Source organism: Saimiri boliviensis, chromosome 5, assembly GCF_048565385.1.
Source record: "Saimiri boliviensis isolate mSaiBol1 chromosome 5, mSaiBol1.pri, whole genome shotgun sequence".
Taxonomy (NCBI): Eukaryota; Metazoa; Chordata; class Mammalia; order Primates; family Cebidae; genus Saimiri; species Saimiri boliviensis.
This window is the reverse complement of record NC_133453.1, coordinates 36,818,524-36,879,471: the sequence shown is the minus strand read 5'-3', so window position 1 is coordinate 36,879,471 and position 60,948 is coordinate 36,818,524. Positions and strand designations below refer to the sequence as shown.

General features: G+C 41.0%; 1 protein-coding gene across 5 annotated transcripts; it reads left to right on the top strand.

The window, feature by feature from the left end:
* The first annotated feature begins 19,394 nt into the window (after window positions 1-19,394).
* Window positions 19,395-39,146, top strand: CTLA4 (cytotoxic T-lymphocyte associated protein 4). 5 transcript variants are annotated; one of them, XM_074399204.1, is made up of 6 exons: window positions 19,395-19,571; window positions 19,833-29,515; window positions 33,118-33,251; window positions 35,872-36,219; window positions 36,662-36,771; window positions 37,965-39,146. In XM_074399204.1, the coding sequence occupies exons 3-6, from the start codon at window positions 33,143-33,145 to the stop codon at window positions 38,067-38,069; spliced, it is 672 nt and encodes a 223-aa protein (XP_074255305.1). In that variant the 5' UTR covers window positions 19,395-19,571; window positions 19,833-29,515; window positions 33,118-33,142; the 3' UTR covers window positions 38,070-39,146. The 5 variants fall into 5 exon arrangements, with proteins under 5 accessions (XP_074255305.1, XP_074255303.1, XP_074255302.1 ...); XM_074399202.1 differs by having other exon boundaries at window positions 19,396-19,571; window positions 19,833-24,423; window positions 29,372-33,251; XM_074399201.1 differs by having other exon boundaries at window positions 19,396-19,571; window positions 19,833-24,449; window positions 29,372-33,251.
* The last annotated feature ends 21,802 nt before the right edge of the window (window positions 39,147-60,948 follow it).

Here is a 60,948-nt window from a genome sequence, read left to right as displayed (position 1 = left end):
AGGGACCATCATTTGCTAATTGGAACACCTCCTAAATACATCTTCTGGATTACCTCTTGCCTTCTCCAATAGGAGCCCTGCCCTGAACCAGTGTGATCTTCCCAAATCCCTTCAAAGTTTCTCCTGGCTCTTAGAATAAGGGCAAAGATCCTTTACATGACCATGGGCCTATGTGATTTGGCCCCTGCGCATTACCATCTCCATCCTGGACCTGAATCTCTCCATAGCCTGGCTGACCTCCAGTCCTTGAGGATGCCAAGTTCTCTTCTCCTTCAGGACTTCCATACATACTATTCCCTGTGCCTGGAGGTTCTTCCCTCCTCTTTGCCTAGTTTAGTTCCATTCATAGTTGAGGTTTCAGCTCAGGAACTGACTTCTTCAGGACGGCCTCCTTCATGCCTTCGATGTGGTGATGCCTCTCCATTAAATGTTTCCATGGCTTTTGTGCACTCTTCATGGTTTGTAATTTGATTGTTGTATTTGACTGTTATCTGCTTCCCCTCTATTATGAGTTACATGAATGTAGGAATCATGCCCGTTTTGCTCACTGCTGTTTTCTCAGTGCCTACAAGGTGTGTGGCATGGAATAGGTACTCAACAAATATTTATCACTTGACTGAAGAGCCAAACCAAATTATTTTGTAAGAGGAAGGGTTTATTACCATAATTTTGGATGCTGTTGTTGGTTGTACGTACTGTCATTTTATTACGAAGAAAAGCAGTTGGTAAGGAGCCCTCTGAAAACATGTAAATTTTTCAGGGTCTAGATCCAAGACAGTTAACTATGGCAGCTTTATGTATTTATTTATTTAATCACTTCTGAAAGTTTTGGTTGCTCTGGCTTCAATAGTAACACAGATAGGGAGGGGTATCATAGGAGAGTCGTGATCGTGTGCCGCTAAGCCCGGTCAGTCTGCTTTTACATGAAGTGAAATGGAGTCTGTACATCCTACATTTTCAAGGCTTCAGCCACAGATCTTCTGCCCACAGATTGAGGCAAAGAGGAGTGCAGAAAACAGTGCTCCATGAGAACCAGAGCAAGCGTGCAGGCACAGCACCATCCAAGTTCATTCTCAGAAAAGAAGTGTTTCTTCAGAGGAAGCATAGTCTGCCCACCCTGCAGACAACCTTTTACATTCTCAGAAGAGCAGTTCGCTTTCCTGGTGTGACATTGTCTCAGGCATCTGTATTTATGATTAGGGTCTTTGCTCTGCACATGAAAGGCCTGCTCCAGCGATTTTCCCAGAATGACAGATTGGTCTGTACCAAAGGTTTATTTGAGTCTCTGCCTCACAAGCCAGAAAAGTGCTTACAGCCTCGAAATGCTGGTTCCAGCTTTTAACTTTCCCATCATGCTTCAAAGATGTGATGACCAAGTTACGGTCAGGGCTTATGCTTAAAGTACCATGAGTAACATCCCCCCCAGCAGTGTCTGCAAGAAGAAAGTTTCTTACACGTGTGTTTATCCATTCAGTCATCCACATTTACTGAGTGTTCACTATCTATGCAGTGTTGTTCCCGGCACTGGAGCTATTGAGTTGGTAGAGAAAGACAGATCATAGTTAAGAAGATAATCTCAGGCAATGATAAGCGGCATGATGAAACAGGGAGTGACTTGTGGGGCTACAGTTTGATCGGGTGATCATTGATATGATTGGTAAGATGACATTTAAGCAGAAATCCGAATGACCAGAAGGAACCCGTCTTACTAAGATACGGGGAAAGAACATTTCAGACACAGGGGACAAATTATGCCAAAGTGCTGGAGTGGGGATGAGTTTGGACAAGTGTGGCTGGGGCGTAGGCAGTAAGGGATCTGGGAAGATGAATCCAGCTCTGAGAATGCATGGAAGGGTGACCTACCTCTTCCGTGCTCTGTACCATATTGCCTTTTCTGTGCCTAGAGGTGACTTGCATTTTGTTATGTCTATGCATAATTTCTGCTGAGGTTCAGTTGGAGCACTCAGTTGCCCTACTACAATACACCAACAGTTAAACTTCAAATATAGATTGGGAAAATGATACAATGATGAGCTTATCCTTGGATATTTTGTAAAGCAACTGCTACATTATATACTTAGGGATGTTGGTGAATCAAATAAATTGTGGCTATGAGGTCATATGTTTTGCTAGATAATACCCTCACTGACTGAGTTGCCCCACTTATAAATGTTGTAAAAACCTAAACAGCAATGAGATATCACTACAAATCTATCATGATGGCTAAAATAAAATATACTGATAATATCAAGGGCTAGTGAAGAGTTAAAACACTCGGAATTCTTAGACATTTCTGGTGGGAAAGCAAAAAGTGGTATAGCCACTTTAATGGTTTCTTATGAAGCTAGACATACACTTAACATAAAACCCAGAAAAAAAGTTATTCTGTACATTTACCCTAGAGAAATGAACACTCATGTTCACACAAAACTTGTACATAAATGTAGAAGCTCTATTCATATTCACCAAAACCAGATGCAATGTAAATGCCCTTCAGTGGCTGAAAGGGTAAGCTATGATACCTCCATCCAATGGAACACTACTCATTAGCAAAAGGAAGAAACTACCAATGCACATAACTTGGATGGATCTCAGAAGCATTATTGTAAGGGTAAGAAGCCCATATTAAAAGAATATATGGTATATGATGCCATTTCTTTGGCATTCTCCAAATGACAAAACTGTAGTGATGGGGAAAGAGATGGGGACAGTGGTTAGGGCTGGGAGCAAGTGTGACTGAAAAGGATAGTGTGAGAGGGTTTGGGGATGATGGGATTGTCCTATATTCTGATAGTGGTAGTTATAAAGAATCTATACATGTGTTAAAATTCATGGAACTGGACACCCGTTTTTAAAAGTTGATTTTGCTGTATGTTAATTGAAAAATTAAAGCTAAAACCTAACAACAATCAAGAATATGTTGTTGGGTCTGAGGATAAAAAGGAACTGTTTAAATTGATAAACAATAAAGAAAAACCTTACATTTTTTGTTGCGATGATTTCTGCATGTAGTAAGTTGTGAATCTTTCCAAACTGAGAAGTCATTGCATTGAATATGAATTCAGAAAGTACTAACTATTCTATCACCAAGAAATTCTAACCCATTCATAGAATATAATCAGATTCACATAAATTAAAAAAATATATATAATATAGTCAAACTTCCTTGAGCAGTCCAATTGACTGCCACACGCCACAAGATGAAGATAGTGCTGCAAGGAATGAAAAACAAGATATTGCCTTTGGCTCCTAAGGAGCTTACAATCTCATAGGGAGGATAGGAGAAGGAGAAAAATAGCAATACTACCAAGCAGTTGAGAAAAGTGATTGAATAAAAATGATAAGAGAAGCTCACAGTATCTCTGCTTGTGGAAAGGAAGGAGAGAGTTTATATCAGATTGAGGATCACAAGTCCAACCTCACTCTTGACTTACTGATCTTATCTTTTGCGGTCTACTTTTGAGAGAAAGAGATAAGAAAACAAGTTAATTTCAGAAATTTTAATAAAAAGTAAAAAAAGGATTATTCATACATTGTCTTGGAGTCCTTATGGCATAAACCCCTTTTCCAGGGAAGACTGTTTTTCATGAAATACTCTTTAGGCTTAAGCACACTTTGGGAAATGTTGTGCAGGCCTCAGAGAACTCTCAAAAGTGGTTTTCTGAAAGTTTGAATCCTGGTCTAGTGTCAGGAGATGGGGAGGAAGTTTGGGCTAATGCTGAGGATTGTGAGAGTTAGGTTTCAGGAGAGGGAAAGAACTGGTGGGTTGCCAGCCTATAGATGGGGGAGAGGGTCTCAGGAGAGCCCATGTTCTTTGCCAACTTTCACTTCTGTTTTGGTACATGGGCTGTAGGTTACTAATCCTCTGCTAGATTTCTACAACTCGTTTTATTGTTGGATAGCTCTAGTTATTAACGCAAAGATCATCTTTCTAAATTGCACTCTGCCTCCCCGGTGGCTTCCACCTGTGGGCCTCATTACAACCCCAGAGTCCTCACAGATGTCTGTTTCTTCCTATGTGACCATGAGTGAATAACCTAATTTCTGGAGCCTACTTCTTCTTCTGTAAAACCAGGGCAATAGTAACTACCCCTTAAGGATGTTGTGAGTATTGGCCAGGCACTGTGGCTCACGCCTGTAATCCCAGCACTTTGGGAGGCCTAGGTGGATCAGGCCTCAGGTGCATCATCTGAGGTCAGGAGTTTGAGACCAGCCTGGCCAATATGGTGAAATCCCATATCTGCTAAAAATACAAAATTAGCTGGGTGTGGTTGTGAGCACCTGTAGTCCCAACTACTCAGAAGTCTGAGGTGGGAGAATCACTTGAACCCAGGAGGCAGAGGTTGCAGTGAGCCAAGAGATTGTGTCATTGCTCTCTAGTCTGGGTGACAAGAGTGAAACTTTGTCTCAAAAAGAAAAGAAAAAGAATGTTGTGAATATTAATGATATAATGGACATTATTTGTCTGGCATAGTGGCTGATAAAGTAGACATTCAATACATTTTTATTTTCTTTCCCTCTCTAAATAACAGCCTTTCAACTAACAGGATCTATTAGGTATCCCTTTTTTACCTTCTCTAAGAAAAGCTTTGCCTGTGCATGCATTCATTCATTCCATTATTCATTCTTCCATCTATTGATTCTACAGTTACTTACTGAGCCTCTACTGTGTGAAAGGCCCTGTACTGGGCACTGAGGATACTGTGGGGAACACAGCAGATGGTGCTCCTAATTCTAATCTCATGGAGTCTGAAGTCAAGTAAATAGGTGATAATAGTTCAGTGTTGTAAGTGCCCTGGGAAAAGAGGGAAAGAAAGAACTCTTCCAGGTTGGAGGACATATTAGTTTCTTGAGGCTGTTGTAGCCAATTGCTACAAATTTGGTAGCTTAAAACAAGAAAAGTTTATTCTCTCAGGGTTCTGGAGGCTAGAAATCTGGCAGGACTGCACTCCCTTTGGGGATTCCAGGGGAGAATCAGTGCTTTGCCTCTTCCAGCTTCCGGCAGCTCCTGGGCATTTCTGGGTTTGTGGCTGCAACATTCTAGTCTCTGCCTCTGACTTCACAGCACCTTCTGCCCTGTATGTTTCTCTATGGTCTTCCATTTCCTCTCTTTTATAAGGACATTTATGATGGCATCCAGGATCCACCCAAATAATGCAGGGTAATCTTCTCATCTCAAGATCCTTAACTCAATTATATCTGCAAAGACACTTTTTCCAAGTAAGGTAGTATGTATATATTCCAGGGATTAGGACATAATATCTCTGGGTAGCCATTATTCAACTTACTACTACTGCAAGGGATAAGGATGAAAGAAGGTTTCCTGGGGGAACAGTGTATAAAATAGGGCTTAAAAAATGAGGCAGAAGTTTGTCAGGAGGAGAAGCAGCAAGAGTGGTAAATAATATTCCAAGCAGAGAAATCAGTATGTGGCAAAGACCCTCAGGTGAGAGGGAGTGTGGTGAATCACAGAATCTGCATAGAGTATGGTTAAGGCTGGAGCACATAGTAGGTGTGTGTGTGGATGCGTGAGGGGAGGGCTGCCGGAGGAGAGGCAGGAGGTGAGTTTGGAGAGAGAAAAACACTGGCTAGATCATGAGGGACTTTGATAGCCACGCTCAAGTGTTTGGATTTTATGCCAAACGTCATGGAGAGTCATGGAAGGGATTTGCACCTGCCTCTGGAGAAGAGGTCAGGGGACTTATAGGAGGCAAAGGCATCAATCAGAGGGCTGCTGCGGGCATTCTGGGGAGAGATAATGGCAGCCAGAGCTGGCTGATTTCTGCTTCTGCTGGCACATGATTCCAGCTCCATTGAGATCCTCATTACAGAGATCAGACCTTATTTCCCACTGTTATCGCAGTTCCTACCCATGCTTATCAATTAACACAGGAATTGATTGGTCACAGGTTGCTAGGAGGATTTATTATTTGGCTTCCCGTAAGTCTTGGTGTTCCAAGTCTGACTGTGGAAAAGGAACTTATTCAACTGAAACACTTTGTAAGTGACATTTCTCCATCTCTCTTCCTGTGGCAACCCTTCCCAGACAAAGCCACAGACTGGGGGTGAGAGGCAGTTGGTGGAGGGGCGGGAAGGCTGGAGGACAGATGAATGAGACAAATGATAAAGGAGATTCCCAGCATGCTTTCTGACCTTTTTCGACTTTTTTGTGGGCTAAGTGAAGGAAGGGTTTAATTAACCGAACACATACATATCCAAAACCCTTTGTAAAATTGGAATTAGGTTATAATTTTATCAGCGGACAAAATTTTATCACAACCTGGGAGGTGTTCCTCTAATTTGTCTCAAATGCTTGCTTGTTTTCAGAAGCGGCAGATGTGATGAGACATGCATGTTTCTGACTGACTATATATGTTTGCCGATTCTATGGCTAAGAAATCATAAGCATCAAGTCCCTTAGTTTGCATCTATGGGATCTGGAAGCAGATTTTTAGATGTTTCTCTCAAAATAGGGTCAAGGTTTCTAGAGGGTGGAGGGTTGCAAATAATGAAAAGGAGTGGAAATATGCCTATAGTATTCTGTAGCTTGACCAAAAGGTGATTCTCACAGTGTGGTCTTCCCACCACTTGTGGACGAATCACTTAGGATCTTCTAAAAAAAAAAAAAGTTTCCCATGACCCCCTTTAGTCAAATGAATTCAAATTTCCAGGGGTGGCACACAAGAGTCTGAATTTTTAACAAGTTCTTTGGGAAACCATAATGCTCATGCAAGTGCGAGACTATTTCTATTAGAGCTCAGGGAAAAGGAGAGACAAAGAAATTAACAATAAAAAAGGAGGAAATGCCTCCAACCAGTGGGCCCAGACAGAAAAGGAATCAGTCATGTAAATTATGGTACATCCATGCCATAAAATACAGCAATCAAATGCTGTAGATGGAAATACACTGACATGGAGATATATTGGCATGGAACTATGTCTGTCATATACTGTCAAGTGCAAAATAGTGTGTATGGGATAACTTCATTTTATATGTATATATGCATAGAAAAACATCTTAAATTCATTCATCCAAAAGATATCCACTGAGTTATGAACAAGACTGATAGGGTCCTTTGCTCATGGTCTAGTATGCATACATATATCATTGCCAGCACGTTATTCATGGGCATAGGAATTCTCTTGCTTCTATGAGTTTTTTTTTTTTTTTTTTTTTTTTTTTTTTTTTTTAGATTTTCTGTACTTAACATGCATGGGTTTTGTAATAAAAATAACAAAAAATGAATACAAATTCTCTCCTCATGTATCCATTTGGTTTTATGAGTCACATTCCTTGTGGAAACAGAACTTTGTAACGGAGTGCTTTTCTGCCCTCATCTTCTTTTACACTGGTTTCTTTTGATCATGATCTAATCTTTCTTTTCTACATCCAAATCATTAGTCTTATTTCACTATCTTTGTGTGAATGAAAATAAAATGCCTTTAATTCATTACTCACATACTATGTACGGGCATAGAAATATCTGCTTTCATAAGTTTTGTTCACAACCATCTTTCCTGTTGTCTCCTCTTGTAAACATTGTGGGTAATGCCTTCCATGATGGTGCTTTTTTTCTAGTTCAGACTACATGGTACACAAGTGAGTAATAATTCCTGGTAAAGAAAGTAGGAGTCAGTGACAATACTTTTCAGTGTGTTTTAGGTAGGTCTAGAATCTGTGAGTCCTCCCTGTGATTTTTCTCTTCTTCTTCTTTTTTTTTTTTTTTTTTTTTTTACGGAGTTTCACTCTTGTTGCCCAGGCTGGAGTGCAATGGTGCAGTCTCAGCTCACCACAACCACCGCCTCCTTGGTTCAAACCATTTTCTGCCTCAGCCTCAGCCTCCCAAGCAGCTGGGATTACAGGCTCCTGTCACCATGCCTATTAATTTTTTGTATTTTTAGTAGAGACAGGGTTTCACCCTGTTGGCCAGGTTGGTCTTGAACTGCTGACCTCAGGTGATCCGTGCACCTCGGTCTCACAAAGTGCTGGAACTATAGGAGTGAGCCACCATGCCCATCCCATCCCTGTGATTTTATGTCCAATTCTGATGGCTAGTCCATCTTCCAGGACCAAAGAAAGCTGAACGGGAACTCAAGTCACTCAAGTAACTTAAATCAGGAGTTGCCTTGAACTCAACTTTACTTGCTGAGGGAGGGGCTGTAGGTGAAAAGGGAGAAACAGGGATTTTGTTAGGCAGCTCTTTCTGACTTCCTTTTCTCTCCTGAGCAGACTTGGCTTTAAGACTCTCTTTCGTTTTCTACATGTAGTTTCACTCACCCTCATAACTTTATAAGCTGTCGGAAAAATGAGCAGCAGTAAATTCTTTTCAATTCAACTTTATTGGAGCCTGAGACCCAAGGAAGTCTACTGGACAAATATTCAGTTACTCCAGATGATACAAATCTAGAAACGAGCAGTATGTTTTCTTTCATTTTTTTTCCCTCTTTTTGGCTTAGCAAAGCCACAGAAACTCTAGGTTATTATGTTTCAATATGCTTTTAGCATATTTTCAGCTTACAAATGTTTTTATGTGATTTCCTCCAAGGAGATCCAATTCCTCATGCATTTTTAGGGTTAAGTAATGGACCACATTCAAGTAGATGACAAACCTCAGTTTTCTTCTGGACCAGTGTGAGGGCTTAGAACTGTGGGGAATAGAGGTGGTAAAAATGTTGAAGATCTTCTCTTTGGGACTTCCCTTTTATACTCCATGCTATCTATTAAGCTACGTCTACTCTGGGAAGGAGAGAGAAAGAGCATTGCTGTGCTGTTTGCTGGGGTGGCCAGGGTTGTGTATATATTCATGGAAGTTATAACTTCATTTCAGGTTGCTTTCACCTAAAGCCAAAAAGGCTGTGATGTATGAATTTTAAGAATGGCATTCCAGGCCTGTCATGGTGCCTCATACCTGTAATCCCAGCACTTTGGGAGGCTGAGGAGGGCAGATCATGAGGTTAGGAGTTCAAGACCAGCCTGGCCAACATGGTGAAACCCTGACTCTACTAAAAATCCAAAAATTAGCTGGGCGTGGTGGCAGGTGCCTGTAATCCCAGCTACTTGGGAGGCTGAGGCGGGAGAATTGCTTGAATCTGAGAGGCGGAGGTTGCAGTGAGCCGAGATTGCACCACTGCACTCCCAGTCCCGGTGACAGAGTGAGACTCCTCCTCCTCAGAAAAAAAAATGACATTCTATTGTTGTTTAATTAATTTCTCAGCCCAATACCACTGAAAGTTTCTTTCCATGGACATCTGGAAACCATATAAAGCCTTTATGCATACTGGAGACTCAGCAAGTGCTGTCAATGCTACTGCAATTTACAAATTACGAATTCATAAGAGTAGCTATGAATCTTAACAGTACTTCTGCTAGCATCCTAGTAAAAGTAGGGCTGTGTGTCCAGATTAAAATGGAAAGTTCTGATGTGGCATCTATATGTTTTTCAATCTAATACTGTATATCTGCATTTAAAGAACATCTTGGTGACTGATTATTTGAGTTTTCATTGTGATTTTTTTGATACCTGCTTGGAACCTCCCAAACATGTGAACTCAGGCTGTTTAGGCTTTTAGGAAGGTTTTGTTGTTGCCTTAGAGAAGCCATCATAGGGAAGGCAGCCTCATAAGATGGGTAGACACCTGAGTATGTTGATTGGTCAAAGAAAATAAATGTAAAGAGGGCAGACAAAGAAGGAAAAAGTAAAAATGGCTGGCTGGGTGCTGTGGTTCACACCTGTAATCCCAGCACTTTGGGAGGCTGAGGCAGGTGGATCACAACATAAAGAGATCCAGACCATCCTGGCCAACATGGTGAAACCTCATCTCTACTAAAAACACAAAATTTAGCCAGGCATGGTGGTGTGAGCCTATGGTCCCAGCTACTCAGGAGGCTGAAGCAGGAGAATTGCTTGGAGGTGGAGGTTGCAGTGAGCCAAGATTGCACCACTGCACTCCAGTCTGGTGACAGAGTGAGACTCTGTCCCTCCCGAAAGAAACATGAATGTAAAGCAATGCCACTTGTCCCTCCCTCATTCATAGATAATTCTAAAACACTTTGTTTATTATATCTACTGTGTGCACACTTACTGTTCAAAATGCTGTTGGCATAACAATAAAACTAACATGGTTTCTGACTTTAAGGAATAGAATATGGGGAGAAGATTTGCAAATTAACAAGGGCAATGGAGTGTTGTTGATGTTGATAGAAGTAACTATAAGGTATAGTCATGGCAGAAGAGTGGTTGGTAAACTACTGGGGTGGAGATGAGGGAAAATGAAGAGGGAAAAGACTGCATGGAAAAAGTAGATCTTCACCAGGTTAATGAAAAGATAGTTCAGGCAGAAGGAGAAAAAATTTCAGAGAGCCTGGTAGGTTCAGAGGATTGGTCTGACCAAAAAGCAGGGTGTAAGTGGTCGTAGACAGGCAGATAGTAACCTCCAGAGAAACTGGGTCTTCAACCTCCTGACCATTCTGTGGACTATTGTTAAACATTCCTCAGGCCAGCACCTCAGGTGCTGTTGCTCTTTGGTCAGTTAATGCTCAGTTTTATGACCCCAAACCAATGAATAAAAGTAGGAGAAAATAATGAGAAGACTTTCACTTTTATTCAATTAGCAGATCTTTTTAAAAAAGATAGATATGTTAAAAAAGTTGCAAAACCTATAGGCTGCTGATGGACATGTAGACTGATGCATTTTGCCTAATTCTTTCTACATATATATCAAAAGCCATAAAATTCTTTGACTCATGGTCCCACTGCTGGAAATTAATCTTTTAAATATGTATGTATTTATTTAGTAGAGACAGGATCTTGCTTCGTTGCCCAGTCTGGTCTCGAACTCCAGGCTTCAAGCAATCCTCCCACCTCAGCTGCCCAGAGTACTGGGATTACAGATGTGAGCCACCAAGCCTGGCCTGAAAATTAATTTTAAGAAAAAAGCTGGGACCCATTTCTTTTAAAAAATTTTAAATTATTATGGATATATACTAATTTTACATAGTTAAGGTTCATGGAATATCTTGATAGAAGCATATAACATGTAATGATCAAATCAGAGTAATTAGAATATTCATCATCTCAATAATTTATCATTTCTTTTCTTAGGAACATTCCAACCAGTTTCACTCTTTTAGTTATTTTGAAACATGGAATTTCATTTCTTGCATACAAATAGGAACCATGCATGACTGTGGTACCTACCCATGAAGCAGAGATTAGAAAAACCCTGTCTTCTTGTCTGGGGAGGCTGCAAGGAAGCCTACTACATAAGTACGTGGGTTGAATTAGAACTCCCTGCATGGAGTAGATAAGCCAAATCAAGGAAATCACATTAAAATTAGTTTTTTTTTTGTTTTTTGTTTTTGTTTTGTTTTCCTTTTTGAGACCAAGTCTTGCTTTGTCACCCAGGCTGCAGTGTAGTGGCATGATCTCGGCTTACCACAACCTCCACCTCCTGGGTTCAAGCAATTCTCCTGCCTCAGCCTCCTGAGTAGCTGGGATTACAGGCACCTGCTAGCACACCTGGCTGATTTGTGCATTTTTAGTAGAGATGGGGTTTCACTATATTGGCCAGGCTGGTCTTGAACTCTTGACCTTGTGATCCGCCCACCTTGGCCTCCCAAAGTGTTGGGATTACAGGCGTGAGCCACCGTGCCCAGCCTAAAAGTAGTCTTTATCTGGTAAAATGCTTAGTGCTCCAACAGAAGCAAAGTAGAAACTGCCTGATAAGAACATCTCCACACTCGAATGTCCCGGAATGTCAACAGTAAACACCTCCAGTGAAGATGAGCTCACAGTAAACAAGTCACAAACTTCCAGGCTTCCAGACCTCCAACTACAAGGAGCATAACTGATCAAAGCCCCCAGATGCTGTGTTCTGAGGTCCATCCCTGTATTTGTGGTGGAGTTAAAAACTTTAAGCTTGCCATGGGCTGTTCCCAGCCAATGACTGAATGAGGCAGGGATACTGAGGCAGCCCCTTCCTGGGAGATGTGGGACTCCATGGATAGCTATTTTTAGCATGAGAATTCTCTGGAGGTTTTCCTGAACTTTCCTCAGACTATGTAGCAGTTGGGGGTGGTTTTACCCAACCTTCCTTCCCTCTCTCAATCAGAAGTAGATTTGCATAATGATCTGAGGGCTCTCCCAGCATTTTTCAGCTCCTTCCTCATTTTATCTCACAGACATTTCCCTTAATACAATCCTTGCATGTTTACTCCCATTTTGGCACTTGTTTTTCAGAGGAAATAGGCTGTAAGCTAGGAATTTGGAACTGACTTTCCCACCAAACAGCAGGTGAAAAGGACACAGTCCTGGCTAGTGAGCAACTACAGATTGTCCCTGGGACAATATGAAGGGTCAGTTGCTAAAGATTTCACCAGTGGTGTCCTGTGAAAATGTTCTGGTGGAGGGTAGTAGTGAGCAAGATGCAGTGATCCGAAATATGAAAAAACGTTGAGGGAACAATGCACACAGAGATACTTGCATTAATGCCCCACAGAAGGATGTTGGCAGGCTAAGGAGTGCAGGCAGTGTATTGCTAAGTATGTGAGCCAGAGAACCTCTGTGGCCACGCTTAGAGTCAGAGAGCCCCAGAGATGTTTGAATACTAAACCAAAGCAGTTATATTATGCAAAAGTCAGGGACCTGGTGGGAAAACACAGAGTACTGCCACATGGGATGGGGCCATCTGGATGGCACCCTGAGGATGTTCATTATTCAACCTCCTCAGATCCCATGGGCTTGCAGAGGTGGCTCACCTTCCATAGCAAAGGCTAGCAGTTCTACAGTGCTGGAAGATGCTGTAGAAACCTCACCCCTGTAACAGGTGCCATCTTCAGGATTTGCCCCTACCTCCTCTCTTGCCTGCCAAGCCAATAGCTAGGATTGAGGTTATGCTGGACCTGGTAAGTTAAGAAAGAGACTCTGCCTAAAGAATTGCAGTAGTTTGTCAGCATTGATTGGCAGGAGCCAGGGGAATACTCCTTGGATTGGATTTTGAAGGTGCTTGATCAAGGAGGCTAAAATGTAAGACTAGATAAGCAAGAATTCATTGACCTAAGGGCACTTTCTTGAGATATGATATTTAACACCCTAGAAAAGTTGTTAGGTGATAGGGAAACTCATTGCTGGGTGGCTCTTAGAAGGCTGGATAAAAAATTAGCCAACTGTCATGAAGTGGAAGTGCCTGAGTTACTGTGGCAGATGGTAGAGGAATAAAGGGACTGAAGAGGTGGACACACTGGAATGGATATATTATGTGAGACCAGAAGACCCATCAGAGAAGGATGATGTTCCATGACAGGAACCAGAGAACAAATAATCAGGGTTATAAGGAATATGCTGGTGGGAGGGGCACCAGCACCACAGTGGTTTTCTCCTTTGCAGATAAAGGATATGGCAAGAGAGAGTCACAGAGTTGAGTTTGTTGACATCTATGTGGATGATGGAGCTCTGGGATGCCAGGAGGCTGAATGTAAACAAAATTCAGGTAAGAGCAGAGGATCAGGAGACTGGGAACAACTGCTTCAATAAAAAGTCACAATCCTTTGTGCAGTTCCTGGACTTGAGCCAATTTTCAGATTTGTGACCCACTGACAAAATTGTGAAGAGGTGGCCTGGTACTAGGAGGAAGGACCCTTTAGCACCATGGCAAGAATATACTGTGATAATTCCCTCAGTCCTTCCCCAAGGGACTCATGGTCACTTACATGGATGTGAAAGAGGGGAACAACCACTCATGTTTGGGATTAATGGACACAGAGTCTGAGCTGACATTGATACTTGGAGACCTAGAGTGTCATCATGGGACCCCTTGTTAGAATGAGCCTATCTATGGGGGTCATGGAATAGTTAGAATCCTAAGAACAAATCCAGGGGTAGTTGTTTTCCCAGTCCGTAAATGCACAACTGCAATTGATGTATTTGGAAATTGTAGTAACCCCCACACAGGTTTCCTGGTCTGTAGAATACGAGCTATTAAAGTAGGCCAAATTGAAACTTTTCAAATTGTCCAACACCCTTCTCACTTCATTCACGATTATAAATCCAAAATATCATATACTTCGGAGAGAGAGGATGGTGAAGATTAATGCCATCATTAAAAGTCTAAAGGATGCAGGGGAGGTGGTTCCTACTGTGTCTCTGTTTAATTCACCAATCTGGTTCCTTAGAAATTGAACAGATTCTGGTAGTTCTCTAGACTGCCATAGACTTAATCAAGTATCAGCCCAAAGAGCAGTTGCTGTACTAGATGTGGTATAATTCCTAGAGAATTTTAATAAGGCCTCAGGTTCACGGTATGCAGACACTGATTTGGTGAATATGTTTTTCTTTTTCATTCCCATTAGAAAAGAGGATCAGAAACAGTTTGTACTCATGTTGGCAGGTGGAGGGGGACAACAATATTCATTTACAATTTTGCCTCAGGTCTATGTTTTTGCCACCCTCTGTGATGGTGTAGTCTGAAGGATCTGGACTGCCTGGACACCACACAGAACATCACTCTGATCCATTACATTGACAACATAAGGATGCCTGGACAGGTTGAGCAAGAGGTGACTAGTATCGATGTCTTGGGAAAACATATGTGATCTAGTGGTTGGGAAGTCTCAGTGAAGACTTTTAGAGGTTCAGTGGTCATGGGCATGCTGGGATAAACAACAGACACATTTTTGCATTTTTATCTCCTACCACAAATAAAACAGCATTTGGTAGACCTCTTTGAGTTCTGGAGGCAACACATTCCACATCTAGGGATATTGCTTCCACCCATGCACCAGATGATGTGGAAGGCTGCCAGGTTGAGTACTGTTTAGAGCAGGAAAGGGCACAGCAGCTGGTCTAGGCTGTGGTGCAGCAGTCCCTGACATTTGGGTCATGTGATCTAGCAGATCCTATTATGTCAAAGCCATCAGTGGTAGAAAAGATGCAGTGTGGAGTATATGGTAAGCTCCAGCAGGAGAATCATAATGCAGACCTTTGGGATTCTGGAGCCAGGCCATTTACAACAGGGAATAATATGACCTTGGAGAAAAAGCTCTTGGTTTGTTACTGGACCATGATTGAGGTAGAACCCTTGACTATAGGACTCCAAGTGATTGTGTGTTTGGGACTTCTCACTATAAACTGGGTTCTGTTGGATCCGTTCAGCCATAAAGTCATATGGACCCAGAAGCAGTCTATTGTAAGAAGGAAATACTAAATCTGAGATGGATCCCAAGAAGAACGAGGATATGAGCAAGCTAAACCAACAGGTGGCCCAGACTCCCACATCACCCACCACAGTTGCACCAGGGCCCCGGATTATAATTGATGTTTCAGCTGACCAACTGAAAGAGGAGGAAAAAGCCAGATTTTTGCTTACAGGTGGCTTGGCTTGGTACTTGAGTACAAACTGAATGTGGACAGTGGCTGCATTGTAGCGTCATTCAGTGGTGGCTGTGAAGGCAGTCAGATGGAAAAGTCTTCCCAATGGACATAGACAAGAGTCATGTACCCGATCATCCACTTGTGTGGAAGGAGAAGTAGCCTGAAATCCTGGAAGGTGACAAATGGCCTGACCATTTGGTCAAGAACCTGGAAGGAAGGTTAAAGAAAAGGAGGTCTTTGAAGCTTTTTGGCTAGACATATGGAAGTGAGCACGAAGTGCGAAGATTTTGTATCTGACATTAACGCCCACCAGAAGCATCCACCATGGAAAAGGCACTGAACAACCAAAGGAACGAAATGATTTGGCTATTTGACTTTAGCCAGACTTCATCACTGGTAACCCCAGAACTGGCATGCTGGACATGTGAATAGCTTAGAAGAGATGGAAATGACATTCTGGCTCAGTAGTATGAACTTTCACTTACCATAGTAGGTTTAGTGACTTCTATTTGAGTATCCAAATTGTTAGCAACACATGGCACAATTGGGTGACAAGTTGATTACATTGACACCTTTCCATCCTGGAAGGGCTAGTGGTTCATCTTCATAGGAAAAGATACCTATTTTGAGGATAGATTTGCTTTTTCTGCCTTCAGAGCATCATATCAACACTATTATTCAGGGATTTATTGAATGCCTGATCCATGCACATAGAATTCCACTCTTTATAGCATCTGACCAATGGACCCACTTTATGTCAAAGGAGGTTTGAAATGGACTCATGTCCATGGGATCCACTAATCATATCACATTGTGTACCCAAGAGGCAGCTGGTCTCACAGGATTCTGCAGCGGCCTTCAAAAGTTGCATCTAAAATGTTAGTATGGAGGAAACACTTTGAAAGAATGGGCTATTATCCTTAAGGATGCAATGCATTTATTAAATCAGAACTTCTATATAATACGATATCCTCAGTAAGAAGAGAACTTGAGTTCAGAAATGAAGAGGTGGAAGCAGAGTGGGCCCATTTTAGCATAGCTTCCAATAACCCATTTGGGGATTTTGTGCTCTGTCTTTGCAACTCTGATCCCTCAAGGGAGCACATTATTGCTAGAAGACACAGCAAGTGTCCCACTGAACTACACGTTACAGAGACCACTAGGACACTTCAGAGTCCTGTTTCTAAGGACCAACAGGCAGGAATCAGAGTCACCATACAGGCAGGGATAATTGGTCCTGATCAAGGAGGAAGTAGGGCTGGTTCTACACAATGGTGGCAGGGAGGAATACAGGTGGAACACCGGTGACCCACTTAGGTGTTTTCTGGTATTCTCCCGTTGTAACTGTGTACAAATGTGTAACAACTCCAAACAGTAAAGGGTATTATTCTTAAGGGCTCATACTCCTCAGCTATTAAGGCTTGGCTCACATGACCTGGTAAACCACCAAGACCTGCTGAGATGATAGCTGAGAATGAGGGAAAGGAGTTTAGAATGGTTTGGGGAGGAGGGAGAGAGGAGGACCAGTTGTAGCCTTGATCAACTGCAGTGATGGGAGTTGTTCATCCCATTAATCTCCCTCTTCTGAGTTTTCTTCTGAAGGAGAAAAGCTCACAGGAATCACTGAAGAACTGCCTTGGCCAGGCACGGTGGCTCACTCCTGTAATCTCTGTACTTTGGGAGGCTGAGGTGGTAAATTACGAGGTCAGGAGATTGAGATCAACCTGGCTAACAAAGTGAAACCCTGTCTCTACTGAAAAATACAAAAATTACAAAAATTAGCTGGACATGGTGGTGTGTGAGTACTCCCAGCTACTCGGGAGGCAGAGGCAGGAGAATCACTTGAACCTGGGAGGTGGGGGAGGGGGTTGCAGTGAGCCGAGATTGTGCCACTGCACTCCAGACTAGGTGACAGAGCGAGACTCAGTCTAAAAAAAAAAAAAAAAAAAAAAAAAAAAGTAGAGCTGCCAAAACTTTGTGGACAAACAGATCAACATGGCATAAGGGATGGACTATGGTATCCATGAAAATAAGCCTTACTCCTGTAAGGAGTGTAATGGACCACAGGCCCAAGCTGCTCCACTCTGGCATTCACTGCACTGTGTCTTAGTCCATTCAGGGTGCTATAACAATACCATAAACGGAGTGGTTTATAAACTACAATTCATTTCTTGTATTTCCACAGCCTGGGAAGTTCAAGAGCAAGGTAATGGCCAATTTGGTGTCTGGTGAGAGAAGATAACTTCCTGGTTCATAATAGCTTCTTCTCTGTTTATGTTTACATGGTGGGAGAAAGAGAGGAAACTCTCTGGGGTCTCTGTTATGAAGGCACTAATCCCATTCATGGGAGCTTTGCTGTCATGATCTAATCACCACCTAAATACACCACCTCCAAATACTATCCGATTGATGAGGTTTTAAAATCTGAATTTTTGGGGGACAGAAACAGTCAATCTGTGGTGCTCTGTTCATGTTGACGTCTTGCTTCCCATGAGCTGCTCCCAGCCCGTGAGTGAGCAGGGTCGGAATGCTAAAGCAAGCCTGTCCCAGATGCTCACCTCAGATCAAGATGCCCTGACAGTCATGTCAGAAACCTTTTAGATTGTACTAGGTTCTGGACCCCTTCCCCCAACTTCTCTTCCTTCTATCCTTCACTTGGGGGTCAAATTTACATCATGAGCTGATGTTTCCTCATCTCCCTCCCCATATTTTTAAGATACATTCCTCTAACAAGATTCGTGCTTGTTTAATCCAATTTTGGTCCAAAATATCAACAATTCTGAGGTTAGGAAATCTTGGCTTAGAGAAATGATGACAGTGGAAGTTGGATGTCAATATCTATCTCATTATTTTGTGATTCACTGGAGAGCTCTCTGGGATTGGTACAGATGTCAGATGTAACACCAAGAAAATAATGTTTATGAGAAGCATTCAGATTAAGACTAATAGTATCTTATTTCCAAGGGTCAAAGTAACTTGCTCTGAGAATACATGAACTTAATCCTTTTCCTTCCTTCCTTCCTTCCCTTCCTCCATCCCTCCCTCCCCCTTCCCTCCCCCTTCCCTCCCTTCCTCCCTCCCTCCGTCTTCTCTCTCCACTCTCTCTTTTTCTCCTCTCCCTTTCTTTCTTTTTTGGCCCCACTGACTCCGTCTCCAGATTGTAGTAGCAGTAACTGACAATGGTTACACTATAGTTCCATCATGAAAACATAATTCTCATGCAAGCAGTTTATGATGACTTTTAGTATGAAATTTCTCAAGGTTCAGTTTCAGATCAAGGGTGAATGTTCTTGGAAAGTTTGAATGTAATCAGAAACATTATTTTAGAATTATGATTTAGAGTAATTTCTGGGCTTTTAGACTCGGATTTTTTTTTTTTAACCAGTTGTCCACTCAGTGCTCAGAGATTTGGGTTAATATATCATTTAATAATAATTTTTCCTCCTTTTCAGTTCTTATACATTTGCACAAGTTTAGTTTCACTTCTACTGTCAGCACTGCACCCCAAATTAAAATGGAATTAACTTCAACTTCAAGTTCTAACTAGGTCAAGTTTGCTAAGAATTAAGACCAGTTTTATCAACTCTTTTTATAAAATTGACTTGGGTTTCAAGAGCGTAATGAAACCAGAACATGGGGGAGTTTAGAATATAGTCTGGTCTCAATTTGTCTGCTGTTTGAAAACCACGGTCTAGTTTCAACCCTGTTAACCTTGGATAGTTGAATTAAAAAAGAAAAAAAAGTAATTGGCAAATTGCAGCAATCCATGAAATATAATAGCATCTTTTGAAGGACAATAAACTCAGGAGGGAAAGGAAACGTATTTTTTCATGTGAGGATTGCCAATAGAGTAAAGTGATAGATATTCTAAAATAACCTTATCAGAATTTAAATCAGTTTTGGTCTCTTTGGAGAGTGACCTTGGACATCTAAGCAGACTTTATTTATGTCTTTTATCTCTATCTTGATCAGTTTCTTTCATCTGTGTTCCTAAATATCTCAGCTCCCCCATCCGTCTCACCTCACTTTGGGCTCTGTTTCACCTCAGTTCTAATTGAAGTTATAAAGGTTTTACAAGTCTCAGTACTTCACTGAAAGAACCTTAGCCCTCATCACTATCCAAGACTTGGATTCAGTGAATTTCACATCACTGGGCTCTCACCTGGCTCCTGGTCCTGGTGACTACTGGACTGCCATAGTCAGGTAAGCCCAACTTTTCCCTGCTCCCTTTTACTTGGATCTCAGAAGACTGAGTTTCTGCTTTTGCTCTTTTGGCTGCCTTGCTCTGACCAATAATTTTCCCTGAGGCCAGAAGCCCTGACCTAAACTCCATCTTTCTATCCTGGGAGGTGGGGCTCACCGTCTGTGGGCTGACCTTCCCAATGAAGATGTATCCGGCTACTGTCTGCCTGGTTTCCTCCTTGTGGTCTACTTATCGGCCTGTGTGCATTATCTTTTCTTTAGATTCTAGTGCTGTTATTTGAATTATGCCTGGTGAAAGTTTGTCGTCACACCTGATCTGATCCCCCAGGGGCCTGATACTCAGCTGCAGTCCTGCACAAGTGGTAGGTAAGGGGGAAATCTTCCTTTCTCTCTACTTGCCTTGTACAGCTGTTAGGCAGGAACATGCCTTCTCCTCAATTCTCAGAATGTAATAGCTCATTCCTTTTTCTAGTGGTACACTGCCGTAACTGAAAATGTGTCTGCTATTCAAAGACCTGTAGCACAATTTTTGCAATATCTTCAAAGGTAGCCCTAATTTATTGTTTGAATGTGAATTTGATTTTTTCCCCCAACAATTTTCTCATTAACCGAGGACAGTTGGTGACCAAACCAGGTGTTTTCCACTTTGTAGCAAAACCAAGACATGATATCAAAGTAATAACACACTGCATTTTTTTCTCCCCCATAAAAGTGAGAATAATTCCAAGAGGTATCCCAGGGATGTTCTGACAAGGACAGCATCACTGGAAAATTGTAGCCTTCCAAATTGACACATTTGAAGAGTTACAGTTATTAGGATTTGCAGTTTTACTCTCACCTTCCTATAAAGATGAAACAATTGACCTTTCATTACTGAGAAGCTATGACGAGCTGTGGGGAGCCAGCCTTCCTTATATTTCCCTGGGATTCTCCTCGTAACATGGTGGAGATGTCTCTTTAAATATATATTTTTGTATTAAACTTACGTAAATAAAAGAGCTCCACATGCTAAAGAAAGATGAACCTCTTCTCCTTCTTTTGTTTCCTTCTTTCAGAGAAGAGGCTGGCATGGTCGGGAGCCTTGGACAATACTCCTATAACTCAGAGAGAAAAGTGTCTTTAAGTAGGAATATTATTCTGACATAGAGGAATCAGCCAGAGATTCTAAAATTGCATAAGATTGGTCTCTCAATTTTCTGCTCATGGTATGCTCAAGGTCATGTTTAATTTATTCTACTGAATGTGGAATTTCTGGGAATTATCTGATACCTGATTCTGACAGTTTTTACCCCTGACATCTAAAGTCCACCTTAAACTGAAGGTAGTCTGCCTGACCTGCTTGGTGTATCTTGTATGATTTCTATAAAGTAAGAAATTGAGGACATGCACTCAGAAAATGCAGTCAGCAGTTGATGTGAAGCCAGGCTTAGCTCTCTGCCTTTGAGGGTCAGTTTCTCCTTGTCACAATCAGTAAGAAATGGACCTTAAAGTTTGGATTCCCATATTCAAGATCTCAATGAGTTTGGGCCTAGATAGCTCAGACAGTATTAAATAGATTTATCTCCTTCTAAAATTTACCCACTGTGATGGATATCTTTAATACCTTGGTTGTGGAAATCTTTAATACCGTGGTTGTGGTTTTAAAAGCTTAATTTTTTTTTTACTCCACTAAAGTCTCACTCTTATATAGGTCACGTAATCTACTTATTTGCATGTCCAATTGACCAGATCTAATAATGTAATTTATCTTTGGGGAAAAGAATGTGTTTCTTAATTCGTACAGTATCTTTTATAGTATTCCAATATAGTTAACACAGAAGTGCTTTCAGGTTATCGTGATGATGACTGAGTAACAAAAGTAAAGGAGCCGATGGTGTAATATGCTGTGCTGGAGAAATTGCTTCTTTGGTGTGTATTCTAGGAACTGGAGTTCTCATACAGACTAAACTTGGGATTTCAAATCTCTACATGAAAGAGAAGAAGCTAAATGCATATCTTATGTCCTTTCAACTTCTCCAAAAACTGGGATGCCACAGTTCCGATGACCTGACGTATACTTAGTGTTATGTAAACATTAAGAGGACTTAATTTTTATTATTTGTAATATCTTTTTTCTAACCACAAAATAACACATATACATTCATAAAAATGAAAAATACAGATAGGTAAGACGTAAACATCATGTTAGTATCACTAACATGTCACTATATGTAATTCTGCATATATTTTTGCTTTATTTTTACAAAGCAAATTATACTCTAAATATGATTTTCTAATCTGCTTTTAAAACTTATATATCATGAACGGAAAATACACTTTTAATTAAAAATTATTGAGAGTTGAAAGTAAGAGATCCTTCCTAATAGTGCCTCCTTATCTCTCAGGTGGGAAAAACTCTGGTGCAATTATATAATTAAAATAATTCATGTGTAGGCAGCATCAGACCAAGGACTATAACCAAAACCTCTTAAATCTTAGGTAACCACTTTATGCATTTTACAGGTACTCTTTCTTACTTTTCATATGCTATGACTTAATCCAGTGTGATTAATTGGAATTAGAGAGCATGAAAAATTCTTACCTTCCCCTTATATGCTTTAGCTTGGCTATATGTCTGCTGGAAAACACTGGGTAGGAGCAATTAACACAAAATTTATTGAAAATGTTTTGTAGAAATAATTCGTACGTTTTGTGATGTGTTTTCAAGCTTTAAACCTTCAAATTGAGGTCTTTCTGCAGGAACAACAAGGCTTGAGGCATTGAATCTCAGTAACATCTCAAATTGCCACAAATCTCTAAAAAGTTATCTAATTCAGTGTCAACAGAAATATGATCAAATCTAAGTAAGAATTTCCTTTTAGGTTTGTGACTTCAAAAAACCATTTATGCTGAAGAAATTTGAGTTAAAGACTCTAAAAAAAGAAAGATTCAAGATTCAACGAGTCTTATCAATCACCATCAATTTTATTTGCCAAATTTAGCACTAGAGTGACATTATCTGTACATTCTTTGTATAAAAACATCTAGCAGAGCACTTTTTTTGGGGTTTTGTGATATCAAGAGGTTTTTGGAATTTTAGGCAAGTTCCACCCACAATAAAAACCAATGTTTTCTTATTGCTGATTAATTCTGTCTGATCGGTCAGAACTGATGCTTCTTTGAATACATGTAAATCATCGTTCATTTAAAGTTTCTGTTTTGTCATTCTTCCTTTGTTTCATTTGTTTCTCAGTTCTCTTATTATTCTTATTTTCTTCTTTCCCATTCTGTTAAAATAAAAATCCTTAGGGTTTCATTTATTTTTATTTTTTTTTAGTTTTTCTTTGCTACAGAAGATAGTGAAGTCAGTGAGTATATTCAGATTATACAAATGGCATTTACTTACCTAGACATTTTATGATGCTAATTAAAAAGAAAGCCTGGATATTTGGAGAGAGATTCAGATAATTTGGAAGTGATTTATTTTCTCGAATGGAAATAGTGATTCTAAATGATGAGAAATTGTATTAATTTGGTAACATGATCATAAACTTGTTATTGAGGTTATCCTATAAATTAGGATAATAAATTCCAGTAACATTTAATTTTTTTTTTTTTTTTGAGACAGAGTCTCTCTGTCACCCAGGCTGGAGTGCAATGGTGTGATCTTAGCTCACTGCAACCTCCGCCTCCTGGGTTGAAGCAATTCTCTGCTTCAGCCTTCGAGTAGCTGGGATTATAGGCATCTGCCACCATGCCCAGCTAATTTTTGTATTTTTAGTAGAGGCTGGGTTTCACCATCTTGGCCAAACTGATCTTAAACTTCTGACCTGGTGATCCACCCACCTCAGCCTCTTAAAGTGCTGGGATTATAGGCATGAGCCACTGCACCTGGCCTATTTACTTTTTAAACATCATAACTTTTTTTTACCTCTTTTAAAAAAATATTGTGAGTCTAAAATTCCAAATAAGCTTACTTGTTCTGATGCCCACAATTGTCTACCTTATCCAAGGATGAAATGCAGGAGGTGCCTTTGATGGAAGCTTCTTGATCTGCTTATATTTTAAGAGGACAGGAAACACATGTTTCTGGTGTTTTCTACTTGTTAGCATTTCTTAACCAATGGAACAGAAATGTCCAGAACTACAAAGTTCAAACTTTGCATGCGGAAAGAACTTTATGTGATCAGACTGAATCTAAATAATGGTAAGAAATAACAAAAATATAAGTAATGGATTCCTAAACAGACAATATCATTGCCATGACATGATCCTACTAGGTGAGTACAGAAACTAAGCTCTATGCATGTGCCAGACAAAAACTAAAGAGCTTAGGTTTTAGCTAAAGTGCATCACTCTTATTGCCCTCAACAGGTCCTGATGTGACTGTGTCAATACAGTTACTCAGTTTCTTCCTCATGGCTGACGTGCTGGGCCAGAGATTTTCCTCTTAGAACATATTCTATGAAATGGGGCCTACTAAGGAAAGCTGCTTAATGTAACCAGCTCCTTTTAAATCATAATCTTCTAAAGCACACTGGAATAATACAGTTTATTGGGCCAAAGTTTCCTAACATGGCTTCCCTCCATCTCATTTAGTTAGTCCACAGCTGAGTAACATGTTAGAAAACTGTGTGCAGAAGAGGTCAGAGCCAGTGATCCATATCTCAGATTCTGGCTGGTAATGGTTCAGTGTGATGTGGGATCAGAATTGCAGACAACGAATAATAACCAGAATCTTTTTTCCTCGCCTAAGCCCATGAAGAGTATGTCCACCAGTTCATTCTTTCTACACTTGGAAAGAAGTGAAACTTGACTTCAGATGTGGCCAGATTACATTCAGAGGAGAACAAAACATATGGCCAAGAATGCTGTAAGACCCATGGAGTGCTTTCTAAGGTGGTGAATGCCTGCAGACTCTGTCAGTATGACCGTATTTGTGTGTGTATGTGGTAAAGTGCACATAACGTAAAATTTACTCTTTTAACCATTTCAAAATGTACAATTCAGTGGCATTTAGTATATTCACGACATCACGTAATAGTTACCACTGTGCTACTCTAGAGTGTTTTCATTACCTGAAAAATAAATCTTATACCATCAAGCAGTCATTTCCCATTCTCCCCTCTCACATCCCCTAGCAATCAATAATCTTCTTTCTGGCTCTACAGACTTGCTTATTCTGGATATTTCATATAAGTGGAATCACACAATATATGTCCTTTTGTGTCTGGCTTCTTTCACTCAGCATAATATTTTCAATGTTTACCCATGTTGTAGCATGCATCTTCATTCCTTTTTATGGCTGAATAATATTCCGTGGTGTCGAGAAAGCACATTTTGTTTATCATTCATCAGTTGATGGACACTTGGAATGTTTCCACTTTGTCTGTCGTGATTAATGCTGCTATAAGAAAATATACATTTTTTGTTTTTTTTTTACTTAAATGATTTGCTGATTTGTGCTTGTGGGTACCCAAGACCTAGCAGGAAGTTTGGTGGGGCTGGGTTTGAAGTTGCAAACTGGGCAGAAAACTAGAGCCAGAAGCCATGTCAGTTCAAGAGGCTCTTGTGAAGGTAGTAAATGACAGTAAAGGCAGTGAGAAGAAAATGACAGTAGAGTCAAGGGCCCTTGGATTCTTATCTTGGTTCTAACCAATAGGTTGTGTGGGTGATTTGGGTAAATCATTTCACCTTCCTGGGCCTTCATATTCTCTGTTTAAAATGAGACAGCAGAACTCACTAACATTTACTATAGCTCCAGGAGTCAATGCCTGCCACAGGCTGTGCAAACACCGTGCATTTCTTATCACCTAACACACCCTTTTCCACCATCACAGCTGCTATCCCTCACACGGTAAACAGCAAAGATACTCCTTTTCTATATTTTCTGTGCTCAAGGTTTGGGCATAACCATGTCCTATGACCTGAGGTATGAAGAAGGTCAGGGCTTGACATCAGTGAAATGTGGCAGTCGCAGCAAGGCCCAAAATAACACAGCTCAAAATGTGAAAGCAGTGTCTCTGTAACCAAGAAACTGAAATAAGTGCTCAAGGCTGAGATGATATCAGCCATAAATATCATGCAAGAAATGGGTTCCATCAACTGTTTGGCACTTCCAATGTCACTCTTTATAGATAGCTAGCAACTTTTGGGGTGTAGGTGGGTGGTTCATTCAGCATTAAAGATGATTTGTAGTCCCAGTCCAAGTTTTCCCTCTCCTTGCACTAAGGCAAGAAAATATGAGTGATTTGTGAAGTTTCCTCTTTTGTAAAATGGAAATGGTACTGGGTAATCTCAGTTTGTTCTAAATAGGAATCAGGTACACTCCTGAATGTACCATTCAGCTGTGGTACATTGTGGGGAGGGTGTCACGGGTCAAATATGGGGCTATTTATCCTTCCCTTTCTGTTTATTTCTCCTTGATGATGAAAGAATAATATCTACATACGTGACCCTGGACAAGTCAATTAGCTTCTCAATATCAGTTTTCCGATCTGAAAATAAGAGGGTTACCTATTTTGAAAACAGCTATTTTTGGATTTTGGTAAAACCACTTACCTAAATTTATTCATGGCTGGCTGTGTTGCAACAGGGCTAAGGGATTAAGAAAATAGAAATCCAACTTTAATTTTACTTTTAGGAGTGAGAAGCTGAGGACATTGATAGACAATCAGAGACAAAAATGTCTAAAATTAGAAATATAATAGCAGAACATTATACATAAGTGGGGGTAAGATATTCAAAAAGATATAACCATATAAAGTAAGGAGCATATGCAATTGGAACACAGATTCCCTGTACGAATTGCTTTGTGGCCACAGTTAACTTATTATTATTATTTTTGGAGATAGAGTCTCGCTCTGCTGCCCAGGCTGGATGGAGTATAGTGCTGTGATCTCGGCTCACTGCAACCTCCGCCTCCCGAGTTCAAGCAATTCTCGTTCCTCAGCCTCTCAAGTAGCTCGGACTATAGGCACGCACCACCATGCCTAGCTAATTTTTGTATTTTTAATATTGATGGGGTTTCACCATGTTGGCCAGGCTAGTCTCAAACTTCTGACCTCAAGTAATCTGCCTGCCTCAGCCTCCCAAAGTGCTGGGATTACAGGCATGAGCTACCACACCCAGCCAACTTATTATTTATTCATTCAAAAATATTTGTTTTCATCTCTATATAATGAAATCTCTGACAGGTGAAGATACCTTTCAACTGAAGCAGACTCTGCATTTCATTGCCATCCAAATCAGCAAATACAATTTTGCTTCCCTGACCATCCTGTTCACAATGTAAACTGAAAAGCCAGTGGAAACCTATTCTGTTTCCCCTCAAAAGGACTGACAAAGTCCACAGCTCAGAAGCATCCATTTTTACCTGATTTTAGGAAATGGATTATAGTTTCCTAGGGACTGAAAATTAATCTACCACATTTATTTAAGTGGGTTCTTGCCCAGCCCATATTTTCACCCTTTAATGGTAATGAAGTTAAAATTTCTTTCCAGTCACTTTGCATATCATTTCCTTTCTCTTTAATTCTCTTTCAAAGTGAGATGATTTGATAGATTCTTCTTCAGCAGTCACTCACTTTGGTAGATGATTTTCTTTTTCCTTTGAAGTTGATTTTGAAAGGAGCTGTGTGTGATGAGCTAATTAGCACAAACACACAGAGTATATAACCTTAATTAGACATGATTATAGGCTCAACGTAATGGGATGTCCTGAAACTGCATGCTATGCAAATATTAGACTTTTCATTCTTCCCATTACATCTGAAACCATCAAGCAAAGGATGTTTTGCAGTAGGTACCACAGTTGATGCCAGGTGCAAATCTTTCAATAAAAAGTTGATTTTTTGTGTGTGTACTACTTGAGCAAAGGATAATAGGAGGAGGTTTAGGGAAAAAAAAAGATTAAAAAATCTGAAAAGTTGAATTAAGTTCAGAATGAGTTTTACAAATTGAGGAATTTTACAATTAAGTGAAAAACCCAGTTACTCTTCAAACTCTACCTCATCTGGAATTCTGAAGATACTTCAGCATAGGCACCACTGTGAATTATGCAAATCTTGAGAGATCTTTCAAATCCAGTAACCACTAAGAGTACCATAAAACCAGTCTGGGGTTTACTCAAGCTATTAGGGTATAAGAAGATAGTGAGTACAAATGAAATCACAGTGAATCCCCAAGTCCTAATTTTAGCTAATTATTTTCATTTCCTTTACCACCAACACCCTACCTTTTTGAAAAAAAGAATTGGAGTGGTAAAAATAATTAGCAAATTGACTTTCCCCTTCCTAACCTGAAATGGTGGAATTTCACCAAGGATGTGGTGCCCTTAGACATTTGAATATTCAACCACTGAATAATTGAGAACTTATAATACATAATTCTTAGATTATTTGTAGAGTTGTGAGTTTTCAGACTCAATCAGGTAAAACAATAATAAGCGATTTGGTTCCAGATGTTCATGGAAATACTGACAAGGGCAGAAATCCAATATGTGAGTATTAGAATAATTAGTACCTGATTTTAATATAAAATACCATCCATTCAGCAGAAATGAAAATGAAAGAGGGTTTATATAATAGCTGAAGTTTAAAACACATAGCTTTTTCTGTGTTTAAAATGTAATCTATTTTTTTCTGAGAACATAGTCTATCATAGGCACAATGTTCAATAACTCATTGGTATAGGCTCATTGAATCATCATCATAATGATATAAGATAATTCCTATAAATTACCCATGTTTTACAGACGAGGAAGCTGAGTATTGGAGAAGTTAAAAAATGTCATCCAAGATCACATTTCTAGAAGCAGTAGAGCCAGGACTTGAAATGACGTGTTTCTGACTCCAGCCATGCTCTTAATCACTCTGCTGGGCTCATTAGTGCCGATCAGGCCTATGATTGTGTCCTTAGTGATTAGCACTTTCCCCAGAGCTGGAAAGGAGATGCAAGAGAAATAAAAACGCTTGAGATGTAACCTGAAATGCAGAAATTCTCTACTACCTGCTAGGTACAAAGGAGGACCTGATTAGGTGCTTTGTGTGTGTTGAGGATGTAGGTGCTGCGGAAATAGAATTTGGAGCAAGACGGACATAATTACACATGTTTGAGTATAATAAATACAAACCTATATGAACAACATGTTATTATTGCACTTAAGATAACTGGGGAAAAATACTGAATAGGAATGAGAAGACAAAGATCTCAATCCAGTTTTTGCCACATTACCAAATGTAAGACTGAATCAATGAGGGTCTCAACAGGAAACAGGGGGCTCAAATAAAAGACTCGAGAAAAGAATTACTTTGAGAAAAATTAAGAAGCGTTAGGGGCAGAAGTTGGTAATGCACCCAGCAACAGTGGAGGCTGATAGCACCTCTAGGATGGAAAAATCTGGGAGAGGGCAATGAAGAAAGACCTGGACTTCCACCTGTGTTTTCCGATCTGCTGGGACCTTGCAATGCTAGGCCCTCAGAAGCCACCCTGATGGGTTACTAAGGAGACGTTTTCTATTGGGTTCTGTCCCAAGTGGAGCTTGGATCTGAGGAAAGGGGACGGAGAATCGCTTTCAGCAATTCACTTTTCCTCTTTAAATTTCAGTTTGCTCATCTGTTGTTTATTACCTACCATGTTATCAAAAATATAAATAATTGGCCTTATAATTTTTACTTCCAAGTTTTTGGAAAAACTTCAAATTTACAAAGAATTTGTAAGGATAGTACCATGAACACACACATATTCTTCACCTAGATTCACCAATTGTTAACATTTCATCACTGTTGTTTAATTCTTTTTACCTTTCTCTACTAACACAGATACATATTTTTGCTGAACTATCTGAGAGTACTTGATGACGTCTTGAGACTTAAACCTGGAATACCTACATATTATCTAAAAATAAGGATGCTTCTCTACATAACCCCAGTACAATGACCACATTCAGGAAATTTAACATTAAGGTAATGCTGTTATGAAATATAGGCTATATTCAAATTTCCCCCAGTATCTCAATTTGCTTTGTGATGTCTATTTTTTTCAATGAAGAATCACACATTAAATTCTGTCATCATGTCTCTGTTTTCTCCTTTAATCTAGAATGGTTTTCCAGGCTTTTCCCTTTTTAATCTTTTGTGATATTAACATTTTTCAAGGATCTAGGTCAGTTATTTTGCATAATATGGATTTGTCTGATTAGTTCCTCAGGTAAAACAATTTTGGCAATAACGACACAAAGTTGTTGCGTCCTTCTCAGTGTATTGTATCTGGAGGTACCTGATGTCAAAACACTCCATCATGGTTATCTTCAGTTGGATCACTTGGTTAAGGCAATATCTGCTAGATTTATCAATTATCTTTTCCCTTTTGTAATTATCAAGTAATCTGTGGGGTGGTATATGTGAATATGTCTTTTCTCACCAACATTCTTTTACCCAGCATTTTTTTTTTAACAACCATTTGAATTTTCTTGCTATGACAGAAGTCGTTTCAAAAACAAAGAACCTGGTAAGACGTCTTTGAAAGTTCTAATTACAATTCTCACCTCTTCTACGTTAAACTGTTTTCATTCATTTACTTACTCACTTAACAAATGTGTAGAAAATGCTCATTTTGTGGCTTGGCCTATGATGTTTTAATCAGTGGCTTCATGGTTGTCTAAACTAATGTTTTTACCCCATATCTCTTCCTGTGCTCCAGAATCCTATTGGCAACTGCTTTCAGGTCTCTCCATATTAACATTCATGGAGGCCATAAACTCAACATACCCAAATGAAAGCTGTCATTTCACCTTCTCACCTGCTCTTCCTATGTTGTTTATCCCAGTAAATTATACCTCTGTCCTCTCAGTGACCCTATAATAAGAAATAACTATTTATTGAGTGGCTATCCATTACAATAGGACTTTTATATGTGAATTATCTCATTTAATTATTTCAATAATATTGAGAAGTAGATGCCATTATCTGGAGGACATTGGATGGAGCTGCAGGTCAGCAACAAGCATGTCTTCATGCTAGGATGCAAATACAGTTAACTTGAATTTCAAAATTTTTGCTTTAGTGTAGTGATAAAGATTATCACTGGCTTCAAATCCTGCCTCTACCACCTGCTATGAGTGATTGGATAAGTCACCTTAACTTTTAATGCTTTGGTTTCCTTCTTTAAAAAATGGGAAAAATGACAGCTCCTGTCTTGTAGGATAGTTATAAGACTTGAAAGAAACAAAACTTGACATCTGAACAATTTCTGCAGCACCACAGTTCTTCTGAAACCATAATTGTGGTGTCATTCTAAAATGCTCCCTCCACTCACTGAATGTGGACTAGTCTCATAGAGACCTTGTCTTCATAGCTGTCATTACCTTAGTTTAGACCAGGATTTGGCAAACCAGGGCCCACAGGCCGAATCCAGACTTCACCTATTTTCATAAATAAAGTTTTATTGGAAGGCACACACACCCATTTGTTTACATATAATAGATGGCTGCTTTCATTCTAAAATGACAGATGTGAGTAGTGGCAACAGAGACCATTATTGTCGGCAAATCATAATATATTTACTATTTTGCCCCCTACAGGAAGTCTTCCAAATCCTGGTGCCTAGGATATTCCAATAGTCTTCTTCCCAGTTTTCCTGGTTACATTTCTCCCTGAACCCATCTTCCCCATCTCTTAAATTTCCCCAAAATGTGAACTCAATCATATCAATTTGCTCCTAATGTTTCATTGGCCCTTGCTGCTAAGAGTGACAGCTTGCACCTTCTGCCCATCCCGGACAAGCTCGTTCTCTGACCACAATGAGCTTTTCAGGCCATTTCCAACTTCAGCGCTTGCTGTTCTTTTTGTCTGAATATCCACCCTTTTCCCTGTCCTCAATAATAAGTTCAAGTTTTTCTTCCTCTGAGAAGTCCTTTCTGACTTCCACAGGCTGAACCACTGGCTTCTGCTCCTCTACATAATACTCCACTTCCAGCATTGATCTCACTGTAACATGATTGTGGGTTTATCTGTCTGTCCTTGCCACTACTGTGTGTTCCTCTTGAGGGCCGGAACATTTGTTTTTCCCTTTTAGAAAACCTCTGGTGCCTAGTCTGGCATTAGTAAGCGCCCATTAGGTTGCTATTGTTTGTAAGCATTTGAGCTCGGGTTTAAAGGTTTCTATAAGGTGCAGTGGGGTATAGAAAACAAGCAGGTCAGAAGAGGCTTCCTGGAGGAGGTGACAGCTGAGCTAAGTCCTGGAGGATAAAATAAGATAATAGGAGAAATAAGGCAGTAGGAACAGCATGGGCAAAGGTGATGAGACCTGAAAGTGGCATGTGGAAGGAAAAGAGAAATACAGGAAGAGGGGGCATGGGAGGGAATGCTGGGGGACAGGCCAAAGAGGGAGACATTTGGTGAGTATTCTGCAGAGACTCTTTTGCTGTGCTGAGGTGTGGACAATGGGAAACCATGGACAGGCTGGAGTAGGCAAGTGCCATATTCCCTTCTGCAACTGTCTGTCTGCATGTCAGCCTTCTAGAAACCCCTTAAGGTATCAACTATGTTTTTGTCTTGTCATCAGTCAATCCCAAGTGTACACAATTCCTGGCATAGGATAGGCTCTCCATAAATGTTTCTTTCTTTATTAAAATGTATGAAAACTCTCCAGATTTAAGGAGGGTCCTCAATGTTTCAAATTATTTTTCTTAGATCCTTGGTCCTGTCTACAGCTGTCACAAATTTAGGAACTCTTGTTATAGTTAGCCTTCAATTTTGAATTTTCTGCTTGAAAAATTTCTATGAGGAAAAAAAGCCTATCCTCTTATGGAGGGCTCTAATCTCTTAATCATTTTGGTTGACTTTTCTTTGGATCTTCTTCAATGTTTGTCTCTGTTAAGGCTTTTAAGAACATCTGAATTCTTTCCTTCTGCAAAACCAGAGGAATGTTTTTTTCCTGCCTATTTTCAGTTTATTCCTTGTGATTTTGGCATTTTCTCTTAATCAAATACTAAATGGAGTTAGGAAAAATAAACTTATTTGTAAAGCATGTCCAGGGACCATTAGAAGGATGGTGCCTCACAGATAGAATACAGTTTTTATTAATGATGCCCACATATAAATCCTGCCATTAGCTCAAGGGCTCAGAAAGCTAGTAGCCTAGCAGTTCAGGATATGTCAATGAAACGAATTAGGTGGTTAAGGATGCCCAGAAGATTAAATAAAATTGGGATTTAGGAGGACCCTTGTACTCCAGGAAATTCTCCAAGTCTCCTCTTAGTTATCCAGATCCTCAAAGTGAACATGAAGCTCCAGTTTCAAATTGAGTACATTTTCCATCCATGGATTGGCTTGTTTTGCTCAATAGAGTTTTTGAGGTTGTCTTGTCGACGTAACAGCTAACCTACGGCTTCCTTTCTCGTAAAAACCAAAACAAAAAGGCTTTCTATTCAAGTGCCTTCTGTGTGTGCACATGTGTAATACATACCCAGGATCAAAGCTGTCTATATAAAGTCCTTGATTCTGTGTGGGTTCAAACACATTTCAAAGCTTCAGGATCCTGAAAGGTTTCGCTCTACTTCCTCAAGACCTGAACACCGCTCCCATAAAACCATGGCTTGCCTTGGATTTCAGAGGCACAAGGCTCAGCTGGACCTGGCTACCAGGACCTGGCCCTGCATGCTCCTGTTTTCTCTTCTCTTCATCCCTGTCTTCTCCAACGGTGAGTGAGACTTTTGGATCATGAAGATGGAGGAGGTGTTTCTCCCACCTGAGTTTCATTTCTTTCAGCAGTCAAGGGCAGTGATTTATAGCAAAGCCAGAAGTTAAAGGTAGAACTCCAATCTGGCTTGGCTGGCTCTGTATTCCATGGCCAGCAGGGAACAGTTGGGCAGCAGCAAATAAGCAAAGGCATAGCTCAGAGCAGAGTGCCACGTATTTAGCAGGGATTTCATTTATGCATGAGAGTTGGTTTAGGAGACACAGGCAATTTCAGACCCTTCCATGAGATTGGAAGTGATTAAGAGGAAAAGGATATCCACAGGCCTGAATACATTTGAGCTGGGTTTCAGGATGAGCTCACAAGTTCCTTTTTTTTTTTTAACCAAACCAAACAAAAAAAACCAGGAAAACAAACATTGACTTTAAACAAATCCTGGGAAGAGTTTCTTTGCTATACAATTCAAGGTTTTAAAATCCTCAAATTCATATGCTTTAATAAACGAATTAGCCAGCTTGTTTAAAATTTAGGGAAATCGTGGGAAGAATGGCTTCTTTAGTCAATTCAAGATTTTAAGGTTTTCTTAATCATTTCTACAAACTAATTCGTCAATTAGTCAATTATTTAAAAAACAAGAGTTTGAAATTGCCCAAAAAAAAAAAAAAAAAAAGGAGGAGGAAAGAAAGTCTGTTTGGCATACGATAGTTAATTATTGCCTGACCTACATGTGGGTTTCAGATCAGCTCTTTGGAGACTGAGACCAGGTTTGTTACATGGCTTAAAATGATGAGCACTTCCATTGAATGTCAACCTTATCTCTCTCTAGACCTTCTCGGTTAAGAAACCAATGTGGTTTGTATGAAGTAAGTGCTCAAAGTATATTTGATGATTTAATTTTTACTGAAGAAGAAATATTCACATATATTTTCTTATTTTTACATGTTTTAAATATGTAAAGATTAAATAATACTCTTAGGAGTATTTAAATTTACAAGTTTTAAATATGTAAAGATTCAGTAAATACTCTTAGAAGTATTTAAATTTTCTAAAGTAAATTTATCTTAGCCAGTAACCAGGACCCTCCCATGACAAATATTGGAAAGTTGAGTGTGACCACATTTAGTGGTGATAAGTGTGAACTTGGCTGGGGAGAGGGCAGGACATTTAGGATTTCTTAAGCTTAGAGTCAATACAATAAAGATTATGGAGTGTCCCCTTGGGTGGGATATAATTATTGCTCACAGCAGTTCATGAACCACAAGTCAAAGAGTAGGGAGATATGATTAACTCACAAATCACTTTAATTCAGGGCAGAAGGTAATGAAGTACTGCAATGGAGTTATCACAGTGCTACGGATGATCAGAGGGCATCTCTGATAGGCAGAGGCAAGGGTTAGGGAAGGAGACTATAGTCTAGCTAGCCAGGGCTGCTGGAATAGACATGACAATGGCTGCTGCCAAAAGTTTTCTCTTCTGAGGATGGAGGTCCAGTACAGGCAGCTTGGCAGAAGAGACCAGTGTCTAATATAGGGTAATTTTTATAAGCAGAAAAGTGTGTCCTAGAAATTCAGCGGGAATGACAGATTGGAATTGGATCATGGAGGACTCATTGAATGTTATTTATTTTATTCGTTTTTGCAATCAGTGTTAGTAAAGTGTCAAAGGGATTGAGCAGGTGAGTGACATCATGCAACACAAGTTTTGGGTTTCACTTGTCAGATTGACTGGAGAGGGGCAGGTTAGTTACAGGAAGATAATTTGGCATTCAGCCACTGCTTTTGAGTTGATGCAAGCCTCTCTGCATGGAGAGCTCATCTTTAGCCTGTAGAACCCAGAGGGAAGAGAGAACAAAGGAGCATGGGAGTGTTCAAGTGAAGGAGAAAGAAAGGGCAGAAAGTCGGCGGTGGTGTCAGGGGAAGCCCACGGGAGTTAACAGCAGGGTTGCCTCAACCTGGAGAGGAAACGACCCGGTGCCCTCGGCTCTGTGGCTTCCTTCATATAACAACATCTTCCACTCTACAACAATGCCAAGGAAGGTGGAGGCTGGTACAGTGCTTCAAGACACAGCTACTGCTGGGTGATAAACTCAATAAATAGGCAGAGGTTTGTGACATATGCTTGGAGAGATAAAGCAAGAATCTGTACCTCAACCTTCAGAATTTCCCCTACCACTCATTATGGTTCCGGAACTATATAGTTCCTATTGTTCTGTCATAACCTTCGAACAGCAGTTGATATCATCTCATCTCATTCTCTCTTACTGTATGCGAGAAAAATGAAGGACATGGGGGGAAGTGTGACTTGCCCCAAATCACATATTTCATGGTTGAGCCAGGTCTCTTGTTTGTCATATCAGTGTTCTTCCAGCCGCAACCGTCTTGAAGAATCCATTTCCCAGTAAGGAAACATCTTTATGGAGAGTAGCTGGAAAACAATTGAGAGAGGGAGGGGAGGCTGGGGGGGGTGTGTGGATAGGGTGTGGATAGGGGAAGGGATAAGTGATGGATTTGTTGAAGAGGGAGAAAAGGGCATGCGGGTGAAGCTAGAAGGCTGAAGGGCTTGCCTCGGCTTGGCCACAGAGGAACATGAGTTCACGGAATTCTCTTTGGCTTTTCCATGCTAGCAATGCACGTGGCCCAGCCTGCTGTGGTGCTAGCCAGCAGCCGAGGCATCGCCAGCTTTGTGTGTGAGTATGCGTCTCCAGGCAAAGCCACTGAGATCCGGGTGACAGTGCTTCGGCAGACCGACAGCCAGGTGACTGAAGTCTGTGCAGGAACATACATAATGGGGAATGAGTTGACCTTCCTAGATGATTCTATCTGCATGGGCACCTTCAGTGGAAATAAAGTGAACCTCACCATCCAAGGACTGAGGGCCATGGACATGGGGCTCTACATCTGCAAGGTGGAGCTCATGTACCCGCCGCCATACTACATGAGCATAGGCAACGGAACCCAGATTTACGTAATTGGTGAGCAAAGCCATTTCACTGAGTTGACACTTGTTGCATTGCTGTCTTCTATGCATAAAAACAGTTTTGTTCCCTAATTTCAGGTGGTTTATTTTTAGGACTGTGGAAATTCTCTTTAGGAGTTCACTACCACACGATAGCCTTGCTTGTTGTGGGTGGCAACCTTAAGAGCATTCTGACTATACAATACAATGATTTGGGGAGGTCCGGCACTAGCTCTGGAGTGCTAACCAGCATGGTGTTAGACCTGTGCTTTTGAGATGATATGATGCTCCTGGGGAAGAAGTCTCAGATAGCCAAAGCTATTTGTGGGCTACCCATGCAGTTTTGGGGTGGTCCTCAAGGCCTGGAGGCTCTAACTTTCTTTTTTCACCAATGTGGGGGAGTAGAGCCTTAGAGTTGAAAACTGTCTCAGGAGGCTCTGCTTTGTTTTCTGTTGCAGATCCAGAACCGTGCCCAGATTCTGACTTCCTCCTCTGGATCCTTGCAGCAGTTAGTTCGGGGTTGTTTTTTTATAGCTTTCTCCTCACAGCTGTTTCTTTGAGCAAAATGGTGAGTGTGATGCTGACAGTGGACCATTTCTGATGGGGATACCTTTAGTGGTATCAACTGACCAAATGATGGTGCTGAGTTTAGTGTTCTTGAGATGAGGCAATAAATGAAGAGGAAGAAGACCAGTGGTAAAGAACACGCTAGAACCGTAGGCATTGGTCTTTGAGGTTTCAGAATGACTAATATTTTAGATGACTTTGTTTGATATTGAATGTTCGTGTGCTTCTGAGCAGGGTTTCAATTTGAGTAACCATTCCAACAACATGGGGCAGCTGTTTTGCTTTTTGTCTTCATGACAATTTAAGCTAACAGCCCTGAAACACAAGATTAGGTTGGGCAGAATGCCGCTAGAGAGGACTGCCTGGATAGTCTACTCTCCTTCTTCATGTCCCTCTCCATCACCTGGAAGTCATCTCTTGGTGCCACGCTGGTGCCTTCCTTGTCCAAGCTGTAGCTGCTCACATTACACATATCCCTGTTATCCAGTTTGCTTGACTGGGAAGGTTTGCCTTCCCCTTCAGCCAGGAAATGAAAGTCCCAGTTTCTACTTATTACCAGTGTTGGAGGTGGAAGAGGTGAAGTATGGAATCGGGCCTCCTGCCAGGATTTCTTTTTGACAGTCCCTTTCAGATACCTCTGCCTAAGGCTGGCTTTGCCATTACAAATTCAGCCTTCTCCCTCCCTCCCTTCTTCTCTTCATCTTCCTTCTTCTTGCTCTTTCTCTCTTTTGCTTTCTCACTCTCTGTCTCTTATACACACACACAAAGATACACTCTATTCCAACATCCTCTACCCAACCTGACAGAGATGTCCTTTGCTGTAGGTTCAGCAGTGGAGATGAGAAACACAGCTCTCAAACGGGATAACTAAAGCTTATTACCTTATCAGGCTTGTTCCCTTGCAGACCAGATGGTTTGATTACCATAGGCTTTCTGGGTGTTCTTTGAGAAGCTTTCTCAAAGCCACTTTTCCCTATCTTCCGGTCAAGGCAAATGATTGCCATTTAACATCAAAATCACAGTTATTTATCTAAAATAAATTTTAATAGCCGAATCAGGAAAATCTCCTGAGGTTTATAATTTTCTATGCTGTGAACATTCATTTTTAACCCAATAAGTGTTGAGTTCTTTTATGGTTAGAAGTGGTTTCTGTATTCCTCAACAGTAATTACTGTTCCTTTTTGTGTTTGACAGCTAAAGAAAAGAAGCCCTCTTACAACAGGGGTCTATGTGAAAATGCCCCCAACAGAGCCAGAATGTGAAAAGCAATTTCAGCCTTATTTTATTCCCATCAATTGAGAAACCATTATAAAGAAGAGAGGCTATATTTCAATTTCCAAGAGCTGAGCCAATTCTAACGTTTTTGTATATTTTGGGGGAGTTCATCTCTCTTTAATATAAAGCTGGATGCAGAACCCAAATTACATGTACTACAATTTAAAGCAAAGGAGCAGAGAGACAGAGCTGGGATGTTTCTATCACATCAGCTCTTCTTTTAGTGAAAGCATCACTTGGGATTGATATGGGGATGCAGCATTATGATATGGGGTCAAGGAATTAAGTTAGGGAATGGCATAGTCCAAGGAAAGAGCAGGCAGGAACTGAGGGAGAGGACTGTATTGTACACACCTTATATTTACATGTGAGAAGTTTATAGCTAAAATAATCTTTTCAAGTTAAAATTTATGCCTTTTGTTTCTTAAACAAATGTATAATTATATCATGGCTTCAGAAATACTCACATGGCTATGTTTTAGTCAGTGATACCAAAGGTTTTATTTCATATGTATACATATATATTTTAAATTTGACAGTATTGTGCATGGAGCCACATATGTTTTTGTGTATTTGTTAATGGTTTGAATATAAACACTATATGGCAGTGTCATTCCACCATGGGTCCCAGGGAAGTTTTGCAGAGGAGCTCAGGACACTAATACACTAGGTAGAATATAAGGTCATTTGCTAACTGGCTTGGAAACTGGATGAGGCCATAGCAGTGCTTGATTGCACGGAATTATGCTGAGTTGGTGTTGACATGTGCTTTGGGGCTTTTCCACCAGTTCCTTTCAGTGGTTTGCAAGGAAGTTACAGCTGGTGGTATCTGAGTTGACTTGACAGACACTGTCTTGAAGACAATGGCTCACTCCAGGAGACCTGTAGCTATAACCTTCTAGGAAGCTCCAGTTTGATGGGCCCAATTCTTACAAACATGTGGTTAATGCCACCGACAGAAGAAAGCAGCAGGTGGCAGAATGGGGTGCATGAAGGTTTCTGAAAACCAACACTGCTGGTGTTTTTAACTCAATATTTTCCATGAAAATGCAACAACATGTATAATATTTTTAATTAAATAAAAATCTGTGGTGGTCGTTTTTCAGTGTTGTCGTTATCATCCTTGCATTTGAGTATTGTGTTTAAATGTTTGATTGGTTCATTCAGTAGTTGGTGGAGTCTCCAATATTAGAAATACTGGAAACAAATTGAAAAACCACAAATGATTGTTTTGAAAAATAATGCTTCTTGAGTCAGCTTTGCACCAGTCCATTACCTGCAAGTCATTCTTGGAAGGTATCCATCCTCTTTCTTTTGATTTCTTCACCACTATATGGGTTATAATGTGGGTTAACACAGACATAGCAGTCCTTTGCAAATCACAGGCATGCTGTAAACAGGCTCTTCACCTCCTCTTTCTTACCCACTTTTTTCTCAGCTCAACTCTCGCAGGCATTCCAGTTGTCATGGCAACTCCAATGTTGCCAACCAGGCCCCTTGCAGCCATTTTGATCTGCCTTCCTGACAAGTAGAGCTTTTCCTTGCGGCTTCCAAATGAACTCTTTTGCAAATGTGGGGAAAACACACCTGTGGTCCTATGTTACCATCAGCTGGCAGACCTGGGCCTGGCACACTTAGCCTTCCGTAATTCTTGGTTAACCAATGTATAGCCTCAGCCCGCTTGGTTTCCTATGTTTGACCTCCACATCCTGTTATTGTCTGTGCAATGATTCTCAGTGTGGTCAGGGACCCCCTGTAATTCACTGGGTCACTTACTAAAACCCTGATTTATGTACTTACTCTGAGATACATTGAATCAGAATCTTTGAGTGGTGGGGTCAGGAGTTTGCATTTCCAAAAATCTTCCTAGTGCTTCTTACACCCATCAAGTTTCCAGAATCACTCCTTAGGTAACTTTCTCTGTCTGTGTCTCTTCCTCTGTCTTTCCCCCTTGCTCATTTCCTTGGTTGCTCTTGCTCTCTTTCTCTCTGTCTTTCTTTCCCCAGCAAGTGCTAACACACACACAAAACAGCACATAGTAAGTATTTCATAAGGGCTTGTTAAATAAAAATGAATAGATCTTTCAAAGTAAGGTAAATATTATTATCTAGAATGAACTCCTTTTATGTGGAAGACTGCGCTTCTCGCTCTCTAGGCCTTTGGATGGTAGCCGTGAAGAAAAACACTAACCAGGAGCCTCAGTGGATAGTATATCCATTGAGGATAGTATATCCATACCACTAAATGATATCCATTTAGTATATCATTTCTACTCCTCTAAACATCTTTAGAGAGATGAACTTTTTTTTCATAGTTGATGGGTAGATAGATCTAAGTGACAGAGAGTGCCTTACGTAAGTGATGCCCTCCAGGTACCTTTCAGACACCCTTAGATAATGGATTACTTTATCTAAGCTTAATATTTCCGCTGCTATTGCCTGAAGTTCTACCATTTGCTGTTCACTGAGGTAAGCCTCGCCTCTTCATTCAGTCTCAATCTTATAAAAATAAAATACCCCTTAGCTCAAAAAAGCTTCCCCTGTGGAAGAAGAATTGTATAAGAAAGACTGACCTGGGGTTCTGCTGAAAAGGGAGAAAGGAAATACGAGGCTAAGGGAGTGCATCTGGGCACCAGATGAAAGCCTCTTCTAATCCCAGTGTCATTTGTGAGAGGAGATCCTGTGTCTGCAGTACTCAGAGAGGTGCACTGACCCCAAGTCAGAGGACCAACTGTCTCATGGCATTCCAGACTTTATCACCATCTCTGTCTCTGGGGTCAGGGTCCTGGGGCAGTTCAAAGCCCGAATAATCCATGAATCTTAAAGGGGCTTGGCCTACCATGCAGGGGGATCCTGGGCACTGTGATCCTCCTCCTTGGAACCACTTGCCCCAGGCAAGAAGATGCGGGTGACAAGAGAGCCAGATAGAGCTGCCAGGGGCTACATTGTCAGCTCCTCCTCCAACATGGCTCCCAGCACATGCCTCTGCTCATCTCCCTTCCTTCAGCATGGTACCCTCATTCCTGAGACTTCCCGTTTACTCATTTCTCACCTCCAAATATTGCAATCCTTCATTCTCACACACGTCAAGACTAATCCCAAATTTTGCCTCCACAGTCAGATTTGCTGACACTTTAAGCTCATGTGGACTTCTCCCCTTTTGTTTCATAGCTATAGTTGGTTTCATCTCTAATAATTTCAAGCATGCATGTCTTTTCTGCCTAGTTAGATCAGGAACTTCTCCAAGACAGGGATACTCACAACTTTAGGCACACAGTAGATGCTCAAATAAATGGATTGAGGGATTGGGGAACTAGGACCTCCAGGACTGTAGGAAGAACAACTGTCTTCAACACGGAACCCATCTGTATTTTGTTGGGGAGTCCCAGCTTAATCTCCTTCCCATTTGATTGACAGAACTATGTGCAGTTCTACTCATCTTTTGGCATAAATCTTCTGGACTGTGAGCTCCAGCTGCCTACTCTGCCCCACACATTGTACTTTTATCTCAGTCCAGTCTTACTTCCAATCTTTTTCTTTCTTTGGTGAATTCTGATTTTTATTCTTTTTCTCTTTTGAATCATTGATTGTTGCTAAAATGGACTATATTTTTATACCCAGTCTGAGCCTTCTTCCATATCCACAGTTAATACACAGTTCATTTAATTTAGTTGGGACTGAACTTGTGAAACACTGATGTCACTGTGTTGTTAACTTGAGCAAATCCAGTTAAGAGGTTCAAGATTTTACAAATCAAGTTATTGTTTTGGGAGGTCTCAAAGCAAAGGAGAACATGGCTTTCTCGAAAAATTATTCCCATTGCCTCACTTGTCTTTTGCACCTGTTAGAGCCATGACTCAGGCTCCATAGAGACTTTGCTTTATTTCATATACATTTTTTTCTCATCTCAGGTCATTTTTTCCTGTTCAGTACAGAAACATGACACATCCTATTGGTAAAAAGGGAGGAAAACTTTACTTTTTCTTCTTTTATGTTTCTTGGCTACATGCTGGGATAGGGGTTCATAGTAAGTTTGCCAGATTCAACCAAAAAACCCCACAAAACCAAGAAAACAGGATGCCTTGTATTTTATCTGACAACACTATCAGCAGGAAAGTTTATGTTTCTAATGCAATCTGAATAAAAAGTGTACTAGAGGCCAGGTGTGGTGGCTCACGTCTGTAATTCCTTGGGAGGCTAAAGTGGGCAGATCAGTTGAGGTCAGGAGTTTGAGAGCAGCCTGGCCAACATGGTGAAACCCCAAGTCTGCCAAAAATACAAAAATTAGCGAGGTGCAATAGCAGCCGCCTGTAGTTCCAGCTACTCGGGAGGCTGAGACAGGAGAATTGCTTGAACTGGGAGGCAGAGTTTGCAGTGAGCAAGATTGTGCCACTGCACTCCAGCCTGGGTGACAGAGCAAGATTCCATCTCAAAATAAAATAAAATAAAATAAAATAAAAAAAATAAAATAAAAGTGTACTAGAGACCCCTCTCCAGAAGTTTCTGAGCAAGAACAGCCTGAGACTGTGACCGCTGTTCCAATTGTAACACAATCTCCTGTTCCCACTCCCAGGCACATCTGGGGTTGATGCTATGTTACTGGAGGCTAATGGGACCTGCAGAAGAGGTAGCTATTTCTCTTCTAAGCAATTTTCTTAGAGGAAGTTAACCATCATGATGTGTATGGCAAGGAACCTGACATTCAGACCCTTCTTGGAAATCTGCTTTCATGGGCACACTGTATGTTCTTACATTTATTTCATACAATAATCATCTGAAGCATTTGGAAAAAGTGCAGATTGAGGTGCCTCCAACCCAGAACTTCTCACTTATAAGATCTAAGGCAGGCCTGGGGATTTTAATTCCTCAGAGAGCCTTTATGTCATACTTTCAGAAGCCCTAGTCTCACTCAGGGTTCTACCATTGCAGATGATTAGGACTAGAAAAGGGATACTGGAAATGATCCTCAGATTTTAGAAGAACATAAGGCTCAGAAACGTTAAGGACCTTGTCCAAGGTCCTAGGGTGTGGCAGGATTTGAACTAGGTTAAGAAGTCAGATCTCCAGGTTTTCACATCAGGACTCTGCAGCGGGTGGCACTGTGCACATTTCTGACTAGGGGCTATCCTTTCCAGGGTCCTTCTGGGACTTCCCTGTGACCATTCCAGGCCACCCACAGAAAACCTGCTCTTCTACCCACCTCCATCCCAAGTGCTCCTGTGACACCTTGGTGTGAGTATTACCACTGTTGCTGCCCCAGTGGTGGCTCCATCTTTTCTCTTTCTCCTGTAATATTCCAGAGAACTTAGCAAAAGCATCTCAGGTGACCCAGCCCGTTCTTAGCAATCCTACAGAAGAATGCTGCAGGGGGACAACACAAAGCAAAACATTGCCAATAAACAGCCTGTCAAGAAAGCCTGCAGTACACCAAGAAAGCTCCTACATTTTGCTAGAAGTCAGGGAACAACCCATGAAGATGATACGTGCCCTTTTAATCACACACAATGAAGTTACCATAGCAACCAACAGCGTTTCAGAAACATGATGTTAGTCACAAGTAATATTATCTATTTGAACAAAAAGAGGAGGCTTTCTCTGATAATGTAAGAAATATATTTCAGGGGTGACTGCAAATTTTAGAAGATAACACAGATAGCTTCTCATGAGCAGCACTTTCCTGAAGGACATCACCTTTTTCTTCCTGCTTCTACCTTGTCATTTTAGTCCACGCAGCATGCATCCCACCGGTAACTTTCTTCTTCACCTTATTGAAAATGAATTTTTCTGGCTGGGAGTGCTGGCTCACACATGTAATCCTAGCTCTTTGAGAGGGTGAGGTGGGTGGATCTCTTGAGGTCAGGAGTTTGAGACCAGCCTGGCCAACATGGTGAAACGCTGTCTCTACTAAAAAAAAAAAAAAGAAAAAAGAAAAAAAAAAGAAAGAAAAAAAAAATTAGCTGGGCACAGTGGTAGGCACCTGTAATCCCAGCTACTCAAGAGGCAGAGGCAGGAAAATTGCTTGAACCTGGGAGGCAGAGGTTGCAATGAGCTGGTGTGTGGTGGTGTGTGGTGGCACTGTACTCCAGCTTGGGCAACAGAGTGAGACTCTGTCTCAAAAAAAAAAAAAAAAAAAAAAAAGAAAAGGAGTGTTTTTTTACTTCTTTATAGTTAGTTTGCAGCTCAACGTAGCCTCTAGTCTCCTATGAGCCCCTTTTTGCCCCTGGCATTATGGCAAGGCATAGCAGAATATTAAGGATAGGAAACATGGATTTGTAAATGGAGACTAGCCCGGTAATCCTTTCCTGTTGAGGAAGCCGATTCACTAAGATACAGTTCAGGAATTCTTTGTCCTAAATGAAGGGGGAAAGGAAACCAACTCATGAAGCCTCAAATACTGCACACATGGACGTACATTAGCTAAAGCTATTCCCACAGTAATCCTGTGGAAGTGGTTCTGCCATCATCTCCGTTTTACACATGAGGATAAGGTTCAGAAAGGTTTAATTACTTGCCCAAAGCCATACAGCTAGTAAGTGGCAGAATCAGGATTAGGATAGAGGTTTAATTCCAAAGCCCATGTTCTTTTCCAATGACCATATCCGACTTCCGGGGGTTACTTGCAAAAGGAAAAGAGCAAAATGGAAGGTGAATGGGGATTGAAGTATTGGAGAAGTAAAGCGTGTGTCACGGGTTATAGATGGGTGTTGATGTCAGCAAATATTCTTTTGGACAAATGTTTGAAAAAGCTTTCTGAAGGTGCTTATTTTGAGATGATCACCAGCAGCAGCTCACTCCAGTAACCAGTGAGGAAAACAGGAAGTTGAAGACATTTAAAGATGGACCGCCGGCTCCGATTCGCAGTTTTAGCAGTAGCTAGCTGCTTTCCCATTTACTGGCGCTGAGGTCAGTGCTGCAATGTTGCTGGCCAGCGTGTCTTTCTGGCCCTGAGGTATCACAGGTTCTTTCACACTGATGCTTGGCTCAGAGATGGGGGAAAATGGAAACCATTAACACAGCCAGTGAGAAGCTCTGATCTTCATGACACCTGTAGCATGCTCCTCGCAAAGAGTGTGATTCTCCATTTGAAACAGGCTGGAGATATAGGAAGTAATAACCAACGGAAGTCAGTGGGAGTTACCTTGCATGCGTATCTGTGAACCTTGGAATGGGGCTAGTTTCTACAAGGGTAACAACCAGCCTGGAGCAGAAGCTGAGGGTGAGGTGTCAGGGGTGAAGAGGAGGGAGGGTCCTTGAGTTGAAGTTGAGGGATGCTGGGAAAAGACAATGAATCCCTCTGAGAAAAAAAAAGAAAAAAAGAAAAAAAAGAAGGCAAAAGCAGACTCCAGAGGCCTGAAGATGCCCCCAAATGCCAAATTTAGTGAACTGGTATACTGTGAATAAAGTTGCAGAGCTGGGTCCAATGCCACAGCCCACATAGAAGATTGAGAGAAGCTCCAGGCAGAAGCAAGGAACTAGTCAGCCGAGGCTGTGATGGAGGTAGCTATGCAGAAGTAATTTCTGTCAGAAGTGGAAGAGTAGGAATATCTGGGGTAAAAACACAAAAGACTTTTCCTGCTAAGAATGGAAGTTAAAAGTAGTGATTCCACTCTGGATCAGTGTGGGTGGAGGCAGGTGGTGTGTGGTGTGTGGATAGACACTGAGCAGAGATGAAAGCTGATTATGGAAGGGCAGCATCTTGAAGCATCACGAAGGAACCCCTGAGTGCTATGAGCCTAGGTGGAGCTGAGTAGCATGGACGGCACTTGTGTCAACTCAAGTGTTGATAGTGTTTGTAATTTGTGCCTGAGAAGACATGATTCAAAGATAGCATGAAAGCTGTGTGTAAGGTGTGAAAGGGTGTTATATGAAAGAGGGATTAGATTTTCTTTGTGGGCTTCCTGTAGCACTCGGCACTGGTGTTCCACAGAAGCACATGATGAAAGAGGCGGGTTAGCATTATTTTTCTTCCTGTATTGGAAGGCTTGGATTCAGAGTGAGAGAGAGTGCATTGGATCCTGTTGTACTGCAGACTGGCCAGGGGCAGGCCTGCTGGATCCTCACTAACAGCAGCTGGTGGATAAAGGAAGGCATCAGAGGACCTGGTGGGGCATGGGCGGGGAACTAGACCCGCTTAAATAACTGGCTCCTGCTGGGCAGGTGGCATTCCTACGGCCTGCATCTGAGACTTGTGATGGGTTCAGGCTCCATTCAGGCAGGTGTCACTGTCCTCAGAGATCTACCTTGGCAGGTGGGTGCCACAGCAGGAAAGGATGTGGTAGGGAATGCCCAAATCCAGATGGCTGTTGACCTTCTGGTGGGTCTATCAGTTCACATTAGTATATCTGCCAACATTTGGAAGTATCCCATGCTTAAGGGGAGGATAGGTGGGGTATCATGGGGAATTGGAATGCTGGATCAGTAAACTGAGGCCAACAATATTGCAACTGATTTTTTTTTAATTATTACTTTTTTATTATACTTTAAGTTCTGGGGTACATGTGCAGATTGTGCACAATTGTTACATAGGGATACACATGCCATGGTGGTTTGCTGCATCCATCCCGCCACCTACATTAGACATTTCTCTTCATGTTATCCCTCCTCAATCCCTGCACCTTGCTATCCCTCCCCTAGCCTCCCCACCCGCCAGCAGGCCCCAGTATGTGATGTTCCCCTTCCCGTGTCCTTGTGGAGAACTCCAGAGATTTTAAGCTATTTCCTGCCTTTTCTAAGACCCAACTCACATGTGCCCCTCTTTTGTAAAGCCTTCCTGAACCCTCACACATGGTTGCTCTCACTTCATTTAGTCCTTTAATATTTTAGCTCTTACCACTCTCAGGTATCAACCTTTGTTTATGGTCTTGTCTCTTCTCGAGATTGAGCTCACAGTGGGCAATGAGCAAGTGCTCATAATGTTTGTCTACCCAAACCTTTAAAGTAGAAGATATTATTTCTATTTTTGTCAAATAATTTGCCCCAGATCTCATCATAGTAAGTGGTAGAGATGGATTTGAATTCAAGGCAGTCTGATTTCAAACCCTGTGCTCTTTTCCTTAAATCTTGCACTCAGTGTTGTACCCTTCAGCACATTGGCACAGGCTCAGGTGGCAGGAGAACAAGGCTGCATTTTTTAGCATAGACAGGCATATAAGGAATTTCATGGTTGCTCTAGAAGTAAAGTTCTCCTGCTATACCTTCAGATATTTTCATCTTCTAGGCTGTGTACCGTGGCTCATGCCTGTAATCCCAGCACTTTGGGAGACCAAGGCAGGACGATCACTTGAGCTCAGGACTTTGAGGCCAGCCTGGGCAACATGGCCAAACTCTGTCTCTATGAAAAATACAAAATGTAGCTAGATGTCTGGGCACATGCCAGCAACTCAGAAGGCTGAGGTGGGAGGATCCCTTGAGCCCAGGAGGTTGGGGCTGCAGTGAGCCATGATTGTGCCACTGCACTCCAGCCTGGGTGACAGAGTGAGACCCTGTCTCAAAAAGATTAAAAAAATTTCATCTTCTGTGGTGCATTATATACACTAGGATCAAACTGGTCTTGATGAATCTGACTTGACAACCATCCTAACACTATTGCCTTTATTCAGTTGCAGCTGAACTATTTCTGTCTAACTTGGCTGCCTAACCTACGAACTGTTTCAAATCAGATGTCTTTTTGTCTAGTGAAACTGAGAGAATTATTTTATAATCACACTCTCTGGAAAAAAAAATAGTGAATGGAAATTTTTAATAAAAAAGAATGTGGTAGAAACAGAATTTTAAGTCACTAATTGGAAAACATGCGGCAAAATCTTTATCTACTAGCCTACAGTATTCCGTGGCCATCTGTGGAAATTTATAGGTATTAAATTAGATACAGGCTGGTTTTTCTGTTTGTAGTACATAACAGAAACCTAATTGAAAACCACTTAACAACATCATAAAACCAAGTGTGATGCCTATTTCTTTCAACGTAAAAATGTGTACACAAGTGAAGAAAATTACTTTGGTCCTTGAACAAAAAGACCTCCAATCATATTTTTATTAAATATTGCACATTTCTAAGAGAGACATAGTTAAGAAAGTAAATGTAATCATCTGTCTTGGAGTCTAAATTATATTCAAGAGTGATTGTAATAAGGCTAAATGTTTAGCATACAAGGTTAGACTTGCTTTGCTTATATTCTGTTGTTTGAGTGTTTTCCTGTGCATAGATTTACAAGTCTATGTTTGCTGCCCCTTTTTTTTTTTTTTTTTTTGAAACAGAGTTTCGCTTTGTCACCCAGGTGGGAGTGCGACTTGCCAGTTTCAAGTGATTCTCTTGCCTCAGCTTCCCAAGTAGCTGTGATTACAGGTGCACACCACCACACCAGGATAATTTTTGTATTTTTGGTAGAGATGGGATTTCACGATGTTGACCAGGTTGGTCTCAAGCTGATCACTGATCTCGAGTGATCTGCCTGCCTCAGCCTCCCAAAGTGCTGGGATTACAGGTGTAAGCCACCATGACCAGCCTATGTTTAGTTCTTTAAAAATTACTGGTCACTGGCCTTACCCCAGAATCTAGAAAATGGGAGCAGAAGAGTTGCTTCATTTGACAAAGGAGCATATAATACTTCATGGGCTGAGGGAAGGAGGCTGGGATCCTGTTGGATGAGGTACCAGATCTGTGAATTGGAACTCTGTCCCTGAGAACACTTCTGTGAAGCTCTGCAAAGAACTGTCAAGGGCAAGAGAACTAGTCATTCTTCGTTGGAGAACTAGGAGTCCTAGGTTCTGCTTTTGGTTCTGCCCCAGCAGGTCTGCCATTACCTGGAGCTGTTTCCGGGTTAGTTGCTGTTTAGTAATCACCTTGGTCTCTTCCCTGATTGTTCCAGCTCAAGCTGAACTCCTCACCCTGGACTCATTTGCTGCTATTTTGTAATGATGCAAAATGTGACTGTGTAACTCTGATAATTAAGTTTTTGTGCATTAATGTTACTGTCTCCCTAAATATATAATGAATTCCCCAAGGGCCGTTTTTTTTTTTTTTTTTTTTTTTTTTTTTTTTTTTTTTACTGTAGAGAGGCAGTGTAGAGTAGTGGTTAAAGCATGACCTTTCAGTAAAAGAACTGGGGCTTGTCCTGCTCAATGCTCTATGCCTCAGTTTCCTCATCTGTAAAATAAGGTTGCCGGTTAAATGAGTTACTATATATGAAGTGCTTAGAATGGGCCTGACACAGGGTAAATACTATATAATGTATTGATATATGTGGTAAGTACATTACTGTAGTATATTTTTATTATTTCTTTTTGATACCTCATAGTATTTGGTACAGTGCTGGACATAGGATTGTTCTACGTTTTTCCTACTTGCCTTCATTTCTTTTACTTTTTCTTTAATTCTCTTCAGTAAAAATTTGTTAGGAAAATAAGAGCATGTGTAATGAGGTGGATCCTGGTGAAAACGGAGGTTAGGTGGTCGAGTTAACCATATCTGTTAGTTGTTCTCCCTTTGCTCCTCTAACTCTATTCTTTATTTATTTATTTATTTATTTATTTATTTATTTATTTTTTCAGATGGAATTTTGCTCTTGTTGCCCAGGATGGAGTGCAGTGGCACTATCTCAGCTCACTGCAACCTCCACCTCCTGGGTTCAAGCGATTCTCCTGTCTCAGCTTCCTAAGTAGCTGGGATTACAGGCGCCTGCCAGTACACCTCGCTGATTTTTCGTATTTTTAATAGAGACAGGGTTTCACCATGTTTGCTAGGCTGTTCTCAAACTCCTGACCTCAGGTGATCTGCTCACCTTTGCCTCCCAAAGTGCTGGGATTACAGGCGAAAGCCACCGTGTCAGGCCTTGATTCTCTATTCTATCCCTGCTCAGTTCTATGCACAAGGGAGTTGGCCTGAACGGGCCATGTCCCTTGCCTGCCTTGCCCTATGGAAATTCACCCCCAGAAGGCATCAGCAAGAAATGGGAGAGTGTGCAGAAGAGTGGTTGGGGTATTTCTCACATTCATCCCTGCTTTGACACAGCATCCAGGACAGTAGTTGTGTCCTTTCTTGGCTACACCTTGAATCGGGCAGCCCATCCTACCTTCCTGCTCTCACTGGGCTCTGGTAGCTATTTCCCAGTTTTATCTTAGACCTTGTAGAAGTAAGGAGTTTCTGCTGGTGCAGGTTGCTGGGGGTGGGGAGGGGAGTCTTAGTATCCACTGTTTTGGCTTAATCTCATCCACTCCTCTATAAGTAGTTTTTTAAATTCGCATTTCTTCAGTCGAATCATCTGAGACAAATTCCGTTTTGTGCCAAGAGCTTACCTGAGACATTGCATATTCCTGGAAATGTCCCTTTATGCCTCTGAATCTCCGTTTCCTCCTCTAGCACAGAAGGGAGTTGGTCAGAATCACTGTCTCCAAGGTTTCTTCTAGGCCTGAGAGGTTACTGGGCTATCATTAGAATTTAGAGTGACTTTATGACAAACTGCAGAGGTTTTCAGTTACAAACAAGATGAATTCCAATCAAGAGCAAGTGTAGAGAAGTGTGCTTTGTGAAGAAAAGCAAATTACAGAAATAACAGGTGCTAAATGCCTGGCTGTGTGCAAGTACATCAGCGAAAGACCCAGCAATGAGTAAGCAGCACATGATGCTGCTTGGAATGGGTGCATCCGGGTATACTAAGCAAGGTGTGATCTGTAGGAAGTGCAAGGCAGTCCCCCGGAAATGCTTGTCACTGTGCACACCAGGCCTGGGTGCTGCCATTTGATTCAGCCCAGTAACTTAAAAGAAGAGAATTTAAGAGAAAAGAAACCTAAAGTTAGATTGGAATTGGAAAATGGCTTTTAGAAGGGTCAATTTCTTCTTTCCTTCCTTCCCTCCTCCTTTCCTTGAGAAACCTGAAAACAGATTTAAGCAGTCCTCATTCACATGAAAGAACACGTCAAGTCCCTGTGTCTTAGAAATGAACTATGTTGAGCAAGTTTCATCATGGTTAATCACACATGTAATCGTGGACATAAATTACAATGGTCAGTAATTTTTATGTTGTTAATGGGTTTGTCACTGGGGGTATTGAGGGGTCTTAAAAACTTTTTTTTCACTTTGCCCATTTTTTCCACTGTGATGGCTTAGACACTGAGGAGTGACTGGCATAAAACAGGTTTTCATTGAATATTTCTAGTGGAAAGAATTCCTGATTAGTTAGAAGACGGTCATTGGAATAACTGTTCTACATTTTGATGTTAAACTCTTTCAATTGCTTTTAGGTAATACAGGACTGAGTATAGTGCCTATTTCTAAAGCATGCCTTTTAAAGTAGCTATCTTGGTTTCACAAGAAGAAATTGTGAAAGTAACAAAGTCTGGAGAAGAAATACATCTGGGTTGCAAATAAAAATGGCTAGTTCTGAGTCTCAGCCCCATCACCAATTAATTGCCAGTTTCATGCCTGTCATTTAATTTCCTGGGTTTGAATTTTCTCACTACCTTCTATTTGAGGAACACATTTCTGTTTTAAAGGCATGTTCATGTATATTGCTGAAATGTAGTCGTCAAAGGAAATGGTAGTTCCTTTGGTTATCATAACTGTCCTAGGCCTATGTAGTGCCAGTCCGATCATGATTTATAGATAAGAGGGTCAAGGCTTAGGGATGTTAATTAACTTGGTGAAGAAATAGAGTTGTATGAGAATGATTTTACTCAGTCAATCTATTTTCAGCTTCATTTTGTTGTGATACTATCACTGTGATATATTTAGTAAGGAACATAAATGTTAATAGAATTATTGTCTTATAAGTTTTGAAATGAACAAGTAAAATTATTCAACACATTCTGTGTTCCTAGTTCTTTCTTGCTAGAATGTTAATTTTTATTACTGAATGAAAGGCAAATCATTTGACTTTGTAATAGATACCCTTCCTTCCCCGCTCCACACAAACCGCAGTTTTGCTCTCTGGAAAGAACTCAATATATAAGCTCCACAACAAGTAAGACTTGAGATGACACATTTAGACAGTCAGAATGGTTTGGTGAGGTATGCTAATCAAGAGAGGAAAGGAGCACAATTCATTTCTGAGTTGGTTATCAAATTCTTCTTGTAAGTGACACGATTGAAACTGCCAATTGGCTCTGCAACCTGCTGAGTCCATATTTCTACATCTGTGAAACCTCAGCAAATGAGACCTTCTCAGCAAACCAAGAGAGTTTCACCAGCAAGACATTTCATGAGGTGTCGTACCCTGTGGCCAACCATTTCTCAAGAGACCTCTTTCTGTTTCACCTATTGAATTACATTATGATTGACAGGCAGCTTCACTCATTACTCAGATTTCCTTCACGTTATCTCTGGCAAATCTGGTCACCACAATACTTTTTGAAAAACACAGTCATGTTATTAGTATGAAATCATTCAACACTAGAGCTTGTTGGGACTCAAGAGGTCCCCTTTCCCAAGAGCAGCTATTCAGTTTTCCCATGTTTAACCCTTATCAGGTAGGCCCCAAAACCCTTCTCTTCATCTCTGTTGAAATATTTTATAAAAGATTCTTCCCAATTGCATTCTATGCTGCCATTCAGAATCATAGGCTCCCCACACTACAAAATGACACCGTGAATCAGAAGATGTACTAAAAATTATAACCAAGAAGCTCCATTTAAGTGGCAGGGTTTCTTTAGCCATTTTTAGTATTGTAAGAAGGACAGAAGCATTACTCTGTCTTTTATAAGGGAAGAGGCATCTCATGGAGGCCTATCAGTGTTTAAGCAGGTGGAGTTGAAGCTCATCCACTTAGATTCAACCTTGAGATAGTCTTCTACTCTTTGAAGTCTTCTATAAAGTCTCTATAGATGTCTTCTTCTACAAAGATGTTTTGAGGAGTATAATGTGTTTAATATATGTGCAGGGGGCAAAGGTCATTGAGAAAAAAATGGTATGTGTTTAATTTTTTTTTCTTTTGGGTGTTTTCTTTCCTCCCAGACATTATGTCTGTTTCAAACACACACTCCTAGTAACAGAATAGCTACAGCTACATGAATAAACACATTGTCCAGCTGAAAGAGCACTATTCAGACTGCTGAAAACAGAGCCAAATTAAACAATAGGTGCATAGAACGGGTAAAATGGCATTTTGCCACTTAATGAATTACAAGAAACAGATGTAAGTTGTTTAAAATGACACATAGACTGAACATGGTCCATTTATCATGAATTTGCAAAGGGACTTTAGATTCATGATTTAGGCAATAGTCACTAATTGATTTATGTATATACATGCATTTGATGATCCGGTCATATGATTTCATGGCTTTTCTCATGCAAAGTCCCGCTTATTATTGGAGATACTTAATGCTTTTGCTGGACTGGGGTTGAGAAAATTAAAAATTTAGATATCATCCACTTTTTACACATAATATTATTCTCCTTACCTGGGATTTCCTGACTTCTTTCTTAGAACATGGTGGAGTGGGGGCTGCTCGTACATTAGAGATGATTGTTAATAATTATAAACTCCCTGAGGTCAAGTCTCTGCCTTATGTTCTGCTGTCTCTCCTACAGTACCTAGCACAGTGCCAACAGAGCAAGCACTTCAGTATGCTTAATAAGAACATGCTGCACAACCATATTCTTGGTAATATCTTCCCCTGCAGAAGCTTGAACAGAATCTGATCATCTAGTAATGGCAGGTTTGGGACTGGGAAGCACGGAGAAAAAGCAAAGGCATGAGATGTTGTGATGAGGAAGAGAAGAACCAAGGCAGAGGCTAGTAAGGTGAGGAATGTTGAAAGGAATAAGCAAAGGGAGATCACCTGGTAATTTGTGGCAGTTTAAGAAGAGGTCAGAGTAAAGCAGATGATTACAGCCCTGAAGGATGGTATTAAGTGCAAGGCCAGAGCTAGAAGGCGAACTTCGCTGAAACTGTAAGTGAGGTGGGTGGCTCACAAAGTCTGCCCTGTCCAAAGAATTCAGCAAAAAATAATGGTAGGCTCACCAGATTAAGAGAAGACATGGAAAACATACATGTAATTAGCCTACTGTCTCTAGAATAGTCTTGATGTAGCCATTAAAAATGGCATTTCTGGCTGGGAGTGGTGGCTCATGCCTATAATCTCAGCACTTTGAGAGGTCAAGATGGGAGGATAGCTGGAGGCCAGAAGTTTGAGACCAGCTTGTGCAACATAGTGAAACACCATCACTATGAAAAACAAAAATTAGCTGGGAATGGTGGCACATGCCCGTAGTCCCAGCTACTTGGGAGTTGAGGTGGGAGGATGTCATGAGCTCAGGAAGTTGAGACTTCGGTGAACCACGTTTGAGCCACTGCACTTCAGCCTGGTAACACAGAAAGACCCTATCTCAAACGAAACAAAACAAAACAAAAACAGGGCATTTCTGTAATTTGGCAAGGGATATATGTGTGTGTGCATAAGAAAAAAACCTTCGGAGTCTCCAGGAGTAATAATTACAAACATTTAGTGCTTGATATGGGCTCAAACTGTCTTAAACCCTTAAAATGGAATTCTAATCTGTCTTCATAAGAATATTATGAGGTAGAAACTATTATTACCTTCACTTGTAAGATGAAAAAATTAAGGCAGAAATTTTAAATTATTTAATTTACAGAATGATTAAATAATTTGTCTATTATTGTCTTAGTCTGTTTTATGCTGGTTTAACAGAATATTTGAGACTGAGCAATTTATCATGAACAGAAATCTATTGGCTCACAATTTGTAATACAAAGAAGTCCAAGATGGAAGGACCAGTATCTGGTAAAGACCTTCTTGCTACATCCTCTCATGGAGCAAGGTCAAAGCTAGGGCAAGAGAGAGCAAGAAAGGGCCAAACCCACATTTATACCAAACCTATTCTTGTGATAACAAACCCACTCCTGTTCTAATGACAGAGCCCTCATGACCTAATCATATTTTAAAGGTCCTACCTCTCAGTACTGCCGCATATTAAGTTTCCAACACAGGAACACATTCAAACCATAGGAATTGCCAACTGGCTAAGAAGAAGAAGAGCTAGGTAGGCTGGTTCAGTGCTAAAAGTGATTCCAGGGATAGCTGGATAAACAGATTGGGCAAGAGAAAAAGGTAGGAAGGATTTTTATTTATTTATTTATTTATTTTATTTATTTTTTTTGAGATGGAGTCTTGCTCTGTTGCTAGGCCGAAGTGCAGTAGCACAATCTTGGCTCACTGCAACCTTCACCTCCTGGGTTCAAGCAACTCTTTCGCCTCAGCCTCCTGAGTAGCTGGGACCACAGGCGTGCGCCACCACACCCAGCTAATTTTTCTTTTGGTATTTTTTAGTAGAGATGGGGTTTCACCATGTTGGCCAGGATGGTCTCGATCTCTTGACCTTGTGATCCACCCACCTAGGCCTCCCAAAGCGCTGGGATTACAGGCGTGAGCCACCGCGCCCGGCCAGGATTTTTATTTTTTCAAATCAAGTTCAGAATTGGGAACAGGTGTCACACAAACTGCTAAGACTCATGAGACTCCTAAGCATTCTGGGAAAAGGGAATATTTCATAGACAAGACAATCTAATTTCAGGTGACTTAACTAAGCTTGTGGAAGAGTATCTAGGCTGGATAGGCTGAGAGCATTTCTATCCTTGCCCCATAATATATCTGTATGTTTCTAACTTGTTAGAAAACCTTGGGTTCACAGTGCCTCCTTTTCTAGTTGCTGTCTTTGAAAAATAGAAGCATGAGGCGCTTATTAGTCATTTAATATCTGCAGAGCCCTTGACATTCTACTAGGAGTAGATGGTAAAAATAGATCTCACTCCTTTCTTCTTTTTGCTTGGTGTTTAATGTATGTAGTAACCAGTAAAGTTATCTGTTAAGTTCACTAAATATAGCAAGGATTTGAAACATCAGTAAGGAAGAAATTCCCATAAGACATGAGGATTGACACTGAAGTAAACTCCAGTATCATAATTCTGCCATTTGTAATTGATTATTGAAATCATACCTCTTTCCTGTATTCTTGCTTTATATTCCAAATCTTAAGCCCTATTAAAAATATTTTTAAGAGAAAGCGACAAAACAGGGCTTGTAGGTGGGTAGTGAGTTAGAACTTTTAAGCAGTGACTGCTAACAATCTGAAATGTGAAATTGTCTCACTTTCACACAAGAAGAGATATAGAAGTTTTTATTTGAAGTGTGTCTTAGCAGGGAAAAGAGAGACCTCGCAGCAACAGACAGGATCCAATATGGCTGCTACTCTGATGGAGTCCAGTGTCTTCTCTAGGTTTATCCTGAACTTTCAGTAGGAAGGTGGTTATTATTCAGCTATTTCTCCATGTAATACCTTTCCTTCTGAATTATCAAAAGGCAGAGGTTTAGGAATATTTTTAGCAACATGAACTATAATATGAAAAAATAATGAGGACCTAGGGCTGTTGAAAGGCTCTTTTCAATTTCAGTTAACACCCAGGCATGCCTGGTTACAGAACAGCTGCCAAGGCAAACTTGTCACTTCTAAACATAGCATCCCAGATTTCACAGTGGTCCCAGGGCTTCAAGACTTTTAACATCTTTACAGTCCTTGAAAAATCACATATAGCAGCTGTCTGTCTTCCAGGGTAAGCTCTCTGGTGAAGAGGGTTGAAATTTTTCAGGCCATATCTTTGGAGAGATCCAAGGAAATCGATCTGGAAGAAGTTATTACTAAGGACCCAGTCTTAGTTCACGTTTTACTGATTTGAGTAGTTTCTGTCTTTCTGTATTTAAACTAGCACAGTAAAATAAAGGAAGGGAATTGTTTTAGTGCTTCATTAAGTGTTTTGGTAATTCAGCAACCAACCAGCAAGCCAACCAACCAACCAGCAGTGTTCGAAGAGGCTGCTATATGCCACGCATTGCTCTTAGGTGTTTAATGGATACTTGACTTGCAAGAAATACTTAATAAACAACCACTGGATTCTCTCATATTTTGAAGTAAATTCCAACTGGAGTTGCTCATGCAGGGTAATACCAATACAACACCCTATGGATGTAGAGCAAGCATGAGTCTTAGAAAGGAATTATTAACAATTTTCTTCATTTTAGTAACTCAACTTCAGGTTTGAATTTCTGACTGCAAGCTTTATTATGCTAGGTTAGTGGAAAGAAATCTTTATCTCAGTCCTTTCTGGGGTTTCCCCATGTCTACCCAGGATTGTGTCACACTCTGGATCTTGTGCAATGTCAAGACACCGGAGTAGGGTGCTGGTCAGGTCCTCTCACACCTGTCTACTTACATGGTTTCTGTCTTTGTCACTCTTCAGGAATGGTGACTCTCAGCTATTCCTGTGCTCTGCTTGGGGCAGGGAGATCTTGGGTGAGGTATCTCTGGTCCTGTTGGTCTGTGTGCACCCTGTAGCCACTTCACTTCTTTCTCTGAGGTCTTGCTCTCTTCCAGGTGGTGACCGTAGGGAGTGAGATACAGGTTCTCTCTGTTCTTGACCTACCTGTTTCTCCCTCTGACCTCAGGAGGAGTCTCTTTCTCTTTAGGGCTTGAGGGAAATTATTCTTTGTTCAGGTTTCTTTGAGAGCCTTCTTTATCCCGAATACTTTTGTTAAACAAATGGCTGAAAGACTGGTGGGGATAGTTGAACCTTTTTCTCTGACCCATTCTTTCCCTGAGCCAGTGAAGAACAGAGGCAAGTTATGAGAACATGGTAGGGAGGGTGACAGACAAGTGAAAAGAGATAATACTAGGAAAGAAACTATTCCAAATGACAATTTCAAAATATTAACCCTCAACAACTGTAATGGATATAAATGTATGTGCTCATTGAAATGGCAGCAAAGGCAGAGGGTCAAGAAGGAAAGGTGAATCCAACTCATATGGACTGAGAGGGTCCCTGGTGTGTCAGGACATAGCTGGGCATACTCAGTGGTACCTCCTGAAGATTGGATGGCATCCAAGTGGGCAGCTCTCAGAAATGACCGGATGGATTGAATGGCCCCGTGGTAGAGTGGACAATGATCAAATGGACTGTGGAGTGGTTGCAATGTAGACTATTTGTGAGCATGGGGTAAGGGTATTAGAAGAACGAGATGAAATTTCTCCACATGAATTTCTTCTACTTTGTAGAGGTAGAACCACTGACTTTGGATATTGGTTTTAGGAAAGATTGTCAAGAGCATAGAGTCCCACCATCTCATTTTTTGAATGACAGAAAGATGAAATGCTTTGCCTCAAATTGTCTAGACCATGTCTGGAGTGCAGTGGTGCGATCTTGGCTCACTGTAACCTCCGCCTTCTGAGTTCAAATTGTTCTCGTGCCTCAGGCTCCTCAGTAGCTGGAATTACAGTAGCGCACCACCACACACAGCCAATTTTTGTATTTTTTGTATTTTTAGCAGAGACGGGGTTTTGCCATATTGACCAGGCTGGTCTCGAACTCCTGGCCTTATGTGATCTGCCTGCCTTGGCCTCTCAGAATGCTGGGATTACAAGTATGAGCCACTGTGCTTAGCCCACTGACAAACTTTAACAGGTTTCAAAGACAAAACCCTTTATCTATGTAACTATTCCCTGACAGTTTATTTCCAAGAACTGGAGATGTCATCTAAGGATTTAGATTGCACAATGTGAATCACCATTGTGTTCTCAGACTCATAAGCTCAGGCCAGCTGCATGGCAGATGGCCCAGTGGCCCCACAGACCCTATCCTTCTGGCTTGAGAGAATGAGAAGCAAATGTGTGAGAGAGAGAGAGAGAGAGAGAGAGAGAGAGAGAGAGAGAGAGAGAGAATTATAGTCAGTGGCTGCTGCAACTCCAGCTGTTGATCCTATTCCAGACATGAGCACAGTGATGATCTGGCTGCCAGAAGAATAACACATATTCTAGCCAGGGAGAACTGCCAAGGATCTGATGGTTTGCTTCCATATATGTGTGTTGTCTCGTGAGCATCCAGAAGATGGATGAAGCTCAACTGAATTTTTTTCTTCAGTATTACTTGAAGGGATATATTTTGTGATTTTGTTATGCCTTTGCTACTCCAAGTATGATTTGTGGACCAGCGGCATCAGCGTCACTCACAGCAGGTTAGAAATGCAGAATCTTGGGACTCGCTTCAAACCCAGTGACTCAGCTTCTGCATTTTAACAAGATCCCCGGGTGATTCGTCTGTACCTTACAGTGGAGAAGCAAAGTGAAAAGCACACCATGACAGCTCACAGGACTGCACTGATAGGATTGGATGGAAAACTTGGTGGTGGCCAGCATTGGGTGATGACAGGAAGACCAGACTGAGATAGGAGACCTGGGTTCTAGACCCTATCCTTCTGGCTTGAGAGAATGAGAAGCAAATGAGAGAGAGAGAGAGAGAGAGAGAGAGAGAGAGAGAGAGAGAGAGAGAGAGAGAGAGAGATGGGGGTCTACCACCCCCATCTGTGTGACCCTGGGGAACTCACTCCCTGTTTTGAACCACTGATTTCCTCATCTTTAAAATGGGAAAAACATCTGGCTTGCTTATTGCAGAGCTGTGGTAAGGATCAAATGAGATACTTCATCAGGGAAGTAATTGGTAAAATATGATGTACTTTTCAAATGCAAGGGGCTGCAATTGTCCTTGTTCAGATCTACCTAAAATGGAATTTGGGCTTTTTGACTTTTGAAATGAGTTGTTGGACCATTCTGAGTTAACGATGAAGAATATGTACGTGACATGCAAGAGCAGGAGACATCTTTGAGCCACTTTCCTCAGAGATGAGCACAGGATTCTAATTTTACAAATGGATACAGGGAGGCCCTATTTATGAAGTCAGCAGTGATTCCTCACCTGAGTTCTTTATTACAGCTACCTGGGGAATATTCTTTAAAATACCATTGCCTAGGTGTGGGTATGGTGGCTCACATGTGTAATTACAGCACTTTGAGAGGCCAAAGCAAAGGATTGCTTGAGCCCAGGAGTTCAACACTAGCCTGGGCAAGAAAGTGAGACCTGTCTCTACAAAAAAGTTAAAAATTAGCTGGGTGTAGTGATGTGCACCTGTAGTCCCAGCTACTCGGGAGTCTGAGGCAGGAGGATTTCCTGAGCCTGGGAGTTTGAGGTTGCAATGAGCTATAATTGTATCACTATACTGTTGTCTGTGTGACAGAGTGAGACCCCGTCCCAAAACACACACACACACACACACACACACACACACACACACACACACACTTGCAACAACAACACAAAAAACTGCTGCTTGGATCCCAACATAGATCAATTGAATCAGAACTACCAGTGCTGGGACATAGACCTTATTTTTTAAAAACTCCCCAGGTGATTCAAATGGGCAGCCAGAGTTGACAATTACAGATAAAGCAGTACATCAGAACAAGTTTCTATGTACAACTGAACCCTTCTTGTCATTGCCTACAGTGGGATAAAACTAGGAAAGGGAAATACTTCTGCTTTTCACCCTCATGTTTCAAGAATTCCTCTTAAGGTAATTCACTAGAATGTAGAATTTGAACTTGGCAAGTGTTTTTTCTTTGCCCTGTTGATCTGGCTGATGAACTTGGTGAATTTTAAAGCAAATAATGAGCCAGTTGTGGTGGCACGTGCCTGTAGTCACAGCTACTTGGGAGGCTGAGGCAGGTGGATTGCTTGAGCCCAGGAGTTCAAGGCTACAGTGAGCTATGATTATGCCACTGCACAACAGTCTGGGTGACAGAATGAGACTCTGTCTCAAAAAATAATAACATTAAAAGAAGATAATAATCTCATTGTCATCTTCAGAGAACCAGGAACTCTGAGCACATGGACTTCTTCAGGTGTTCTATTATGATGTAGTTGGTGGAGTGGAGTATTATGGTTCCAGTTTTCTAGGCTTTATAAATGGGACCTATCAAAAGAGGGATGCAGAGAGTAAGGAATGAACACTTGCACTCAGGGGAAACCCAAGAAAAAAACATTTATTGGTTAGGGGTATTCTGATGA

What these genes read in the sequence shown, in the direction of transcription:
- CTLA4 (XM_074399204.1), top strand. Translation starts at nt 33,143, where the DNA reads ATGGCTTGCCTTGGATTTCAGAGGCACAAGGCTCAGCTGGACCTGGCT. An exon ending in CATCCCTGTCTTCTCCAACG is followed by an intron (nt 33,252 to 35,871) that starts GTGAGTGAGACT and finishes TTTCCATGCTAG; the next exon opens with CAATGCACGTGGCCCAGCCT. An exon ending in CTGTTTCTTTGAGCAAAATG is followed by an intron (nt 36,772 to 37,964) that starts GTGAGTGTGATG and finishes TGTGTTTGACAG; the next exon opens with CTAAAGAAAAGAAGCCCTCT.